Below are 72,089 nucleotides of genomic sequence, written 5' to 3'. Positions count from 1 at the left end.
GACAGAGCAATGGGAGCTCACCCCATTGCGGGGATTCGAACCGCCAACCTTCTGATCGGCAAGTCCTAAGCTCTGTGGTTTAAACCCACAGCACCACCCGCATCCCAAAATATATACTAATTTGATACAAAAACATTTACATTGTCAAAACATGACCTAATCTGCTTGGACTACTGCAATGCACTCTACCTTTGAAGGTGACTCGGAAACTACAACTAATGCAGAATGCGGCAGCTAGACTGGTGACTGGGAGCAGCTGCCAAGATTATATAACACTGGTCCTGAAAGACCTACAATGGCTCCCAGTACGTTTCCGAGCACAGTTCACAGTGTTGGTGCTGACCTTTAAAGCCCTAAACGGCCTCAGTCCAGTATAAACGGCCTCAGTCCACCCCCATTGTTTAGCCCAGACACTGAGGTCCAGCACCGAGGGCCTTCTGGTGGTTCCCTCATTGCAAGAAGTGTGGTTACATGGAACCAGGCAGAGGGCCTTCTCGGTAGTGGCACCCGCCCTGTGGAATGCCCTCCCACCAAATGTCAAAGGAAAAAGCAACTACCAGACTTTTAAGAGACATCTGAAGGCAGCCCTGTTTAGGGAAGGACTATTAAATTTTAATATTTTGTTGGAAGCCGCCCAGAGTGGCTGGGGAAACCCAGCCAGGTGGGCGGGGTACAAAAAATAAATTATTATTATTATTATTATTATTATTATTATTATTATTAATAATAATTTCTTTTGCCACCTTAAGATCCACTGGATTCAGCTCAGTTGGAATGGGGAATATGGAAGTTTAAGCAGGCAGAGGCTTGTTGCATCAGGAACGCAACCTTTCCTTTCCTAGCAAATATTGCTATAGAATTCCTCCCTAACCATTCTTAACACCAACAGAGATGTTAATCAGGGTGGACTTCACCTAACTCAGCTGAGCCCATCCAGGTACTTAGTACAACACCAGGCCAGACAGGGGGGAGAATTAGAGTACTGCCATCAAGGGTGGAACATTGCAATTTCCCACTGAACATCAAATGGGCTCAGGCAGTTTGCATCTGAAGTTGCTGCTGTTTTGACCACCCTGTTGCCTGGCAGTCTCCCTGACCAAAGGGGTCTCTATTGGAAGATCCCCAGATGAGAGGGCAAAAACCATCCACAAATCCATCAGGAGTCCTACTTCTGTTAGATTCAAACATTAAACGGCAGGTGAATTTGCTGTCTTACATAGTAGCATCCATAAAGGTAAAGGTAAAGGGACCCCTGACCATTAGGTCCAGTCGTGACCGACTCTGGGGTTGCGGCACTCATCTTGCTTTATTGGCCGAGGGAGCCGGCATACAACTTCCAAGTCATGAGGTCAACATGACAAAGCCGCTTCTGGCGAACCAGAGCAGCGCACGGAAACGCCGTTTACCTTCCCGCCGGAGCGGTACCTGTTTATCTACTTGCACTTTGACGTGCTTTCGAACTGCTAGGTTGGCAGGAGCAGGGACCGAGCAACGGGAGCTCACCCCGTCACGGGGATTCAAACCGCCGACCTTCTGATCGGCAAGTCCTAGGCTCTGTGGTTTACGTTAGAACCAACTTCTTCTGGAGAGCCAGTGTGGTGTAGTGGTTAAGAGCGGTAGACTCGTAATCTGGGGAACCGGGTTCGCGTCTCCGCTCCTCCACATGCAGCTGCTGGGTGACCTTGGGCCAGTCACACTTCTCTGAAGTCTCTCAGCCCCACTCACCTCACAGTGTGGGGGAGGAAGGGAAAGGAGAATGTTAGCCGCTTTGAGACTCCTTAAAGGGAGTGAAAGGCAGGATATCAAATCCAAACTCTTCTTCTTCTTCTTCTTATGTTCCAGGGGTGGGGAACCAAATGTTGTTGAACTCCAACTCCCATAAGTTACTAGCTGGCATGGCCAACAGATAGGGAATTGGTGGTCTGCAGGTTCCCCAACTCTGTTTACATCATGTATGACTCTTCTGTGCCAAGATATATTTTAACAGCACCTTAGCATTTGCAAGGATGGTACGGCTTGCTGGGACAAAGTGGTCCAGCGGAACGTCTGGAGCAGTGGATCCTTGACAAACAACTAGCACAAATATGCCAGTGTTTTCTTCTTCTTAAGCCTTTGCTTGGAGTTGCCTTTGTTGTTGTTGTGTTGTATATCATCTCCCTGGGAATGTAACTCTCTGAAAACCTGCTTTTCAAGATTCAGCTTTTAGCACAGTGAGGTTACGCTGATCCCCAGCTGTGCAGAAAAGCAGATAATGTCATAAGAAGTACACCGACAGTGATGTAGACTGCCAGTGTCTTAGTAGTGCTGATGCTTAGCAGTGCTTATCATGTGGTGCTGAGTGCAAAATCAAGGGATGATTTGCACGTAAGTCGTAAATTAACTGGTTCACACCAGTGTGGTATCAATTGACACCAGACCACTCTATGGTCTACCACGAGAGATTTTGATAACATTTTGAGGGCAAAATCATGCAGATCCCTGCTGAAATTGATGCCCCAATTAGTGCAGATCTATTAGAGGTTCCTGGAGCATCAGCTACTTACAGCTGGATCAGTTTCGGCTCTTGAAGCCTGATGACATGGTCAGGACACTATGAGGCAAACTGTGTGCCCTCTCAGCCTCCACCCATCAAGGTTAGTGAAATTTAGTAGGAGACAATGGGCTGGATAAGTTCCAAGGAGTGATTAATGCTCTGTGTTTCATAGGAGAGGTTCTGCTGCTGGGTGCTGGCCTGCTGGTGCTGACCCACAACAGGGCCTTCTCAGTAATGGCCCCCTACTGAGGCCCTCATACCTATCCCTCATTTTTAGCATTTAGGTGGAATTTTTAAACATTCCTGTCTAGCTAGGCATTTGGTGGCTGAAATATATTGTTTCTGGCAACTTTCAAATTAGTTTGCTATGAGGATATTTGGTGGTTTTAACCACCTTTATTTTGTTTTTGCTGTTCTGTTGTTCCATGAAGAAGAAGAAGAAAGATTCACCTAATTAGCCACATCTGTGGAAGTCCTGCACTAGGACATTTGCCACAGTGTGAGATCGAACAACAACGACAACAACAATTCTAACAGCAACAGCAACGTTGAATAGGCCACCTCAGATCAAACATTGGATCGAGCTTTCATTATCTCCTCATGTTTTACACCTTCAGCTTCCATTCATCCAGTGTAACGAAATCAAATTACTTACATGCATGTGTGAACCACGTCTTGTTAACGGCACCAACCAGTCAAATTTAGAGATTTGATTACCTCTGCAATTGAAATCAAAGGAATTTTGCAGTACTTCGCATTGGATGGATCATACCCATTGTATGCTTTTATCCTACAGTTTTCCAAGAAAGCTTCACGTTTTCATTTCATTCTCAGCCGATTAATCCTGACATTTTTAAAGGGCCCCTGACCCCTTTCACTTAATTGGTCTAATCTTTAGTTGCAATGAAACTAGAAGTCTCTGTTTATTAGGCTTCTGGTGAGTTAAAAGAATACTCTTTTGCTGGCATTGCTTCTTGGCTAAAACATTTTCCCGTCAGTATTTTTCATATGCTCAGCAACATCTGCAGGATGTGAAAAGCAAAGAAACAAACCAGATGTTGCAGAAGGTAGCGACACTAAAAGAAACAGATTTTTTGTCCATCATCTGCCTTTATATGTTTGTTACTTCAACCGCTGAGAGAGAGAGAGAGAGAGAGAGAGAGAGAGAGAGAGAGAGAGTGAGTGAGTTGTGGGAGAGGAATAGAGAAAGAAAAGGAGAGGGCTCATCTAAACTCTGAAAACATGAGATTCATAAAGCTTTATAAAAACTGACACATATTCTCGTTAAAGCCAAATTTCCTTTAGCAATTTAGGGGGAGGGGAATAGATTAAGAAAATGTGGATGTTTATCACAACCATCAACGTTTATTCATTTAGGTAATTATCACTTAATTAGGCTGTCAAAGGGCAGGGGAGACTTCAGCACTGACAAACCCAACACCAGGAAAAGTCCACCACTTCTCTGCTGCAAAGGATTTGTCTCCTCCTTGATATTTCTCTGCCAAGCTTTTTGCAAAATGACGATTTGATGGGGAGTGGAGATCAGAAATTACGCAACTGAAATCCGTCAGTCATAGTTCACACTTTCAAGAAGTCGCTGCCTGGTACAAGAGTGCCCCCCAAAGCAAGCTATCCGTAAAACCGTGTAACAGAACACCCTCTAAGCAAATCTTGGACTGCACAAAGTTCCAGGCTGCCTTTCATATGCGAAGTAGCTATTTTAAGAGCCACTTGCCAGATTAAAAGATGCATTACAGGCTGCTGAAGAGCAGGCGGGGCTCTGAAGGGAAGATGAGAGCCTCAACTGGATGCTGAAAATTTTCCAGCAATTTTAGCTCATACTGAAGGAATTTCGCAGACGGATCATGAAAACCACACACCATCCCTACCCCCAACCCTGGAGGACTCTGGGAACGCCAAAGGAACAAAGTATAACTAGATTAATATATAAATCTTATTAACTCAAAAGCAGCCAAATATAGTCATTTGTTATCAAAGACGTTGAATCATATTACAAATTGCAACATTTGGGTCCCACAGGCACCCTGCCAAGTTGAAGGCCTAATTAAGGCGGCTGGAAAAAAGAATAGTGTCCTAATTAGTTTAATTACAGTATGATGAATTATCAGACTAATTCTTAAAAACAATGTGCAATTAGCCTTTTTGAGTTCATAGCCCTGCTTTGCAAAGTAGGAAATGAAGTAGAGTGTAATTGTCTCTAAGCACAAATGCTTGTATTTTAGAAGAGCACTTAAAAGGAAGGGGCAAGGGAATGAAGGAGGGGGGGATATTTATTTTGCTCTTTGCATTGTCTCAAATGCTTCAGTTGTGGGGCTCAAGACCCAGTCAAGTTCATCATCTTTCCAAAAACAGACAAGCAGAAAGTCAGCCCATCTCTTCTACGTTCCATTGCTTGGCGCAGCCATTTCTGCCATGCTGCCAGATCTGAGGCGCTGCTGCAACATAGCTGTCAACTGTCCCTTATTTGGCGGGAAAGTCCCTTATCCCAGTGCTGTGTCCCACTGTTGTCCCTTATTGGTGATGTCCCTTAAATTTCCCGGGTTTCAAAGGAAGCAGCTCCTCTCCCTCCCTCCCTGCCGGGCAGGGAGGAAGGAGGCTCCAACTGTGTTGCTTGTCTGCGTTGCTCACCCAATAAGGAGTCTAAGAACGACTGGGTGGTGGAGCTTTCACGCCTTGTGCCAATCAAATCGGCTGCATTGCCTGGGGACTCACCTTTGCTCAGCGCTTCCCAGCGGAGAGGTGATGGTGGTTTTCCTTGCTGCATCCCCTTTGCCAGGTTGCTGCGCTGTGGGAACCACCGCTTGAGGCTTCGTTTGGCTGCTGGCTGGGCTTTCTGCCTTTGGCTCGGAGGGGCTCAGAAGCTGAACATCCCTGTGCTCGGAAAATCCCTTATTTTGGCTGCTGATCCCTTATTTTCGAGGTTGCTGGTCCCTTATTTTCAAATCTGTAAGTTGACAGCTGTGTGCTGCAAAGTCCCCACTGGAATCAGCAGAGCAACAGGGCTCATGTTCTACCTGCCACATCGCACCTGGCCTCACAGCATATGATAGAGACAACTTTTGTTTTTTAAAAAAGAAAGAAATAGAAAAAATACAATGTAATTCATAATTTCAGGATTTTTTTTAATAAATGTGCAGCACTGACTGGAATAACCTCCTGCTAGCAGCCAGATAACACCGGCGACTGTATTCTGCAGCAGACTTTCAGCATTTTAAGCACTCAGTGGTTTTTGTTCCCTCACCCACTGTCTCTGAGGGAGCCAGATGCAACGCGTCAGTGGCACTCCCTAGAAAATCAGTGGCAGGATCTCTAGCAGAAGCGACACCTAAACATTAAATGACACAGGAAATTCATTCCCAGGGGTGTTTGGTCGCTGGACTTCCTGTGATTCCCAGTCTGTTTTAACTAGCAGTCTGCAAGCGTGACAGAAAGGCTGCCCACATCAGCTGTGTGGGAATCCCTTGCAGACGACTGCAGTGCCTGGAGACAGGCAGACAGGTCAGGTCTCCCCAGCAGAGGAGGAATGGCCACTGGGAGGAGAAAAGAGAGAAGAAACGCCATGGCGCATTTGCACCAGAGAAACCAGACGCCTTCATCTGCCCAGCTGCAACAAAACATGTCTCTCCCGTAAGGGTCTCTATGGGCCATAGCAGGCACTGTAACTCTCCAATGGTTGAACTTTGCCCCTGACGACACGGCACGCTCTTCCATTGTCTCCTGAGGCAAATGGATGCTAACCAACCAACTATTAGTGAAAGGTTTGGCTGACTTGCTGTGAGGGCTGAGGTCATTTGGCACATTACATTTGAAGCTGTTCTGGCTCAAACGCCTCCAACTTCTGGTCAGTCCAGCCATATTGTTATCCATAGATTGCTCCCAGCAACAGAGTTCCCAACCTATCTAGATTGTTGGTGAGTCCAGAGAATAATAATAATAATAATAATAATAATAATAATAATAATAATAATAATAATAATAAATACCCCAGCCATTCTGGGCAGCTTCCAACAAAAGGTTGGAAGGCATCAAACTAGAGATGGGGGAGAAATTCATTCAGTTGGCTTTTTTTCCTTTTCCTTTTTACATTTATGTAACTTGTACGCTGCTTTTTATTTCAAGAAATATTTGTGTGATTCTACCCAAATTGGCCTTCCTGAATCAATTCACAAACTGAAACACGGCTAGTTCCTGACATTCACACTTCGTTCAGTTTTTGTGATGAAAATATGTTTACCATAGAGCGTATATGAAGGGAAAGTATGCTAAAATGTGTGTATTAGTAAAAAATAATGTACAGAAATGCATTATATTTTTGCAAAAAAGCAGCATATAATAGGAGAAATTAACCTTTTGATGAAACTATGCAGTGCTGTGTTAAGACTCATGTTGGGTGCACTCACAATATGTGTCTGCATACTGGAACGACACATTTGCATCATGGTTTATGCAAGGAGTAGCCAACATGTGTTGGAATAAACCCTATCAAACCGTGTGCTCCAGTTTTCTATCCTGCTTGTATATAAGATTATTTGTTTTTGAATTTTTATGCCTTACCTGCAGAAGGCCTACAAGACAACAATAAAAACAGCAAATTGTAAACAGATAAACCTAAAGAGATAAATAATAATTATACTTAACATCTGGTACAACACTTCTAGGTGTGATTCTCAGAACAACCCTGAAAGGTAGTTCAGAATAGTCCTTATCCTACATATAGAGAAGACCTGAAAAAATGTCTGAATGGGATAGTCACTAACGTAGGTTAAACATACAGGTATGTCTACAGGGCGTGCACTTTAAATGCTTGATTAAAAATGTAAAAAAATGCAGAATGTTTTGTTTTAAAATTTAGAGATCTCTCTAAAAGCTTGCTTTATATACCTCCATCCATGCGTTTTGACCCAACTTCACCAATGTTTGGATTGTCATTGTCTTATCCAGACTCTGAAAACTGACCGCCTTCTAGCAGCACAAAGAGGCCTAACAAAACTTGTCTGGCTGTATAAAGGTAAAGGTAAAGGGACCCCTGACCATTAGGTCCAGTCGTGGCCGACTCTGGGGTTGTGGCGCTCATCTCGCTTTATTGGCCAAGGGAGTCGGCATACAGTTTCCGGGTCATGTGGCCAGCTTCTGGCAAACCAGAGCAGCGCACAGAAATGCCGTTTTCCTTTCCGCCAGAGCGGTACCTATTTATCTACTTGCACTGGTGTGCTTTCGAACTGCTAGTTTGGCAGGAGCAGGGATCAAGCAAAGGGAGCTCACCCTGTCGCAGGGATTCGAACCGCTGACCTTCTGATTGGGAAGCCCTAGGCTCTGTGGTTTAGACCACAGTGCCACCCGCGTCCTGTCTGTATAGCTCTTCATAATTTCCCCACATAATTGCCCCTCTGGAGCAATGGCCACACATAAAAATTACCTGGAATTTCTCTCGATGGTGCTGGTTAAATTGGTCCAGCAGAGATAACGCCTGAGGGGGGGGAATTACAGGTAGCAATACCATGCGTAGAGATGCTCATTTAAATGAACCTGGTGACAGGGAATCGTTTACTGTACAGGGAAGAGGACTGCTGCTTCCCAAGCAGTAAAAAAAGGTTAACCTAAAGCAGCAGGTACAGAGATAACCGGAGCTCATCATTAAAGAAATTCAGTTATTTTGTCAATTTTACTTATTTACAGGCCAGAAGATTAATGAGTTCAGAGACAACAGAGACAGTAATTAGGTTTCAAAAACATGCTATGGCACAATCAATCATTGCTTGGAAGTGTAATGACATTAGGATAGAGCCCAGCCATTATTAGCAAGTGATCAGCAAAGACTGAGAGCGGGCACTTCGGGGCTCTGTTTTGTTTCAAAAAGAAACAAACAAGCGGAAGACGATTCTTATATCCAAGGCACGACATCTTTGGTCCCTTGCACCATGTTGTGCTTGGGAAATTCTCAAAGGAGAAATTAACAGCTTATATTTTACATTAAAGAAAGAGGCTATATGGGGAGGGGGGAGCTGCACCAATAGCCTCACAGGAGCAGAGTCACTGAGGTATAAGATACATTTTTAAAAATGTAAGTGCTTGCTTTTGCCTGCCCCTCCCTCTCTTTTTGTTGGCCTCAGGATGTTGACCAGGTTTGAATCCAGATCCCTGTTTTTAATGGTGACACTTCCTTCCTTCCTTCCTTCCTTCCTTCCTTCCTTCCTTCCTTCCTTCCTTCCTTCCTTCCTTCCTTTCTTTCTTCTGAAGAAGTGTGCATGTACACAAAAACTTAGTTGGTCTCTAAGGTGCTACTGGGAAGGGACGCGGGTGGCGCTGTGGGTTAAACCACAGAGCCTAGGACTTGCCGATCAGAAGGTCGGTTGTTCGAGTCCCCGCGATAGGGTGAGCTCCCGTTGCTCGGTCCCTGCTCCTGCCAACCTAGCAGTTCGAAAGCACCTCAAACTGCAAGTAGATAAATAGGCACCGCTCCAGCGGGAAGGTAAACGGTGTTTCCGTGCACTGCTCTGGTTCGCCAGAAGCGGCTTAGTCATGCTGGCCACATGACCCGGAAGCTGTACGCTGGCTCCCTCGGCCAGTAAAGCAAGATGAGTGCCACAACCCCAGAGTCGGTCATGACTGAACCTAATGGTCAGGGGTCCCTTTACCTAAGGTGCTACTGGACAATTTTTTGATTTTTATTTATTTATTTTGACTGTGTCAGACCAACACGGCTACCTATTTGAATGACAATATCCATCAACTTTGGCCTCTTCAAATATTTTAGGGCAGCCGGCGGATAAGCATCCATGTCCCCAAGGAGTTGGTTCCTACAGTTTCTGGGCTGCCTCTTGAGCATTGCAGCAAACAAAAGGTAGCCAGTTCCTGATCAGACCACTTTATCCTTAAAAGCTAAATGTAAAGGGACCCCTGACCGTTAAGTCCAGTCGCAGATGACTCTGGGGTTGCGGAGCTCATCTTGCTTTACTGGCCGAGGGAGCCGACGTTTGTCCGCAGAAGTTTTTCCAGGTCATGTGGCCAGCATAACTAAGCCGCTTCTGGCGAACCAGAGCAGCACACAGAAACGCCGTTTACCTTCCCACCAGAGTGGTACCTATTTATCTACTTGCACTTTGACGTGCTTTCCAACTGCTAGGTTGGCAGGAGCAGGGACCGAGCAACGGGAGCTCACCCCGTCGCGGGGATTCGAACCACCGACCTTCTGATCGGCAAGTCCTAGGCTCTGTGGTTTAACCCACAGCACCACCCGCGTCCCAGCACTTTATCCTTAGTCCTCCTTAAAAAACAAAACAAAACAAAACAAGGAAGCTTTGCTTCACTTGGACAACATAAACTCCGCAAATGCTTATCCATTCAACTCAAGGTGCTAGAATTTATTAAAATAAAAACATCCTTTTAAAAGTATGCTCAGGGGGGTGGGGTTTACAATCAAGTGGTGTATGAAATAAATAATCATAGGTGGTGCTATTTTTCTAGAAAAAAGAGTTGCCGGGACTCACCACAAATACCTCCCTCATTCTCTTAGAATGGCAATAGCATAGTGCTGACCTGAGAGGCGCGCAGAATGGAGTTCTGGTGAGTTCCAGCTGAAAAAAAGCCCTGATCATAGGGGAAATTTTATGTTTTTGTTTTTAAATATATTAAACCTTATGAAAGAAATAGGTTGTATCCAACGAAATCATAAGGGACCTCCACCTGTGCAATGAGGCCTTCTCTTCCTGTGTGCCCCACTCCCATGTCCTCCCCAAATCCATTTTGGAGGTTTCCACAACCTTCAGGAGCAGATGGGATCAGTGAGGCACATTAGAAATAAATAAATAACATAAGATTAAATACGAATTTAGGGTACTGTGTGCGATATGACGTTGAATCAAGCACGATATTCAAAACGACCTTGACAGATTAGAGAACTGGGCCAAAACAAACAAGATGAATTTTAACAGGGAGAAATGTAAAGTATTGCACTTGGGCAAAAAAAATGAGAGGCGCAAATATAAGATGGGTGACACCTGGCTTGAGAGCAGTACACGTGAAAAGGATCTAGGAGTCTTGGTTGACCACAAACTTGACATGAGCCAACAGTGTGACACAGCAGCTAAAAAAGCCAATGCAATTCTGGGTTGCATCAATAGGAGTATAGCATCTAGATCAAGGGAAGTAATAGTGCCACTGTATTCTGCTCTGGTCAGACCTCACCTGGAGTACTGTGTCCAGTTCTGGGCACCACAGTTCAAGAAGGACACTGACAAACTGGAACGTGTCCAGAGGAGGGCAACCAAAATGGTTGAAGGCCTGGAAACGATGCCTTATGAGGAACGGCTAAGGGAGCTGGGCATGTTTAGCCTGGAGAAGAGGAGGTTAAGGGGTGATATGATAGCCATGTTCAAATATATAAAAGGATGTCACATAGAGGAGGGAGAAAGGTTGTTTTCTGCTGCTCCAGAGAAGCGGACATGGAGCAATGGATCCAAACTACAAGAAAGAAGATTCCACCTAAACATTAGGAAGAACTTCCTGACAGTAAGAGCTGTTCGACAGTGGAATTTGCTGCCAAGGAGTGTGGTGGAGTCTCCTTCTTTGGAGGTCTTTAAGCAGAGGCTTGACAACCGTATGTCAGGAGTGCTCTGATGGTGTTTCCTGCTTGGCAGGGGGTTGGACTCGATGGCCCTTGTGGTCTCTTCCAACTCTATGATTCTATGATATTCCATGATGAAGTTCAAAGTGGGGGGTTAGTTAATATTACTGAAGGGTACTGCCATACAGAATGGCAGGCACAATTGCAACATCTTTTAAACAAATCAATCTGTTCTGGTAAGAAGCCAACACAACATAGAACCAATCAAAGTTTTGTAAACTGAATTAGCAGTTGCAAGAATGGGCCCAAGCATTCCAGGCATTAAATACTGGACAAAGGACCCAGCTACTTTTGAAAAAAAAGAAAACAATCCTTAAAAATATAGGAAAAGAAATAAGCAACGAAAGTACAACAAAGTGAGAAAATAGACAGGCAAACCAGTCAATATAATCAATTGTGGTAACAGCAGTTGCCAATGCAATTACATTTTATATGATCAATGCATCCTTTTGTTAGGCAAGGAAGGGCAATAGACAATTTGCCTCTCGGAGTCAGACGGTTACAATTATGCTTCTACCAAAGGCTGCTAAATGTTAAGTAGAGCAAGTGAAAAGCCTGGTGCTTGTTGTTTAGGAGCTAGAAACATTTGATACTTCATGTTTTCCTAACAATATGCTTTTCTGGCTGTCAATGTTATACTGTCCAACTTTTCGAGCACCAAAACCGGAATGCAAATTAGGGACGCGTTCCTGGAGGAGTCACATGACCCACGCCACACTCTCAACGTGAAAAAAAGCACTTTTTGGGCACTGCACAAGATCACGGCTCACAAAAAGTGCTTTTTCAGGGTGAGAGCACCATGTGAGAGCACCCAAAATGGTAGCTACGATGTCCCATTTTTTATGTCCCATTTTTTCTGGGGCACTTGGGAAGTATGTAATGTATATTCCACAGTTACTGGTCATGTTCCTTGTTTTGGGGATTTTTTTGTGTGTGCTTTGCAAACCTCAGAGCTCCTGGAAAATGCTGAAACCTCTCTCTAGAGGCTCAATTTAGGCAATAATTCTGATGGAAGAAGGGCCAAAGTGGGGGGAGGGCTGCACAGACCATCTAGCCCAGGAGCTCAAGCTCAAAGGGGCCCTCTAATTTAGACACTTGTCAATTTGGGGGCATTCAGTAAGTTTCACAGCTTATAACACCGGTCTTGAAAGACCTACACTGGCTCCCAGTACGTTTCCGAGCACAATTCAAATTGTTGGTGCTGACCTTTAAAGCCCTAAACGGTCTCGGCTCAGTATACCTGAAGGAGCATCTCCACCCCCATCGTTCTGCCCGGACACTGAGGTCCAGCGCCGAGGGCCTTCTGGCGGTTCCCTCATTGCGAGAAGTCAAGTTACAGGGAACCAGGCAGAGGGCCTTCTTGGTAGTGGCACCCGCCCTGTGGAACACCCTCCCATCAGGTGTCAAGGCATAAACAACTATCTGACGTTTAGAAGACATCTGTAGGCAGCCCTGTTAGGGAAGCTTTTAATGTTTAACAGATTATTGTATTTTAATATTTTGTTGGAAGCCGCCCAGAGTGGCTGGGGAAACCCAGCCAGATGCGTGGAGTATAAATAATATATTATTATTATTATTATTATTATTATTATTATTATTATTATTTTAGGTGCATTGGATCAAACTGTGGCACACACACTCAGCTCACAGCTGCAAATTTAAGCCATTAACAGATATGTTTGATAACTTTTTTTGTTAGCCGATACAGATTTTTCATATGCTTAACATCCATAGTGACATTGCATGAAGGCAAGTTTTTTCCCTCAGTTATTTGTGCATTTGCACAGAAAAAGACCAGAAAAACATTTGTTAATTTTATTTTATTTTTAAATCAAATTATGCTTCACTCTTTTTCTTTTTTTGGGGTCCCTTATTTTCTTTTCATGTGTCGCCATTTTTTCATTGGCTGTATTTATTACAACTAGGTGCCTCAGAAGCCAGAAGTGGCCTAATCCTTCAAGAGTAACTGGTTGATAACATTGATGATACAGACCTTCTTATGAAACAGGATATCATGATTTAGAGCAGAAGTGGCTATCCCTCTCAAGCTACTTTGGCTGGTGTTTGGGTCTTACCACCTGCCAATCAGCTGATACCACATCAACCCACCTGACAGGAGCACATCTGGTGGAGGTGGTCCAAGGCTGCTTTCTGAGAATTCCAGGGCACACCCACCCCCAAGGACTAGCTTGGCACTTATCAACCACCATTAAAGCCATAGGGCCTGTATAAAGTGGGCCCTGATTGGGCATTTGTTTTCCCAGTAGTGATGTATGAAAGTGAGAGCTGGACCATAAAGAGGGCTGATCGCCAAAGAATTGATGCTTTTGAATTATGGTGCTGGAGAAGATTCTTGAGAGTCCCGTGGACTGCAAGAAGATCAACCCTATCCATTCTGAAGGAAATCAGCCCTGAGTGCTCACTGGAAGGACAGATCGTGAAGCTGAGGCTCCAATACTTTGGCCACATCAGGAGAAGAGAAGACTCCCTAGAAGAGACCCTGATGCTGGGAAAGATGGAAGGCACAAGGAGAAGGGGGCCACAGAGGACGAGATGGCTGGACAGTGTTCTCGAAGCTACCAGCATGAGTCTGACCAAACTGCGGGAGGCAGTGGAAGACAGGAGTGCCTGGCGTGCTCTGGTCCATGGGGTCACGAAGAGTCGGACACAACTAAACGACTAAACAACAACAACTGAGTTGAGGAGATTGTTAGTCTGGAAGGGTTCATATACTTTGCTGTCATGGTCACCTCTTTTCCTGGTGGGTGTTAGACTGGATCCATTAAGATGGTCTGCGCCTCAGAGATTTGCGGAATCGAATGGAGCATTTCAATACTCATTTTAAAAAAACAAAAGAACTTCATGCCCACCAGGTAATGGTAATTCAACACAAAAGGGGAGAGGATGCGGGCTCTTTCCCTCCCATGGGTTTCACAGAGAGACCCTTCTAGCATAACCATTTCCATGTAACACTGTGAAATTCAGTCTGCATGAAATGTTCTGGTAATTCTTACCGATGTTTTATTAAAGAAGGTTGAAAGGGGGCCTGAACAAATCCACTTAAAAAATTAAATACCGAAATATGCAGTTCATTTTAGTGTTGGGTACACATTTCCTTTCGAAACATTAAGGCTTATGGGCATTTTACGGGAACTGGATAGAAAGAGGGGAAGCCAACATACAAGCTCGAATGAACAGACTGTGTACATGGATAAAGATACGAAGGAGAAAGGCCTGACTAGGGGCGGGGAGGGCTGGAGTGGGGGGGGGCGGAGTAAACCGGTTGGTATTTTGAATAGATTTTGTTATGCAAGCCTTTTTTTCAGAAACCATATATATTAATGTTATATAGTTAGGCATTGTAGTATGAATGAATTTTGTTCTGTATTCTTTGTTTTATAGAATATATATAATAATAAAATTCCTTCCAGTAGCACCTTAAAGACCAACTAAGTCAGTTCTTGGTATGAGCTTTCGTGTGCATGCACACTTCTTCAGATACACAGTTGCACACTTCTTCAGATACACAGATACTTAGTTGGTCTTTAAGGTGCTACTGGAAGGAATTTTTTTTGTTTTGACTATGGCAGACCAACACGGCTACCTATCTGTAACTATATATATAATAATGTTATGTTGCTAAGCAAATTTAATAAAAATTAAAATAAAAAAAAGAAACATTAAGGCTTCACCACCTCCCCCAGACCCAGAACACATCGAGTGCAAAATGCAAAGCCACATCATTCTCGTCCTAGAGGGTGTATTAGTTTGCAATGCCTGCCCAGCAGGAAAGTTAAATTCTGAAGTCAGTATTTCCATTGCATTTCCTGTTCCATATCCCATCATGGCCCTTTTTATCACCCGCATTTGCATTTGTTCCTCCAGCCAAGCAATAATACAAGTGCACCATATGGGAATCCCTAATTTGATATTTGGCTACATTTCATGAAGCAGTTATACTCTTGTTTCTAAAACAAGCTCTTAGCAGCATAACATTTCTCCGGGATGAAGGAGCTCTAGTAATGCCTGGTTCTGCATGGCTTTGAAAACTAGAATCAAAATGCTTTTTCTAATCAATAGAAGAGATGCTGCGTTACAAATCAGGGGAAGTTTAAGACAAAATCGTGCAGGTCCACAGAAAACAAAAGATACAGGGGAAAGAGAGAAAAACAAGATAAGTAAATGCTCACTGTTCCTCTCCAAATTGTATGTTGTTTCCTCCCAAATCTGGTTTCATTCAGTAGCATATGCAAGTCAGTCCCACTACTATCTCTACAATTGTTGCATTCTGTTTAGGAGTGGATCTTTGTTGAACAAAGCTGGCTACAGAATAACGGTAAAGGGACCCCTGACCATTAGGTTCAGTCATGACCAACTCTGGGGTTGCGGTGCTCATCTCGCTTTATTGGCTGAGGGAGCTGGCGTACAGTTTCCAGGTCATGTGGCCAGCATGACTAAGCTGCTTCTGGCGAACCAGAGCAGCACACGAAAACGCTGTTTACCTTCCCGCCGGAGCGGTGCCTATTTATCTACTTGTACTTTGACGTGCTTTCGAACTGCTAGGTTGGCAGGAGCAGGGACTGAGCAACGGGAGCTCACCCCGTCACGGGGATTCGAACCGCCAACCTTCTGATCAGCAAGTCCTAGGCTCTGTGGTTTAACCCACAGCGCCATAGACCTCAGGACTCTTGTTGTGTGTCATTGTCATCTTCCTCCTATGCAGAATAAGGCCACCCCTTGATCCTTATGCTGAGCTCCACTGAAATTGGAAGAAGCTCAGAATTCGATAGTTGCCCCTTCATTCATACAAAGAGCGGACACAAAAGTTCTCTGGCAGGCAGCACAAAGGCTGCTAGGCTAGTGCAAGGATGGGTGTCACCACGTTACATTGTCATATGTGCACTCTCACACTCTCACACAGGATACAAACACAAATCCTTCTACCCAGCCCAGCACACTGTGTATTTTTATTTTTTTGCTGTCACTGTGGGGCCTTTGGGGTGCTTAGGGGCAGAGGCATAGCATGGGGGGCAGGGGGCCGTGGCCCTGGGTGCATATTTTTGAGGGGCCAAAATTAGGCACCCCCACATCAGGCACATAGCCCTGGCAGCTGAGGCGTGGTGGCAGGTGCGTTGGTCTAGGGGGCAAGTGGATAGAGACAGTGGGCAAGGAGCTTGTTAGAGGTGGGCTCAATTCACTTTTCATGTGGGCTCCACTCGTGCCCCCTGGCAGTGGCGTAGCGTGGGTTGTCAGCACCCGGGGCAAGGCAAGTAATTTGTGCCCCCTAACCGGTGGATTTGCGCCCCCTAACCCCCAGATGTTGCGCCCGGTGCGGCTGGGCCCCCCTGCACCCCCCACGCTACGCCACTGCCCCCTGGCGTGTGCCCCCACACTAGCTGCCCAGTGCACAACACTTGCTCTGCCCTGGGCACCAGCAATCCACGCTATGCCACTGCTTAAAACAGGGGTCAGCAACCTTTTTCAGCCGTGGGCTCAGTCCTCAGACCTTGTGGAGAGCCGAATTATATTTTGAAAAAATTATGAATGAATTCCTATGCCCCACAAATAACCCAGAGATGCATTTTAAATAAAAGGACACATTCTACTCATGTAAAAACATGCTGATTCCCAGACCGTCCGCAGGCCGGATTAAGAAGGCGATTGGGCTGCATCTGGCCCCTGGGCCTTAGGTTGCCCTACTCCTGTTTTAAAAGGTAAGGATAAATAGCCCAGAATACAGCCCAGCAATGCAGTGACAATCAGTGCTACTCATTTAAAATTGATGTAACATGTTCTGTCTACCTGGTCTCCACCAGTAACAGGGTGGTCATATTTTGTACCAATTGCCGTTTCTGAACCTTTTTCAAAGGCAGCCCTCTGTAGAGCCCTTGACTGTAGCCATTCTGGACGTGACAAGTGACAGGACGACAGAGACACGGTCCAACTTCTCCAGATGCAGCCAGTACACCAGTCAAAGCTGGTAAAGGAGACTCACTGGTTACCAACCAGTGGCGTAGCGTGGGTTGTCAGCACCCGGGGCAAGGCAAGTAATTTGCGCCCCCTAACCCATGGATTTGCGCCCCCTAACCCTAACCCCCAGATGTTGCGCCCGGTGCGGCCGCCCCCCCCCGCCCCCCCACGCTACGCCACTGTTACCAACAATACTCTTAACATAACAAACCCAAGAAGATTACACTGTTTATCTTCTTCCTCCTTGTGAAATGCAGCATAACAAAATTAGAAAGCATTTGTAGGGGATTCTGCTAGAGCTGCCCGCTCTGTGTTTTATGTTTTAATATTTTAAGCCAAGTTTATTATAACAAGTCGGTGACAGTGCTTTTAGTAGGTTAATAAATCATGGGCCTATCGTATCACTGGGTGACAGCTATGCATAGCACAAGCGGAAATCTGATATTATTTCAGCAAAATGGCCTCTTGGTATTGGCTGCAAGTACACTTCAAACTGTTGGGGTTTTTTCCACTTAGCTAAGTGCAATGTTTCATTACAGCTCTTGTTTCAACCTGCAACATATACTTGGGTCCACCTGCTCAGTAAAGAACTGTGAAGAGCCTTGCCTGGATTAGACACTTGCAAGGACTGAATTACCTGTAGCTTTTCAGCGGCATGTAGTGACCTGCATATTGCCTGGTTTCTTAACACAAGTGATGCAATAGTAATGCAGCTGCAGCTCAGAGGCCACTGAAAGAGCAGGAAATGCACGGCATCCGAATACCATTAAGTTGAGAAATCAACTGTCATGTTTTTCCCTAGATGAGGGAAATACCTTCCTTCTAGCTACAGTAACGCATACAAGGGAAACACAAAAAATTAGAATATTGTGGAAAAGTTCATTTATTTCAGTAATTCAACTTAAAAGGTGAAACTAATATATGAAAAAGGTGAAACTAATATATAAAAAGCAGAGACATCACCTTGGCAACAAAGGTCCGTATAGTTAAAGCTATGGTTTTCCCAGTAGTGATGTATGGAAGTGAGAGCTGGACCATAAAGAAGGCTGATCACCAAAGAATTGATGCTTTTGAATTCTGGTACTGGAGGAGACTCTTGAGAGTCCCATGGACTGCAAGAAGATCAACCCTATCCATTCTGAAGGAAATCAGCCCTGAGTGCTCACTGGAAGGACAGATCGTGAAGCTGAGGCTCCAATACTTTGGCAACCTCATGAGAAGAGAAGACTCCCTGGAAAAGACCCTGATGTTGGGAAAGATGGAGGGCACAAGGAGAAGGGGACAACAGAGGACGAGATGGTTGGACAGTGTTCTCGAAGCTACCAACATGAGTCTAACCAAACTGCGGGAGGCAGTGGAAGACAGGAGGGCCTGGCGTGCTCTGGTCCATGGGGTCATGAAGAGGCGGACATGACTAAACGACTAAACAACAAAAATATATGAGATAGACTCATGACATGCAAAGCAAGATATGTCAAGTCTTTATTTGTTATAATTGTGATGATTTATGGCGTACAGCTGATGAAAACCCCAAATTAACAATCTCAGAAAATTAGAATATTAAATGAAATCAACAAAACAAGGATTGCAAACAGAGCAATATTGGACCTCTGCATGTCATGAGTCTATCTCATATATTAGTTTCACCTTTTAAGTTGAATTGCTGAAATAAATGAACTTTTCCACGGTATTCAAATTTTTCGAATTTCACCTGTATGTCTTTGCTATCAGACGATAGTTCCTTTCACCGTTTTCATAGTGCCTTCATATAGATGTATTTTAGAAAGTGTGTCTGTGCCTTGAAAAGGAGCAGGAATTCCTTTAGGAAGGGTGAGGCGTTTACCTCAGGCAGCTTTTTTTTGGGGGGGGGGTTACACAGGGGTACGCATCCCCCTAAACATTTTGTGAATATAAGTTTGGCCTCATTGAGGTGCAGCATTTCAATATGAGTAGGAAAATGAGAGTACCCCTAGACATTTTATTATTTTTTTTAGAAAAAAAAAGCACTGACTTCAGGCCTCATGTGTTGGTGATGGGGCAGGGTAGCCACCCATCTTCCCCCTGAGACCTCAAAGCTGGCCTGCTGTCCCCAAATACAGTGCCAGATACCGTCCCATCACCTTTGCTGAAATAAAATTCTGCTGGCAGTCCTGTTGGACTGTGTACAGTGGTACCGCAGTTTAAGAACTTAATTCGTTCTGGAGGCATAGCTGTCAACCTTCCCTTTTTTTGTGGGAAATTCCCTTATTCCAGCGCCGTTTCCTGGTGCTTCCTGCTGCTATCCCAGATTGTTAGATATCCCGTAGACTGTCCCCGGGACAGGTGAGGCTGCTGATCCCTGATTTTCAAATCTGAAAGTTGACAACTATGTCTGGAGGTCTGTTCTTAACCTGAAACTGTTCTTAACCTGAGGTACCACTTTAGCTTAATGGGGCCTCCCGCTGCCGCCGCACGATTTCTGTTCTCATCCTGAAGCAAAGTTCTTAACCCGAGGTAATATTTCTGGGTTAGCAGAGTCTGTAACCTGAAGCGTTTGTAACCTGAAGCGTCTGTAACCCGAGGTACCACTGTACATGGAAAAGGGAGGACGCCATCTTGCCCTTTGCCTCAGCAGCAAAACGTCTCAAGCCAGGCATTCTTTCTGGAAGAAAGCCAACGTTCTGGAGAGGAGAAGGTTCTCACAGGCTGGCAGTGATGAAAGGAGCAGGAAGCTGAAAGCTAGGATAGATGACTGTGCAGCACAGTCGTGTTTAACAATGTTAAGTCCGTAGTAGCTAAAAGTGTCTGCGCAGTTTTTCACAAGCAGCAATAGGTCTGGCAATGAGATGAAAATAAACAAAAACCCAGCAACAGAGAAGGAATGCAAACAAGCAAGCTGATGCAGACAGAAGAACACTGCCTTGTGCAACAGAAGTGAACAATTATATAGACTGGAAGTGTGGCTTCTTCTGTTTTAAAATGGGTGCTTCGCATGAGAATGTTATCAAGAGAAATATATAGTTGCTGGTGAATAGAATTGAGAGTAATGGGGGTAACTTAGGGATGTTCTAGAACAATCTAGCATTTACATAACCACTGCAGTGGATGCATGTGGGTCCAGGAGAAAATATAAATTAAATAGCAAATTTACCTCTGTGGCTACATTTATTTATTTATTATTTATTTATTTATTTATTTATTTCTCAGTGGTTTACATAAAAAAATATATATACCCAATTAAAAATACCAATAAAATGTATTAAAATATAAATAAAACCTACAGTTTTAAAACAAATATACATTATAAAATTGCATTATAAAATTTGGCTTTCCTAATACTAAGTACAATATTAACATTCCAAAAAGCTGCTAACATAGCAAATGAACAACCTCACAGAAGTTATGCAAAGAATGCAGGGCTAGTTTTCTCATAATTGTAGAAGCCAAATATGTAACAATTATAATATGCATTGATAACAATGACAATCCAGTCACACAGTCACATACAATGTCATATTTGAAAATGAGGAAGAAGCAGAGATGCACAGTTTGAAATGATTAGGCATCAGATAGCTATGGGTTGATACTGAAGTTGCTCCTTTACTTGATAACTGTGCTTCACCCATTCTCTGTGTATAATCAATAAATTAGTTGAGAGAGGGAACAGATGACACAAAATTTGTTGTTGTTGTTGTTTAGTCGTTTAGTCGTGTCCGACTCTTCGTGACCCCATGGACCAGAGAACGCCAGGCACCTCTGTCCGATGACACAAAATACCTGACCTCAATAATAAACCAATACTGTACAAGCTTAACTTGAATGTAAGGTATCACCAACTGGAGGAAGAGCCCAGTTCTAGATTCCCACCCATCTTCTGTTCATTCCTGAACAGAAGAAGGTCTGTGAGGGCTTACTCACAGGAAAAAATGGTATCATCACACATTAAATCCTCTTGTGTAAGAGGATTGCACTATTAGCTATAGGGTATCATTGGCAATGGGACATGGGTGGCGCTGTGGTCTAAACCACAGAGCCTAGGACTTGCCGATCAGAAGGTCAGCAGTTCGAATCCCCGTGACGGGGTGAGCTCCCATTACTCGGTCCTAGCTCCTGCCAACCTAGCAGTTCGAAAGCACGACAAAGTGCAAGTAGATAAATAGGTAAAGGAAGGGAAGGTAAATGGTGTTTCCATGCGCTGCTCTGGTTCGCCAGAAGCAGCTTAGTCATGCTGGCCACATGACCCGGAAGCTGTACACCGGCTCCCTCAGCCAATAAAGCGAGATGAACACAGCAAACCCAGAGTCGGTCACGACTGGACCTAACGGTCAGGGGTACCTTTACCTTTAAGGAAAAGCAGGACATTCCAGTATCAAATCAGATACTGGAATGGCTTCTGTAAATCCAGGACTGTCCCTGGAAAATAGGGACACTTGGAGGGTCTGGAGTTACAGAGAGATATAGATCATATTCAGCACAAAGTAGGAGAGCCATTAGTGGGACGCAGGTGGCGCTGTGGGTTAAAGCCTCAGCGCCTAGGACTTGCTGATCGAAAGGTCGGCGGTTCGAATCCCTGCGGCGGGGTGCGCTCCCGCTGCTCGGTCCCAGCGCCTGCCAACCTAGCAGTTCGAAAGCACCTCCGGGTGCAAGTAGATAAATAGGGACCGCTTACCAGCGGGAAGGTAAACGGCGTTTCCGTGTGCGGCTCTGGCTCACCAGAGCAGCGATGTCACGCTGGCCACGTGACCCGGAAGTGTCTCCGGACAGCGCTGGCCCCTGGCCTCTTAAGTGAGATGGGCGCACAACCCCAGAGTCTGTCAAGACTGGCCCGTACGGGCAGGGGTACCTTTACCTTTACCTTTTAGGAGAGTCATTGGTATCACCCTTCAACATGGGGTGGGGGAGAATCCTGAATCACCCCGATTCACTTTATTATTTGACCCACACATGAAGCCAATGAACATGGAGCCGATCCACCCATACATTCCAGATTGGTCATGTCAAGAGTGGAGCTTCATCTCATATTTAAAAGGAGCTTTCAGTGTGATGGGAAGCAGGGAGCTTTGGATTGGAAACAGGAAACAGTCTGTCCATCCCCGGTCCCTGTCCCCCAATAATATTTGCAGCCATATGATAGAAATAAGTCCTTCTGATGCAAAGGAGACTCACTTCCACATTAGTGGGTTGAAGACTGCAACATCTACAGATGCGGCTTTCACTGAGACACTCAACAGTTGATATAAAGCAGACAAATTTATGATGTGAAGGGGAAGAGCAGAGACAATTTCAGCAGACAGTCCTACATCTGGGGGTACAGAAAGCACTGGGCTGCCAGGGAGACATTTGAGTTTGAAGCACCCATTATAATCACTGAGCAAAAAGCTTGGGTCATCATGACCCAAAAGAAATGGTGCCATATTTCATTTTTTCTAAAAACAGGGCTTGGAACAAATGGCTATGACACCACCAAGCATATAACAGCTGGCATTAATAACGCTACATTAATTCCTGTAAGGACTTGCAAGTTATTTGCCAGTTCTACCAGATCTCAAGAGCAAGAAGGGCACTAATCCTAGTAGTAAAGGTAAAGGGACCCCTGACCATTAGGTCCAGTCATGACCGACTCTGGGGTTGCGGCACTCATCTCGCTTTATTGGCCGAGGGAGCCGGCGTACAGCTTCCGGGTCATGTGGCCAGCATGACTAAGCCGCTTCTGGCGAAACCAGAGCAGCGCACGGAAACGCCGTTTACCTTCCCGCCGGAGCGGTACCTATTTATCTACTTGCACTTTGACATGCTTTTGAACTGCTAGGTTGGCAGAAGCAGGGACCGAGCAACGGGAGCTCACCCCGTCGCGGGGATTTGAACCGCCGACCTTCTGATCGGCAAGTCCTAGGCTCTGTGGTTTAACCCACAGCACCACCCGTGTCCCTAATCCTAGTAGTGCCTTGGCAATAGTGACATGCCTGAAATAGAGAGAGCTGTTGGGGGGATAATAAAAGACAAAAGTAAGAGCAAAAGTTGCTTCTCTTTGAAAAATGTGTATAATTTATATACTTTCCATGGCTTGAGTTCAGTTGTGACCTCTCAGCTGGAAGCTGTCTTAGCCTGCTTTCCCCTTCCACCTGCCTAGTGAGAAAACAGCCACCATCTCTGTAAGCACGGATAAATCTGTCATACTGACTTATATGATGAACTCTCTGGAGGAAGAGTAAAGCAGTCCAGAGGATAAATCTAAGCCACAGAAACAGAAGCAAGGATGTCAGAGTTTACACCATCTCCTTTTAACCCCTTTGGTATGGGCCTTATTGCCTATAATTATCAGTAGCGCAGCCTGACACCCTGAAGCCTTTGCGGCGTGATGAATGCTCAAATATTTAAGTACCAATATGACACAGAGAGCTCATCATCAGGGGAACAGGATGCAACAATAATAATCCTTCCTCTGAGGTTGTGGAAATGGTGGCAACAGGAGGAAGGGAAGGGTGCTCAAGGAGGACAGCCTTTTTTAATCGCAAGTATGGATTAAAAAAAGGTAAAGGACCCCTGACAGTTAAGTCGCGAACGACTCTAGGGTTGCGGCGCTCATCTCACTTTACAGGCCATGGGAGCATGCGTTTGTCCACTTCCACAGACAGTTTTTCCAGGTCATGTCGCCAGCAGTGCACGGAAACGCTTCCTGCATTTACCTTCCTGCCAGAGCAGTACCTATTTATCTACTTGCACTTGCACTTTCCGGGTCATGTCGCCAGCAGTGCACGGAAACGCTTCCTGCATTTACCTTCCTGCCAGAGCAGTACCTATTTATCTACTTGCACTTTGACGTGCTTTCGAACTGCTAGGTTGGCAGGAACAGGGACCGAGCAACAGGAGCTCACCCCATTTCGGGGATTCGAACCATCGACCTTCTTATCGGCAAGTCCTAGGCTCTGTGGTTTAGACCACAGCACTACCCGCATCCCTAAGTATAGTTTAAAAAGGTAAATTGCAGCCATACCGGAACTCAAAGGCTCAGGCCATTCTATGCTGAATTTAACTGCACCCTAGCCTGCAGCTCACTGTTAACCAGTCCCTGACTCTCCCTTTTGTGAGAAGAACGGCCAGGTCCGCTTCTTCTCATGCAGGGTTGTTCTGAACCTAGCAGCAATGAAAACACAGCGCCACTCCCTTACCCAAACAGTGCATTCAGTTCCTTCAAAAAAGAAGTGTTCTGAAAAGGCAGGTGCAGGGTGTACAGCTCAAACATTTTAATACTAAAAATCGTGGAATAATAAACAATTTGAAACCGGTTTATTTTGACTGCAGGGGGGAGCATCACAACCAACTTTCTCATTTCTCACATGCCTACCAGAAGGGGAATTGGTTTAAGAAGTGGAAGGAAGAAAACACTGAGGGTGGGGCTTCTCAGAAAGTTTAGGACCATATTAGTTTAGTTCGAAAGCAGAAGTTTGTTTGTTTGTTTGTTTGTTTGTTTGTTTGTTATAAATTGTATACCCAACCCCTGAAAAGCTGTTTGCCCCTAAGGTGGCCTACCAATACCAGTCCATAAAAATACCCACTGATGTTATTTTGTAAGATAATAACGCAGCATAAAAATTAGTCAACCTTGAACTCTAAACTATTCCCTGGGGCATTCAATAGCCAACATGATTTCTCTGTTTTGCATCATTTTATGTCAGAAATATATTATTATAGTCAACTATACATGTAAGTACAAAAGGAATGACTGGAGAAGATAAAACTCAAACCATTTAAAATAACATACGATCTACCATTCCCTGCCCCTCCTCTTAAACTCGGGCTTTATAAACAAAATCAGAAAGAGGAATTACAATAGGGAAACAAATAGTACAGCATAAAAAAATGAAGAAACATATACACAAAGCGTGTTTCTGTTCCATGTCAACTTTAGGAGTACATGTTCCATCAATATAAAAAGAATTGGTATTATTATTATGGGCCATTTCCCCCCCTAACAGGCCACATAGCTAGGCATTCTGCCCATGGAGCCAAATCATTTGGGTGTGAGGACTGAATGAGTCCTGAGCTTTCTTATTATTTGTGACTATTTCAGATACATTGCTTGTTCTCAAATTCTTCCATAAAATATTTATTTTCAGAGTATTTCCGTGGGTAGTAGTAAAGGGAAGTCAGACTGTACAAAGTGAGATTGCTTTAAAAAATATTGTTGAGTCCCATGGATCTTAAGTCTACTCATTCTTGTGAGCAGACTTAAGATATAGAGGAGTCAGTGAAATTCTCTTTATTCTGAGTGATATTATTTTATCGTCTTTCTATGTGCCAGCGAGAAGGAATGGGTACCCCACTCCTTATAACAGACTTTCCCAGGGAATAACAGAAATGTGCTCCATCTACTATACCCTTTTCATCCCTTTTGAACTATTTATACAAGTATTCAGAAGCTTAACCAGAAATGAAAGAAATTCATTTTAGTTTACATGTAGTAAGAGACTCTGGGACTCCATTGCGTCTCTAGCAGCAGTGAAAAGGTGATTTTTTATTTATTTTTTATTTTGTAAAGGCAACACAAGTAAATCTGTTTAGCCTGGAAAAGAAGAGACTGAAAGATATGATAGCCATCTTCAAATATCCAAAAGGCTGTCACATGGAGGATGGAGAAAGCTTGTTTGGCTTCAAATTACAAGAAAGGAGATTCTGACTAAACATAAAGAAGAACTTTCTCACAGTAAGAGCTGTTTGACTGTGGAATGGACTCCCTTGGGAGGTTGTGAACGATTGAAGGTTTTTAAGCAGAGGTTGGCTGGCAATCTGTCATGGATGCTTTAGTTGAGATTTTTCCATAGTAGAGGGTTGGGTAATAACAACAACAACAAAAACAACAACAACAACAACAACAACAACAACAACAATTTATTATTTGTACCCCGCCCATCTGCCTGGGTTTCCTCAGCCACTCTGGGCAGCTTCCAACACAATATTAAAATACAATTGTCTGTTAAACATTAAAAGCTTCCCTAAACAGGGCAGCCTTCAGATGTCTTCTAAAAGTCTGGTAGTTCTCTTTGACATCTAATGGGAGGGCATTCCACAGGGTGGGTGCCACTACCAAGAAGGCCCTCTGCCTGGTTCCCTGTAACTTGGATTCTCGCAGTGAGACAACCGCCAGAAGGCCCTCGGCGCTGGAGCTCAGTATCCAGGCTCAACGATGGGGGTGGAGACGCTCCTTCAGGTATACTGAGCCGAGACCATTTAGGGCTTTAAAGGTCAGCACCAATACTTTGAATTGTGCCCAGAAAGGTACTGGAAGCCAATGTAGGTCATTCAGGACCAGTGTTATATGGTCTCGGAGGCCGCTCCCAGTCACCAGTCTAGTTGCCACATTCTGTATTAGTTGTAGTTTCTGGGTCACCTTCAAAGGTAACCCCACGAAGAGTGCGTAGTAGTAGTCCAAGCAGGAGATAACCAGAGCATGCACTACTCTGGCAAGACAGTCCACAGACATGTAGGGTCTCAGCCTGCGTACCAGATGGAGCTGGTAGACAGCTGCCCTGGACACAGATTTGACCTGCGCCTCCATGGACAGCTGTGAGTCCAGAATGACTCCCAGGCTGCGCACTTGGTCCTTCAAGAGCACAGTTACCCCATTCAGGACCAAAGAGTCCTCCACACCCACCTGCCCCCTGTCCCCCAGAAACAGTACCTCTGTCTTGTCAGGATTCAACCTCAATCTGTTAGCCGCCATCCATCCTCCAACCTCCTCCAGACACTCACACAGGACCTTCACCACCTTCACTGGTTCTGATTTGAAAGAGAGGTAGAGCTGGGTATCATCCGCATACTAATGAACCCCCAGCCCAAACCCCCTGATGATCTTTCCCAGCGGCTTCAAGTAGATGTTAAAAAGCATGGGGGAGAGGACGGAACCCTGAGGCACCCCACAAGTGAGGGCCCAGGGGTCTGAACACTCATCCTCCACCACCATTTCTGGACATGGCCCAGGGGGGAGGATCCGAACCACTGTATAACAGTGCCCACAGCTCCCAGCCCCTCTAGAAGGTCCAGCAGGATGTGATGGTTGATGGTATCAAAGGCCACTGAGATATCCTCAAAGGCCACTGAGATATCCAGCAGAACTAGGAAACAGCTTTCACCTTTGTCCCCAGCTCACCGGAGATCATTGACCAGCATGACCAAGGCAGTTTCAGTCCCATGATGATCCATGGGTCCCTTCCAATTTTACCATTCTATGCTTCTATGAGGAATGTTCTGTCTTCGCTACCTGAAACTGACTTTCTTTCCACTCAGAAAATGTGCCTTTCAAGTATCCAAAGGTATATACGATTTATTCGGCCTATTTGCTAAAGAACTGAGTTTGAAATCACCTGCAACATCTGTTGCATTTCAGTTCAGTAAGTTCATAAATAACAGAAATACAGCAACATCTGCAAGCTTTATGTGAAAAGGACTGCATTTAGGGAGGGAAAAGGAAGGTAGCTGCATTTCTCATATCCAGAGCACTTGATCACCAGAAATCATTGTACTCAGGAAGCTTACTTGATTAATGGACTAGCATGTGAAGCCATCTGCTCTTGGGTACCCAGCTCTGAATCCCAGGGCCCCTAGCTGGGTCAGCACTTTTCTGATGCTGAGAAGTGACTTTCTAAACTTTTTTTCTTTCTTTTTAAACTGCTCTTGGTCTTTGATGGTTGGAAAGAAGAAATGATGCATGAAGTTTCATTTCTCTTGGAGAGGGGGGTGGAATTCCTCCATATCTTCACAAATGTGCAGAGCTTTGTAGCAAAAACTGAGCAAAGGAGGGCATGAACAGTCCATCAGCTTTAATGTTAACAGGCTGCAATCACAATGGCTTTGTTTGCGAGTATGATTACAGCCAGTGCTTTTTTCTGCGGGTGCGCAGGGGTACGCATACCACTAAACATTTTGTGAAGCTGAGTCTCGCCTCATTGAGGGGCAGTATTTCAATAAAGTAAAGGTAAAGGGAACCCTGACCATTAGGTCCAGTCGTGGCCAACTCTGGGGTTGCGGCGCTCATCTCGCTTCATTGGCTGAGGGAGCCGGCGTACAGCTTCCTGGTCATGTGGCCGGCATGACTAAGCCTCTTCTGGCGAACCAGAGCAGCGTACGGAAATGCCGTTTACCTTCCTGCTGGAGCGGTACCTATTTATCTACTTGCACTTTGACATGCTTTCGAACTGCTAGGTTGGCAGGAGCAGGGACCGAGCAACGGGAGCTCACCCCGTCGTGGGGATTCAAACTGCCGACCTTCTGATGGGAAAGTCCTAGGCTCTGTGGTTTAACCCACAGTGCCACCCGTGTCCCATAGTATTTCAATATGAGAGGGGAAATGAGAGTACCCCTAAACAATTTTTAGGGGCGTGAAGCACTGATTACAGCAAATCTTTGTGTGGACAGGACAAAATTGCCCATTACCCAGAGATAAATTTGTTAATTCTATGTATATACACAAAATGCTGAAATTGGAACATATGTGAACTTCCATAGTGAAGCACATGTGGTCTGGGTTGCCAGGAGTAACTTCTATCAGCTTTGGGCTGATTTTCCAGGGGTAATCCTGTCTAGAGAAGACAAGAGGTTTTTCTCAGTTATGCATGCTCTGGTAACATCAAGACTACGATTAAGCAATATGTGGGGCTGCCTTTAAAGATGGTTTGGAAGCATCACCTCAGTTGCTTGTGGGGTCAAAGCATTTAGAGCATATAACACTTAAGGCTATGAACACATTAGGAGCTTGAAACACAACACTGTTTCTGGAAAGACGATAAAGTTCCAAACAGAGACGTATGGCTGATGAAGATGATGGACTACACCAAAATGGCAAAATTGACCGGGAAAATCAGAAACCAGGAAGTTTAAGAAGGAATGGGGGGGGGGAATACAATGTATTTAAGAGAACACTGTAAAGAACTAAAAACTTTGGCAAGATTTGAGTAATGCTTGTGATATACAAACAATGGGAAAAAATTGATTATTTGTTGTTGTTTTTAAGAAAATAAGGGAGGCAATTGAAAAAAAGATTGATAATGTTTGAATTCAAATTAGTTATGTAAAACTCTCTCTCTCTATATATATATATATTAGGGACGCGGGTGGCGCTGTGGGTTAAAGCCTCAGCGCCTAGGGCTTGCCGATCGAAAGGTCGGCGGTTCGAATCCCTGCGGCGGGGTGCGCTCCCGCTGCTCGGTCCCAGCGCCTGCCAACCTAGCAGTTCGAAAGCACCTCCGGGTGCAAGTAGATAAATAGGGACCGCTTAGCAGCGGGAAGGTAAACGGCGTTTCCGTGTGCAGCTCTGGCTCGCCAGAGCAGCGATGTCACGCTGGCCACGTGACCCGGAAGTGTCTTCGGACAGCGCTGGCCCCTGGCCTCTTGAGTGAGATGGGCGCACAACACCAGAGTCTGTCAAGACTGGCCCGTACGGGCAGGGGTACCTTTACCTTTACCTATATATATATATTATATAAAGAAACACAGCACAATTTTTTACCGCCTGCTGAATTCAAGTTGTTTTGTGATGTTGCTGTTCACAACAAAGAGAAGGATTTGGCCAAATTCTCTTTCACTGAAACAGCCATCTGCACATGCACAATGGCTGGAGACAATGTTTACACAGCCTCTGTCTGTTCCAGACGAACTGGCTGCTAGTACTTTTCCAGAGCCAATTTTAAGTACAGTGGTACCTCGGGATGCGAACGGGATCCGTTCGGGAGCCCCGTTCACATCCTGAATAGAACGTAAGATGCGACTACGCGTCTGTGCGTGTGCAGGTTGTGTTTTGCCGCTGCCGCGCATGCACGTGACGTCATTTTGACCATCTGCGCATGCACGAGCGGCAAAACCGAGAAGTAACGTGCTTTGTTACTTCCAGGTTGCCGCGGAACACAACCCGAAAATACTTATCCTGAAGTGTATTTATCCCGAGGTATGACTGTACTGGTGGTGACCTTTGAGGGTGAAATCCATGGGGAACAAGGGTCACTGCCATGTCCACAAGGTGTGATGCATTGCTGTGGTGGGTGGAAGGTGTTTGGAGCAGGAATATTGCTGCACCAGCCTAGAAGTGGATCTGGTGCAACTAGCAAGCCTAGATTGGGCCCGATGCTGTCATGTGAAGGCAGCGAGACTGGCTGCAGATCCAATGAATGCCATTCTCAGTCAGCCCTAGCTCCTCCCACCTCCAGTTTGCCATGTTCCAGGACCTCCCACTGGCAGGGAACCCTCTACTGGCTCTCTTGCTCACCCACACATTTGGTGGAAAAGGGGGGTGGGAGAAGGGGGAGGCCGGTATCAATGGGTTGCATCTGATGTGCACTCTGGTATTTGTGTGTGTTGTGTGCATGCATATACCTACTTTAAAGAGCACAGCCGCTACTGGCATCTAACCCCTGGAGGAGTCAGAAGTGTTGTAATTGCAGACTCCTGTACACAGGCGGAAGGATGAGCAGTACATGACACATGCTTAACTTTCCTTTATTTACACTTCAATGCTGAGAGATTACAAGCATGCATCTTGCTTCTGCGAGAGCAGAGAAGCAACTCCTCCTCCTCGGAAACAAAGAACATCGAGGGAACTGTGAAAAACAGGAAACCAATGTACGTCACATCCAGTCTCCCATTCTCGTGGGAAACCCAACAGTGCTTTGACTGTGGAATGCAAAACATTGTCCCGTGACAAGCACTTCGCTGCACAGTGAAGGAAGCAGAAACCAACAAGAAGGTGATGGAACCAAAATGGTTTCCTTTTGTTGTGTTTACAACCTGTAGAAGGCAAGCATACCAACCCAAAGGAATGAATGGCACAATATTGTTCAAGGATAATGCCTCTTTGAAGCATATGTTTATGCAATGTCCGAAGCTTAGGAATTTTGGGGAGGAAATATTAGGATGTATAAATACTACTTTGGCAGGAATTAAAATTCTCAGATGATAATATTACTTTAAACATTATACCAACAGTATGGGGTTTGACAGCAGGTCAACATAGATGGACTTCCTATGCCCTAACTTCTCCCAAGAGACAGAAACTAATCCATTGGAAATATAATATAATGGCCCCGTTTGAGCAATGGATAGAAGATATGACAACTCTTGCAATAAACAAACGGACTCCTTTCACACACAAATTGTGTATTCCAATGATATTTGGAATGCATTTATAAAAAAAAAGATGTTTTGTTAATACTTTTATATTAGTTGGAATAATTGTACTATTTATATACCCATATTTCATATTGCATCACAGTTTCAAGAATTTCTTTTTCCTTCTGCGTCTTTTTTTCTTTTCTTTCACTTTATTTTCTCACTGGAAATTTTCAGGAAAATATCAGTATTTTAGAAAGGATATCAACAGCAGAACTTGAGGGCAGTTAAGTACTGGACAAAATTAACGAAGCATCAGAGCAAAGGCACAGAGTCAGCTGCTAATATCCAAAATGTCAGATAGAAGGATTAGAACATACTTCCCTGGTTCACTCAATAATTTCCAGCAGCGTTTTGCATTAGAAAAAGAGCAGGATGGAGGGTTTTACAGGGGAGTGAGCATATGCTACAAAATAATGGATGTTCTTTTAAACTCCATCACTTTTAATTGGAAATGTTCCGGGAAGCTGTCCTCTAGAGGCTAGTCTGTCTATTAGAGGTTATTGTATGTATTACACATGATGAAATTAGGAGTCTCGTATTTGCTTTTAGACGAGACTAATACATTAATAGTTCAGGTAAATAAAAACATAAAAAACAGTACAGGATCAAAAAGGATCAGGATAAACATTATGCAAATACATTCCCATTTGTACTAGACAAAGTCTAAACTCATTTTGTTTAATCGATGAATCTGACCATATAAAAAGGAGTGTTTGAAAATGCTATTGCAATGCCAGCACAAATGCACAAAACCCAGCAAATACTGTATGCCTTAATAAAATCCAATTGTTAGTAAAAAATGAAAAACAGGGTGCACACTAATGTTGCCCATCCTGAACACATTATGTGGATCTTACTTCTGTGTGATGTGTTTGCAATCACAATGTTTTTAAGGTAAACAGAGAATAATTTGCTCAACCTCAAAGACAAACTAAACATGATACCATTCATGCAATTAGCATTTACATGAATGGTTGTTTAAAAGGTAAATAGCAGTCCAGATTGGGACACAGGAATGGGTATACCTTTTATCCTTTGCCCCTTTCTTGCTGCCAATTTCAAGAGGACTGCAGAGTTATTTGTTATAAACTCCTAGTCCACCTACAAAAACCTGAAATTCCCAAGAGAAGCCACAGCAGTGAAATGTGCTTGAAAACAGAGTCGGTTTGCACTGTGTCACTTTAAATCTAGTTCTGTTCCTTCTCCTACTTTAAAAAAACAACAGCTTAGAAATCACTAGTGCAAATTCAACAGCAGTGAATTTCATATTTCTCAAATACAGAGAGCTTTTAATTCTGCCATGGGATAACTAAGTATGTAGCTGAAATGACCTTGCGGATGATCCACAGTCAGGGCAGGACTGCAGGTCAGAAGTCCACTCAGCAGAGTGAACAAGAAGTCCCCCAAATTTGAAGTAAGTGAAGTCGCTCACACTACACTGACAAACTGGAATGTGTCCAGAGGAGGGCAACCAAAATGGTCAAAGGCCTGGAAACGATGCCCTGTGAGGAACGGCTAAGGGAGCTGGGCATGTTTAGCCTGGAGAAGAGGAGGTTAAGGGGTGATATGATAGCCATGTTCAAATATATAAAAGGATGTCACATAGAGGAGGGAGAAAGGTTGTTTTCTGCTGCTCCAGAGAAGCAGACACAGAGCAATGGATCCAAACTACAAGAAAGAAGATTCCACCTAAACATTAGGAAGAACTTCCTGACGGTAAGAGCTGTTCGACAGTGGAATTTGCTGCCAAGGAGTGTGGTGGAGGCTCCTTCTTTGGAGGTCTTTAAGCAGAGGCTTGACAACCATATGTCAGGAGTGCTCTGATGGTGTTTCCTGCTTGGCAGGGGGTTGGACTCGATGGCCCTTGTGGTCTCTTCCAACTCTATGATTCTATGATTCTATGATTCTACCATCTGAAGAAGGGGAGCCCTTATAATGCCATTAAGACCACAGCCCAAAACTACCTAACTGCACCTCCATCAATATACAAATTTACTGCGCCTCCAAGTGAAGTCATAGTGTCAATAAGTTTACTTTTCCAGACCACCTGGGTTAAAAAAACGTGCCTTTTATCATCAAAGAACAGGCCATAATAGGAGACTGCTCCACCCAACTAAAATAATTCTCACGTGGAGGACACTGTTCTACAGAGCATTAAAGCAACATCAATATTTATTATGAAGATGTGTATTGATTGAGCAGTAGAACGGTGCAGAGTAACACACAACAGAATAAATCAAACTTTATACACGGAAGGGGGAGATATTGCTAAGGAAAGAGTGAGAATTTCATGGCAATATTGATTTTTGTTGATATGGTTCTGCTTGCTATCAACAAAGAGGAAAGAGCCATTCCAACGCTTTCGATGCCCTGCCTAAATTAAGAGCATGTTTATAGCTGGGATCCCCCAGTTCTGTCACAGTGATAACTCCCTGTGACAAGAGGGAGAGGAAGAATTGGCTCCTCTGTTCTGTAAATGGTGACAGATAGCTTAGCTGACAGTGCTCACTCTAGGCTATGTGACACAGTGAGCAATGACACAGAGATTAGAGTAGGCCATGGAAGAGCATGAGACTTTGGGGGGACCAAGCAAAACAAATAAATATACACATACATTGGTTTCAGGGCCATTGTTCAATGGAAGGAGGAAGAAGTCATCCACTTGCTGATGGAAGATAATAGTAATAAAGTTTTCTCTGAAATGCTTTCCTATTAAAAATGCACAAAGCGCTGTACAATAAATTCAAATACAACCTCTTTTAAAATACACCCAACAATTAAAAGGCTAGAAAAAATACATCGGAGCTGAATAGCAGCAGTGATATAAAAATGAACCTGGCTAACTGACCTCAAGGAAAACTCTCTCAAAAAGTCAGGTTTGAAGTATATGGTCAAAAGTCCATTATTACATTGGAAGTCCTAAAACGTTGGTGCCATTATTCCCACCAGTCTCAGTTCCAAAAAGGAGAAGATCCAGAATAGAGTAGAATTGTGCCCCAACCCCCTTTGCCACTATCAAGTGAGATAAAAAGAACTCACCTGGCCAGGCAAAGGAAGGACTTTCTAAATCTGGAAAATTTGTGTTTTCTGCCTGCTCGTCCTCCACACTTTGGAGGATGTTATCTGCGTGCACAGGTACCAACGCCACAATCTGAACAAAGTTGCCATCTAGATGCATCTATATCTTGATGTACCCAAGAGGTCGACTTTGCTGCAATTCCTCTTTCTCCAGGCACCTTGCATCTCTTTGCATTTCTGTACAGAGCTCTAAGCTATTCATAATCTGGGCAGGAGTGCTGCTGAACTGCTTCTAAGATTCCAGCATGCCAAAACCACAAATTCTCCTGCCATGGACACGATCCCTCACCATCTGCACAGAACATGAGACAAACAGTATTCCAATACAATGATTTGCATTGCAGGACTGACCTAAAGATTCAGTCCCAGAAAAGAACAATATACCAGTAGAAAGGATACTATGACCAGTAACTCAGAACACAGTAGAACTGTAAGTTCAGGATCAGAACCACTACACCACAGCCGTTTTTGCTGACAGTTGGAGAGAGAAGGATCAAAACCGAGGAAATAAATTGTCTATTTTTTTAGAAAAGGGAAGTAATAGCTTTTTCTGGGCTGAAACTGGCCGTGCATAGCTAGCAGCTCTGTTTGGATGGCAGAGATACACTAATGATTAATGATGTGCCAAATGGGTCAGGGGCATTCAGTTCAAACCCACAGATACACATCAGCTCCAAAGGATTGAGCATTTTGGTGTATAACTTCCAATTGTCCATGAAAACAATTCAGGTCATAAAACTCACCTGACAGTCTTGTTCCAGGTAGCATCAACGTACCCTGAAGTATTTGTGCCACCTCCCTCTGGAAAACAGGAAACGCATACATAGCATCTTCAGGTTCCATCCTTCAGTGGTTTCTCCAAACAATTTTCCAGATGATATTTTGCATTATGATGTGTCATTCCATGTTGTATCAATCATATTACAGATGTCACTTAATGTAACATAATGCAATATGATTGACACTATCTGAGATGACTTGTCACAACACAACACATCAGCTGGGACATTTGTGGCAGATGGAATCCAGCCCACTCGCCTCTTGAATCCTGGTATATATTCCACTTAACATTAGATTTGCCAAGACTCTAAATGTATCATAGTCCTCCCCATTAAGGGAATCAATAAATATCTGCTGCATGTGTCTGATTTATTCCATAATTTCTTCCAGACTGGACCACACCTGGCAAAAAGCTGTCAGTTGTTATGAATTTTTTCTACTTACAGTGTATATAACTTGTGTGACACATGTTTCTCTGCAAAGAAAAGCTTTACAACGAAGGAAATATTGGAATCTGGGGATGTCTACCTATTGTTCTGTGCTAGTGATGACTCTGAACAAAACCATGAACAGACTGATGCCTCCTAACAATTAATATGGAGTGAGCTTGAGAAGTGATCTGTAATGCAAAGATAGCATTGCTGTGATTAACTGCGTTATTTATTGCCGTGGTGATATTGTGGGCAACCTTAAACTAAGCTGTAAGCACTTATTGAGGGCAAGGGAGAGATATGAATCAAAAGTGGTTCTCCCGTGAACATGCAAAAGGGAAGTAAAAACCCCAAAGAAGCAAGCCAGCAAGATTTTTTTTGTGGGGTGAGTGTGCGCTGCAGGTAGGGTGAGCCTTACGTTAAAGCCACATGGAGCAGGTTTGAAGAGCAGGTTTCTGGAGGGTGTGCCATGCATCTCCCTGCCCCCAAATGACGTCCCTCTCATGTGCTTCAAGCACAAACACAAAAGACTGGTGCTGTTTTTATTGGACATATGAGGAAGAATTGATGGAAAAGAAGTGGGGAAGAGATGTGTCAGAGCATGGTTGTTGTTGTTGTTTAGTCATTTAGTCATGTCGGACTCTTCGTGACCCCATGGACCAGAGCACGCCAGGCCCTCCTGTCTTCCACTGCCTCCCGCAGTTTGGTCAAACTCATGCTGGTAGCTTCGAGAACACTGTCCAACCATCTCGTCCTCTGTGGTCCCCTTCTCCTTGTGCCCTCCATCTTTCCCAACATCAGGGTCTTTTCCAGGGAGTCTTCTCTTCTCATGAGGTGGCCAAAGTATTGGAGTCTCAGCTTCAGGATCTGTCCTTCCAGTGAGCCCTCAGGGCTGATTTGCTTAAGAATGGAGAGGTTTGATCTTCTTGCAGTCCATGGGACTCTCAAGAGTCTCCTCCAGCACCAGAATTCAAAATCATCAATTCTTTGGCGATCAGCCTTCTTTATGGTTCAGCTCTCACTTCCATATAGAGTCAGAAAGTCAGAGTCTGGAAGTCAGAGCATGGTAGGAGGGTTTAAATGATTTTTGTTTGATGATTAATTTAAAGCATTCATAAGCCTGTGGTCTTGCCATAATTATTCATATTTACCCTGTCATTTCTGTACAACACACAACCTTCCACCAAACAACACTGTCACAATCACAATACTCATATCATCAGCCGTCCGATTCAGCTTACACAGTATAAAAGCAATCAGAGATATATAATAGCCTTTTTTGTGTATCCCACAATCAGCAGTTTGTAATGGTTATTTCTTCCAAGTACGGTAACATTAACAGCCCTGACGGTAAGGCTGTGTTTGCAAATATAAACATGGTGGGCCAGAGCCTTCACTGGAGTAAACAAGCACCGTTCCAGATACGTCAGCAATTTACGCCACCGGGAAAAATTTGTTCCTGTTTCTTCACTCGCCATCTGTTATGGATGCAAGTTCAACCTTGAGGATAATTTTTAATTTAAACAAATCCTAGCAGTCCTGGATTTCTTTCCTTTTATTTATTTATTTTCTAGAATCATTTCTCGTTGCAAAAAAAGGAGTTGTTGGTTTATGTTCAATACTCAAAGAAAGGAGGGGCTCTGAGCATATAAAGTACCTGCACTCTTCCACCCAGGCATATACGCTAACTGGATTTTAAATCTGGGGTGGCCAGCGCATTATAAATCAAAAATAGGCAGCTAATTAGAAGGAGCAGGCAGAATGTAGCAGAAAAAATTGCATTTGAAAATGACAGCAATGCACACACCTGACTCAATCTCTTTCGCGTGCTCTTTTCAATGTGTGAAATAGCCCTGTTGAGTTTTCATCCCCTTACACATTCAGTACTTGTAAAGGGTTGCGATGGTGTGTGAAGCATCATTTACTAAGCACAAAGCACAAACATTTTGCAAAGCCAAATCCTGCACATTTCACACAGACGAAAATATGCAATTTGGTCAAAAGAGATTTGTTTGATTAAATAAATAAAGTACATCAAAACATGACGCTGTCACCCTTAGTAACTTAAGTATGCGGTTCTAACTGCAGAATAGCTCAGATAAGAAGAGATAGTGGAACTTTAAAAATTCTAGCAACCTCATACCTGCCATTGCTCAGGAATTCTAAGAAAATCACTGCAGTTTTTAAACCAGTAGTTAGAAACCCTGCTTTGAAAGGTTTGGAATACACTGGTTTTGAATGGTTCAGTCCACCATCTTGATTCAAAATGGCATCTGATTGTGTTCAAGCCTAGACAAAAACCTGCTCCTTGATCTCAGAAGTCATTATGCAAAATCTGGTCAAGATATCATAAGAGGTGTCAAAATGCATAGTGAACAGACAGACAACTTTCCAAAATATAAAGTAGATTCTTAAGCTGTCAGAAGTGGTCATTATTTTGTGATGGTTCTATGGGGAATTATTAATATAGACTGAGGATTTCTCTTCAGACAGCTCAATTTAATAAATAGAAAATGATACAGCCAAACATTTTGTAGAAACACAAATGCAAGAGAAATAGTCACGGAAGCACACAAAGGAGAAATTGAAATCTAGGATTATGCATTTAATAGGAGAGTTTGGAAAGAAGAATATTGAAGGAAAATCTTGACGCCGCCAGTCTAAGTTCTGAGAAACTTATTTGAAGTGTACAAGAGGTGATGTGTTAGGCCTCGAGGAGCTACCACAGGAACTGATGCCCCCACTTTTTATTCTTTTAAACCCTTTGCTTCACTTAGATGTGATGAACTTTGTCTTAAAATGAATGAGCCTCAAGGTATATCCCCTATAAAAGAAATTTCCCCTTCCCTTCTGTCCACTGGTGTTGCCTGAGCACTTGAATTTCCACACAGTCTTTGTGACCATTTCCAACCTATCGTAAAACCCATTGCTTGCCACCTTTAGCATTTTTCTCCAAACAACTTCAGAGGGTAACATTTGGGCTTTCAGAGTTAATTTTTGTTCCTATTCAGTCCATGAAATGCTGATGTGATGTGTCATTTATATGATGAGCTTTCCTTGCTGTGAGCATTTGTTTGCTTGAGCAAATGAAATGTGAAGCCCGTGGTCAATTCTTGAAAAACTAGCAGGATTGTTGTAATAACCTGCAGTTTTATAAGCGTATATATTTAAAGTAGATGAATAAATGAGCAAATTAAGTTAATTTGGATATTAAACATAAATTTAAGGAACCGCAGAAAGTGGGGGAAGGAAGTCAAGATTTGAAATGTTAAAATGATGGTAAAATTAGTGAAATATATAAATCTGAAAAGCATAAATAAAATTTGAAAAAAATAAAAGAATTCTTGAAAAATTAGGCAAGGAATGGAGAAGAAAAGTCTCACCATGGGCCATGTAACATGAGCAAAATATAAAGCTTGTGTTTTATCATTGGTGAAGCTGAATGAATTAATGTCCATCCATAATGGGTAGATGGAAGTGGTTAAGAGTAAAATACTTCTGCTACCGGTGCCAATATTACTAGTTCTGATAATAGTTTTTCAGCATTATTTCTTTATTTTATAGCTTATTGCAGAAATATCTTCTCTCTCTCTCTTTCTTTTTTTAAAAGTTCCATCTGGAAATTGTTACCAATGAATTATTTTTCATTATGCTGATGTCACATGAAGACTCTGAGAAAAGAATAGGGCTTGGTTTTCTTTCAGAAATGGTTTTACTGAAAGTATCTGATGTGTTGCAATGATGAAGATTGGACTAGGATTGTTAGACTCTCTGCTGCTGTTTTCTCTTTAGTGATCTCCTACAGAACAACAAATTGTGAGCTATCTTTTTTTGCACTTAATCCTGAAGGTTAATTTTAACGGTGCATACATTGTAAACAAAGGGGATATTTATTTCAGAGCACGGCTCCTTTGCAATGTAGGGAAGGTCGCTTGCGTTCGGGGGATTAAGAGGAGGCAGGGAGACCTGGAGAATGTGGTGCTGATAGATGGGCTTATTAAAAAGTGTAGTCTTGTGGAAGGACTGCCATTGATGGCCTTGACATGGCAGAAACTTCAGAAAGAAAGGGATACAATTGGAGAGCTGTGCTGGAAGGGCGGGGGGACAGTGAGGCAAAAACAAAAAGCCGCTCTAATTTGTCAAAGTTGTATCTAGTTCCACTGAACAAAGTTAGCACAGAGATGAGCAGAGCCACAAATTAATGCTCATTCACCAAGCCCTGATGGAGCGATAGGCCAGCATACAGCTTGGTCTTTGTAGGGTAACCTGACCTCTACCAATTGGCTTCAGATAATTCTGCCTTGTGGGCAGAAGAGTTTTCCTTGTTTCTTCTCTAATAGGATTATTCCTTCCAATATTAAAAAGATAACATCAGTGTCTTTCAGTGTTCCTATAAACTCTTTGCTTCAGATAGTTATGTCACCCCATCTGATAGAACCTACTGTCACATAAGCCAGGGGAAGATGGACAACATTACGACAAGCTCATAGATGTTCTGGAAGTAAGAAGAAATCCCAACATTTCTCTTAAGAAAAGGGAGACTGCCCTAGCAGGCAGGCTCATCTACAGACATTAAAAATATGAGACACCATTTTCATTCGATAAAAGGTTAAACAAATATTTTCCTTACACAAGATTAAGCACTGCCCCCTATGTTGTTTCCAGAAGCTAACATGAGCCAATAGAAGCATCAATGAATGAAATGATGTATTGAGCTCCAGTTAGTGTGAATATCTTCCACCTCCTCCCCAGATGTTGCGTGATAGGTTGTAGGTATGCCTAGATGCTCTTGCCTAAATTAAGGAAACTGTTATGGAGCTCCAACATGGAGTCAGAGTAATCCCAGAAAAAATTATGGCCCAAGTATGTTTTGGTACAATCACCTAGGAGCAGTGCCAGATTTACACAAAAACTAAACAAGGGCTTCTGATTATGAGGGACTCTAAATAGAAAATAAAATTTACTAAATTTCAGGTCCATGGAGTTTTCTTGGCAGGGATACTGGAGTGGCTTGCTGGTTCCTACTCCAGGTGGATCACGTTTAGTCAAAACTCTCCACTATTACCTGTCTGTCTTGGGTGGCCCTGCACGGCATAGCTCATAGCTTCTCTGAGTTACTCAAGCCCCTTTGCCATGACAAGGCAGTGATCCATGAAGACCAAGATCATGGCCACGGGTCCCATCACCTCCTGGAAAGTAGAAGGGGCAGAAATGGAGCCAGTGAGAGATTTTACTTTCTTGGGCTCCATGATCACTGCAGATGGTGACAGCAGTCATGAAATTAAAAGAAACCTGCTTTTGGGGGGAAAGCGAAGACAAACCTAGACAGCATCTTAAAAAGCAGAGACATCACCTTGCCGACAAAGGTCCGTATAGTTAAAGCTATGGTTTTCCCAGTAGTGATGTATGGAAGTGAGAGCTGGACCATAAAGAAGGCTGATCGCCAAAGAATTGATGCTTTTGAATTATGGTGCTGGAGGAGACTCTTGAGAGTCCCATGGACTGCAAGAAGGTCAAACCTATCCATTCTGAAGGAAATCAGCCCTGAGTGCTCACTGGAAGGACAGATCCTGAAGCTGAGGCTCCAGTACTTTGGCCACCTCAGGAGAAGAGAAGACTCCCTGGAAAAGACCCTGATGTTGGGAAAGATGGAGGGCACAAGGAGAAGGGGACCACAGAGGATGAGATGGTTGGACAGTGTTCTCGAAGAGACTGACATGAGTTTGACCAAACTGCGGGAGGCAGTGGAAGACAGGAGTACTCTGGTCCATGGGGTCATGAAGAGTCAGACACGACTAAACGACTAATCAACAACAACAGCAGAATTTCAGGTTTTACATAATTGGTTTAAAAGCGTTAGAATAAATTAGGGTTCTATGGAGCAGTTTTCAGCTGTTTACCTAAAAGGGAGGACACATATTTGCCTGAAATCTGCATTTGCTAATCTCCATGTATAGATGCAAATTTAGACATAATTAACTAAAATTTCAGTAACGCATCTGTGGAAGACTGGTGACCTGTGTGCCTGCTCAGACTTCTGTCCAGGTGCTTCGCATTGATGGGCAACTTCAAGGCCCCTCCTGCTCCCCCTTCCTTCTGGTTGGGACAGACAGCCCTCCAAACAAAGGGCTCTTTCAAACAGTGGGCCGTCTTCTGACAGCTGGTCAGACAGAGGACTGTCCTCTGTCAAATAGGAGACCTGGCCACGCTGCTCAGCACTATACATTGACTGTAGATGGTAGCTTGGTCTCAGGCAGAGAATATGATGAGTCCCTGAAAAGCTCGCTTCACTCACAGACATTTCAAACAGCTCATTGCATGATCTATCAGAATCTATTTCTTATAAGGACACACACGAATGTCCTCCCACTTCTGTTCCGGGCAAAGGGTGTGTGCATAGCAAGTCACTGGGTGTCACTGTGACAGTGATTGACAGGTGACTGGTCCTGCCCACCTGTCAAACCTGGCCCGTGGTGGTGGGGTGGGTAAGATAAGGATTTATCCCCCCCAGTCGAATGCAGTTCCCAACTGCTGGATTAAAACAAGGATGGTTTAGTTAGTGCATTCTTCACATATAGACTCAACTACTAACCCATTTTAAGTCTATTCTAGTGTGATATTATATAGCATGGTGTGCCCTGATTTAGGTACTCTGCTTTGTTCTCTCAATATAACTCCCACCTGATCGTTATCCGCTCGTTAAAGTGTTTTCCTTTGTAGCAGCGTAGAATCTAATCCCAAAGGACACTGAAACATTTTGCATGTATTTTCACATTTAAGTAGGTAACAGAAGTATGTGCCATGGACACAGAGCTGTGTCACTGGCCATATGGTATCTTCTAAATATTTTCCAGGCTCAGATAATATTCCATATCTAACTTTGGTATCAGGAAAATTTAATTAGGTGTCCAGTAACTTCTTTTAATTTCTCACCCAACCTTTTCCTTTGATTAACAATGGCGATAACATCAGTTTGAAATAGCTAATAATAAAAAATACATTAGGTCTACAAACATGAAGCACACACTTCTAAAATATTTTATTATTTCATTGTGGGGGGGGGAGGGTCAGTCTTGCATTACTTTGTGTGGGGAAAAATAATTCAAAGTTAGCATCTTCTGCAAATGTTTCCACACACACTTTATGGTTTTCCCTTTCCTAAAGACATCAGAACGTGTCCAGAGGAGAGCAACCAAAATGGTCAAAGGCCTGGAAACGATGTCTTATGAGGAACGGCTAAGGGAGCTGGGCATGTTTAGCCTGGAGAAGAGGAGGTTAAGGGGTGATATGATAGCCATGTTCAAATATATAAAAGGATGTCACATAGAGGAGGAAGAAAGGTTGTTTTCTGCTGCTCCAGAGAAGCAGACACAGAGCAATGGATCCAAACTACAAGAAAGAAGATTCCACCTAAACATTAGGAAGAACTTCCTGACGGTAAGAGCTGTTCGACAGTGGGATTTGCTGCCAAGGAGTGTGGTGGAGTCTCCTTCTTTGGAGGTCTTTAAGCAGAGGCTTGACAACCATATGTCAGGAGTGCTCTGATGGTGTTTCCTGCTTGGCAGGGGGGTGGACTCCATGGCCCTTGTGGTCTCTTCCAACTTTATGATTCTATGATCAACTCAGCCAAACTCTTCTCTTCCCTTATTCTGCAGGAACCTTTCTACTTGAGAAGGCACTTCCACCAAGCAAGGATTTCCAGCTATGTTTTAGATAATCTAGCTATCACTTTTCTCATCACTTTTATAATGGTTTAACTCCTGTTTTTATTTATTGTGTTGCCTTCTATATAATGGGTTGCATTTAAGCACATCAGGGGTGGGAAACCCTTCTGGCTCCAGGAGCCAAATTCTTATTGGGATCTAGCCTCCTGGGCCAAATTCGACAGCTGAATAAAGCTGCTCACCTGTCTATCACAAGGATAATAATAATACCTTTGTTGTCAATGTACAACCTGTGTACAATGAAATTAACCAAGCTTCCCTCCCCCACGCCCACAGCAAACACTCAATTTCATTGCACTCTGTGTGCTTGTCACACAACACACCAACCCCAAAAGTCAGTTGCACTATATTATTTTCCATTCAGCAGCCTAACAGCCCATGGATAGAAACTGTTTTTTAGCCTGTTGGTACGGCTGATTATACTTCTATATCTCCTGCCCAAGGGTAGAAGCTTAAAGAGGTGCTGCCCGGGGTGTGAATCGTCCCTGAGAATTTTTCTCCCTCTCCTAAGAGGATGTGATGAATTGTAGAAGCCTACTTTATGCAATTGGAAGTTACCACAAAGGTGGTACCTTTGTCCAACCATTTGCCAGTGTAGGAAATCCACAGAGTATCTCAGGTTTTTGTGAGTAGGGGTGAGTGAAAAGGCCTAATTCCGTTTCTCAAGACTTCAATTTGGTTCACCACATTTCCACAACAGTTTGCAAAAAATATGGGGGGGGGGGACACCCACCAGCAATTTATTGCAACTTTCTCTTAATCTACACATTTTCATGTAATTTCCCCTAATAATATGTCTTTTTGTGACTTATTTTCACTGATATATGCATTTATTTTCACAGTAGTCAATGCATTTTTGTACAAACAGCTTGGCTGAAGAACTGCAATGCGATGCAAAATTCAGAAATTTGCGAATTTCAAAGGATGGCTGTGCTGTGGTGCTTCTGTTGTTTCTGAAAGTGCAGATTCAGCAACTGTGCCTTTAAAGGTGAGCTGGCTTTTCAGTACCTCTACTTGTAGCCATTCAGGTTCTGCTGAAAAAAATAATCCAAGAAAGAGAACTCGACGAGGCAGTCTGTTCTATATGCTGTTGGTCTGCTGTGTCCTTTGGTTTTATATGTCAGTTCTTAATGGAGTTGTTTGGAGAATCCTTATACGAAAACCACGGTTAGAAATAGGAGGCCTTTGAGCCAAATGCAGCCCCATAAACCTGTTGAGAATTCCATTCCACCTTAAGGAACTGTCAGGGAACTGCCATCAGAGAGTCAGGTGGTGGAAGGGCTCAAGGAGGCTAAGAGACCCTCGGATGCTGAGGAAGGAACCAGCAGGGGGAGAGTGAGAGTTCCTGCAGAAACTCAGGTGGAGGGATGGCTCCAAGATGCTTCCAGTGAGAACAGCGGGGAGGGCTCAGGACCTCCGCTGGGAACGCCTACTCCGCGCAGGAAACTGTCACGCAGAGAATCCAGACGGAGAGTTTCCGTCAAGGAACTCTTATGTTGGCGTAAATTCCGGAAGCGCCCACTGACGGATTCTGCCAGCGATTGAGGTAGCCATGCACCCATGGCTCCGCGGACTGGGAGAGTTTAGAAACTGATTTGCAGAGCCTGGAGGGCTTAAACGCTTACGCACAAGTAGCCCCATAATCCCATAACAGGAACAGACGTGTGGATTGTTGCATGTCGCATGTCTGTTTACATTCCAGCACAGTATGCTGGGAACTTCCGTTTGTATAGTTTGTATAGTGAATACTTATCTACTTTTAAAATTTTCACTTTTGATCCTTTTCTCCTACTTCTTTATTTTCTTTTTGTTCTTTTTTTCTGATATCTTATCTTTCATTTCTCCTCTTTATTGTGAATAGCATTTTATAGAGGTATAAATAACTGTAAATATGAAAAGAGGCAAAATGTTTTCTATTTTTTCCCTTGGTTACATGTATTTTCTTTTGTATTTTCTTTTTTTGTATATATGTATGTTTTGCTGTGGTTGGACAGTGTTCTCGAAGCTACCAGCATAAGTTTGACCAAACTGCGGGAGGCAGTGGAAGACAGGAGTGCCTGGCCTGCTCTGGTCCAGGGGGTCACGAAGAGTCGGACACGACTAAATGACTAAACAACAACAACAACAAAATGTTTTGCTGATTTGTACTCAATAAAATTATTTTTTTTAAAAAAATGAACTTCCGTTTGTATATAGCTTTTGCTGTTCTCTCTGAGACGACATGAGAGAGGGATACATGTTTCTTTGTACTGATTTATGATTAATAAATCTGTAGCTATAGTATGACTTCACAGACCTCACACCTATTCTGTGTGTGCAGTACACTCTGCTAATGGCGTGCCCTGGCTTCTGAAGTCTGGGTCGCTGATTTACGTCGGAGCACGGGCCGATGGATAGAGATGGCACAGCTGGGGCTTGCCAGTTGCTAACCTTGAGCCGAAACAGACTAATAAATATGTAAACTGTGCATAAAATGGCACCTGTGACAATGGCAAATAATGCTGAAGGGGAAAACATTGAGGCAATAGCCCCATATTCTTTCTCTTGAAAAGTGAGTCGATGATCAGGGTCGCGAAACTTTGGAACTCCAGGCATCGTGCATGAATATCCCTTATCGTCATATTGCTTACACACAGACACACACCCTTTCCACAGAACACAAGGATTCCACAAGGATTTTGACATGTGCAGAAGTTATGCCTATACCTGTGGACTGGTGCTGGCTTTGTCAAACTTCAAAGATGCAAGCATTAGACATTACTATGCTACTACTGGAAATATTTCCTCTTCGTATGCTATATCGCTGTGCAAATCAAAGCAATATGCAATCTGGCATAATGTTTTGCTGCAGTCTCAAGAAATCTTTCAATTGCTTCCCTTGCATTTAAACTGGGATCTCGCATTAACGATTAATGAAACATGCATTAACGATTAATGACTTCAAGATCCCGTATCGCTGTCAAATGTCTAATGCATCACCTTTGATAGCTTTATTTGGGCACAATAAAATATGTACAAAATATCAAGCGTGGCAAATGATCCTTTTGGATGTGGCTATGAACAATCTGCTTTTTAAAAAAGAAAAGAAAGGCAAATGTCGTTTTTAAAAGTTGGATCCCTTTTGCTTGCTTTACTGATTTTCCTACATAAACTGAAGTCCTGGTGTGTTTGCATTTCTCAAAAAGAAAATATGATCATTTTTTCTTTCTGTTTCCCCCTAAAAGGCCATTTCCCCTCTGATTTCTGCCCCGCCCCTCACCACCATGATGCTGGAAATCTGGTACAGTGGTACCTCGGGTTGCAGACGCTTCAGGTTACAGACTCCACTAACCCAGAAATAGTACCTCAGGTTAAGAACTTTGCTTCAGGATGAGAACAGAAATCGTGCTCCAGTGGCATGGCGGCAGCGGGAGGCCCCATTACCTAAAGTGGTGCTTCAGGTTAAGAACAGTTTCAGGTTAAGAACGGACCTCCGGAACAAATTAAGTACTTAACCTGAGGTACCACTGTAATCCAATTCTCTTCCCACAGATCACCCGGCAAGTGATGGAGTAGCCAGTAGATATCCTAGAAAATCACAGAATTGTCCTGATTCTTTGCAGGTTCTACACGGATTCATTTGCGTGGACAGGCGGAGTCCCCAGATCCTGAGCGGTCCCCCCCGTCATGTGGAATAACGACTCAAGACAACGTGCTATGGGATTAAATTGGCCACAACTTTATTAAATTTCAAATGTGAAATTGGCTCAGGCATTGGGCATTCTCCCTCCCCAGTCCCCAGCCGGGGACCTAGGGGGCATCAGGGTTATCCAGTGTGTGTGGGGGGATGGGCCGGCTCTGGAGAACATATGTTCAAGCAAAGATAGCCGCCCCCGTTATGCCGCCGCCGCAGGGGAGAGCAATGACGACCTTTCGGCGTACGGTCAAAGCCTCCCTTCAGAAACCCCTTTAACGGGGAACCCTGGTATCACCGCCGCAAAGAGGAAGATGGACAAAAGGATTCCGCCCAAGGCCTGATACCGCCAAAGTTGTGACGTTTTGCTACGGGAAAGGCGAAACCTGCCAATGCAGGGAAATTCCTTTCCGGCCCTTTAACAGCGACCTTAACGTAGCAGCACCCGCATACCTGTGAAGAAAAGTTAACCTGCAAAACCTATGAAGAAAAGTTAACCTGCAAATAAGACATTAACTGAGGGTGGGTAGGGTGGGAGAAGCTCTGGAGCCAAGTGAGGATTCCCAGGTAAGATCCTCCCTCTATTGTGTGGGCAGGTAATCCCTCCCCTACCTGGCCTGGTCTCCTTGGCAACGCTTCCCCCAGGTGGGATTGGGCAAATGACTGAGGTAGGCGGAGACCTCCAGGTATCCCACCTGAGGGAAGGCAAAGCCAAGCCTATGCTGTTGGAGCCGCTCCAGATCTAGGGGCTGCACGCGTCCACGCAAAGGGCGCCTCCCGTTTTAAGCGGGGAGCGGTCATTCAGAACAGCTTCCAAACCATCAAGAGCAGGGGTGGGCAACTGTGTGTTGTTATTTTCCCCCTGAAGGGCTCACATTCTCTTGGAGGTAATCTGTCTGGCGCTAAATGCTGGTGGAGAGCAGAGACAGTGCCAATGGTGGCCAGAGCCAAAGCTTTACTAATTAATGATAATGACCTCCCTGCTTCACTTTTCACCAATTACTATCTCAGATTAGAATTCCCAGTCCTATAGAGGTCTTCCCAGAAGGAAGACACATTGAATTTGATAAGATTACAGAGGATTTTTTAAAGTACAACAGACCACTGGAAAGCAAGTGAAGGTCCCAAGGTCCTTCAAGGAGGTTAGATTGGTCTCAACTAGGGCCAGGGCTTTTTCAGCACTGGCCCCGACTTGGTGGAACGCTCTGTCACAAGAGACCAGGGCCCTGCGGGATTTAACATCTTTCCGCAGGGCCTGCAAGATGGAGCTGTTCTGCCTAGCCTTCAGCTTGAACTCACTCTGATCCCTTATATGGGATTTGGTATATAAATTTTCCCCTGGCTTTTTTGCTGGCCCATGAAGGACCAGCATGGATAGCTGGCTCAGGTGAATATCTGATGTTTCCTCCCTTTATGGTCTTGATTTATGGGCTACTATTAAAATGAGGCTGCATTTTAAGCTGTATTTTAATTAACTGTTTTTTTTTCTTTTTTCTCTTATGTTTTATTGTAATATATATTCATTGTTAGCCACCCTGAGCCCGGCCCTGGCTGGGGAGGGTGGGGTATAAATAAATAAAAAATATTATTATTATATTATTAATTCTTTTCTGACTTTAGTGCACTGCACACGCACAACAGAAGTCTATCAATTTGTTCTGAGAAAGCTGAAGAAAAATCTATTTTCCCCAAGCCATATTGTACAACTAGGAAAAGTAAACAAAATTACAAAGGAGAAAAACAAAACATAACCTCACACATGAATATATTTTTATAAAGTACTGCCCCTTCCTGTTCTGGAATTACATTGAAAAGATGGGTGAAGTTTTTGAGAAAGGCAGATACATAATGTGCTGGTCCAGGGGGGAGGTTACCGTGGGGTGAGGTCCAGGACCTGAGTTGAGGGTCGGCAGACAGTCCTCCATGGGCGAAGCGGGGTCCACAGCGAGAAGCCAGGCAAGGACAGGAACTCTGGGGGAACAGGACTGGATGCTGGCCGAAACAGCTCTTCAACGACGTTGCTCCCGCAACCTGGGACCGGGCTGACTGGCCTTTATCTTCTCTGAGGCCAGGGGTGGTCCCGGCCCCCAGGAGACCCACCTCTCCTGGCCTTAAGGCGAGCACTCCTCCTGGGAGAAACCAGTTTCCTTCGCCTCTCTGCCCTGAGCCTCTGCAGTTCAGGAGAGGCTGAAGGGTTACTGGACCCAGGGGGAGACTCACCTGTAGGCACTGAGTCCTCAACCACCTCTGGGGCCAGAATGGATTCACCTGGTGCCTGCTCCTGAGGATCCGGCACAGGTGCAGGTGCTTCAGAATCAAGGCCCCGCCCCAGTTCAGCCGGCCCTGGAGGTGGGGACTCCTGTGCAGGCTGTGATTCCTCTGGTTCAGCCTCTGAATCGGATTCCCAGGCCATCACACATAATGAATAGGAAGGATGTGCTGTGTTGGACTGTAAGAACGCAGTAGCTTCAGGTGTCAAGGACCAAATAAATTGAGTTCAGGGCTGCATGTTGCCCATTCAGAGTTCTGCTGTGGTCTGAAATTAATCTTTATTGGGATCCCTGAAGCATGCTATAATTGAACAGAGGCATTTGAGCCCTGATGGGAGAGGATAATCAACCCTACAGTTTACTGGGAGTTTGTAGGAATTATTATAATTAATATTAATATTAATTAACCAGTGCAATAGGGGCCTCAATACAGAATCTATATTTTTAAAAGACACTTCCACTATTGTTTGCCAAAGTCTGAAAGACTGGTTGTATAAAGCTCTCTTTCTCCCACTGCTTAAATATGCTGATTACAAAGCTTTCAGTGTCATTACCTTTCAGTCTTAACTTTCACTTCACAAGCTCCCCAGCAAACATGATGCCAGAAATAGAAGTGATACTGAGTTTTGAATTCTGATGGGCGCAGATGGAAGGTTCTGATTGGCCATCAGCCCTGGCACATCTGTGCTGCAAATTCAAAACGAATGCCCATGTTTGTGTTCTATAATTTCCCTAGCAGGAGAGATATGCATATGACACTTTCCCGTGATTAAGGTCATTTTGCTTTCACTTTTCATACCTTTAAGTAACATTCAGAACACCCTGCTTCCCACTTCAGGTGTGCACAACTTGATGTACGTGAATTCTGATGAGCAAACATACATGAAAGAGCAGCCTATAAGTTATACTTCCGTTTTCAGTACAAAGTGCTGAAAGTGCTAACACGGCCATATTCAATCATCCCCTTGCTTGCGTAGATCAAATCTGATAAAACTTTGATGGGACACCTCCAGAGGGCCAGCCCATGGATGCGAGCACAGAAAATATTCTGACGGAAGGTTGGTAGTTTCCGCTGGGAAAACCCACCATATTGATCCTGGGAAGGTAGCCATGTAGACTGCACAGATGAAGTTGGACTGGCACGACCAAAGGTCAAGGGTCAGAGGAACTGCAGATCAGCTAAACTGAGAGGGCATCAGGGTCCTCACCTCCATCCGAGTACCCACAAAATGTTGAGGATAGTTGAGCCATGAAGTGATGACAATGTGATTGGAGGCAGGGTTGTGGAAAATGGAGGATTTATAAAAAGGTAAAGGGACCCCTGACCATTAGGTCCAGTCATGACCGACTCTGGGGTTGCGGCGCTCATCTCACTTTACTGGCTGAGGGAGCCGGCGTACAGCTTCCGGGTCATGTGGCCAGCATGACTAAGCCGCTTCTGGCGAACCAGAGCAGCACACTGAAACACCGTTTACCTTCCCACTGGAGTGGTACCTATTTATCTACTTGCACTTTGACATGCTTTCAAACTGCTAGGTGGGCAGGAGCAGGGACCAAGCAACGGGAGGTCACCCCGTCGCGGGGATTCAAACCTCCGACCTTCTGATCAGCAAGTCCTAGGCTCTGTGGTTTAGACCACAGTTATGTTGCTGTTTAGTCGTTTAGTCGTGTCCAACTCTTTGTGACCCCATGGACCAGAGCACGCCAGGCACTCCTGTCTTCCACTGCCTCCCGCAGTTTGGTCAGGCTCATGTTTGTAGCTTCGAGAACACTGTCCAAGCATCCCATCCTCTGTAGTCCCCTTCTCCTTGTGCCCTCCATCTTTCCCAACATCAGGGCCTTTTCCAGGGAGTCTTCTCTTCTCATTTATAGTTTACAGTAAATATCCTGAAAGTTGGAAATTATGTTGAGGGACAGGCATGCAGGTAAAGAGATGAACCCTCCAAACACTGATAAGGCTATGAAGTACAGCAGATAAACAATTATTAAAATAATACAATACCTGCAGTTCATCAAACAAAAAGTGCCAGGTGGCCCCACCAATATTTGTTTTACAAATAGCAGATACTATGCTCTTCTAATATCTAGACAACTGTTGAGTAAAACAATTAGCTGCTAAAGGACAGGACTGCAAAATGTACTAGGCTAGGCAATGGCAGCACTCCACTATTGGTAATGTCAATCTACTGTCTGTATTGGCATTCAATACCGATGGACCAGTGATCTGACTTGTTATAAAGCTAAGATAATGCAGAAACATATTTATAAAGCTGTGCATTGGGATTTCAGGTCGTGAAGGAAAGCCAGATACATCCGATTTGTTGCAAGGGAGATGGGCAAAATGCTTCTTTCAGCAGAGAGCACAATGTAATCCGAATGTCCACTCATATATTTCCATCGTTCCTTGCACTGCCCGACATTGCTGCTTTAGAGATACTTGTAATTGCTTTCCTTATTTTAAAGCAGGCAATTTTCGCAGAATGCTCGAGTTTCTTAGAAATGCACTGCTTGAGAACAAAGTCAGGATTCAGTCATTCTTCCAGTGTAGCTCTCTTTGAACTAAATCCTACTTTCAAGAAAATTCTTGCCATGGTTCAGTGGTGTTTAACCTATCATATAATATCCAGGTTTACTGTGTTAGAAGAAGCAGAACAGTATTAAGCTTTTCCCACAAGCCTGTGATTGCGTTTGACCCAGTAACCTGTATTAGATTAACATTTATTCTACAACTGCTCAGCAAGCTCTGGACCTTGGTGAGCTGCGGTTTATAGAGGACACTAACCATTTTTACAAGTGGAGCAGGAAAAGGGAATTGAATCTGAGGGAGTAATTCCAGGCAAGTATGTTGCCGCAGCAGTTAAATTGTTTATACGAGGAGTAGGGGAATTACATCTGACTGACCTCTCTTTTTATCTGCTTAAAAGACAAAGTGCAGGTCTCCGTGGCAAGTATGAACTCCTGGGGAATGCAGCTGAAAACAACTGCACAGATGCTAGAGCGCTTTGCTGTCTACCAATAAGAGGGGCTTTCAAAGTGGAAAGGAATGTAAGCAAGGTAAAATGGCTGGGATTAGAAATGGTTTCAAGTTAGGCAGTCTACCAATACATTCGTACACATTCCCAAAGAAGGCCCTCGTGAGACCCACCTGACAGCCTGTGAGAGCCCACACCAGCATATGAGCAGAAAAGTATTCACCGTTCACCTTAACCCTTTGCTGGTGTTGCACACCACCCTAAACTCTGAGCAGTGCAAGGTGCCTTGGCTTCCTGGCACTTCCTCGGGGTTTGTGCTTCCTTTGGGAAAAACGGCTTGGCAATTTCCCAGAATCAGAATGCTTCATGAGATTTCAAAAGGGATTAGAAGGGTTTGGTACACACACACCCCACCCAAACTCATAACACTCATTTAGGCTATTCTCCCATAAAATGTGCTACCCTCACATTTTCATCTATTTGTAAGGGCAGGTCCATCACCTGTATAATGTCAGTAATAGTATAGTGTAACATCACCGGCTTTAGCGAAAATGCACCAGTATTATTCAGGGTAATTATAATCTGGCTAAAATTTATGGGCCTAGCAGCACATGTAGTTTATGAATCAAGGAGAAAAAGAAGAAGATAGATAACAATTTTTTTAAAAAATCATTGATGTGTTTTCTAAATTAAGCTAATAATTAATGATGTGCTGTAATATGTCCTCCAATTGCTAAAAGAGAGAAAGAGAGTCACATTTTTCTGCCTCATTCTCATTCTGCTTCATTCTTTAGAATTTCAGTCAGTGCAGGAGTTTTAACTTTAGCATTGTGAAGCAGCATGTGTGTTTTTATTTTCAGTAAACTTTTTTCCCCAGCACTCTGCAGCCTACCTGGTTGTCAACACTCCTAGTCTAAACGAGCCTCATTGGAGAAGTTGGCTCACAACATCCTCCCCTAGGCTTTAACTGAAACACTGACATCCAGGTGTTAGAACCATCCTACTCTCGTGTAGGACCCTGGCAGAGACACATGCCCGACTGTCATGCTCTCTCCCTCCTGATCAATTGTTCGGGAGCTTCGAAAGCTTTCTCCAACCCGAACATCACAGCGACTGATACCAAGAGTCATCAGCACACTTAGGATCCGCAGAGTATTGCCAGTTCTCACAACAGAACTCAATAGCACAGCATTTTGGCTAATCTACTTTATTTACATATACTACACTCAGAGAATTCTGCCTTAGCTCCTTTCCCTTTCTCATCAGACAGCAAAGAGAGAGGAACAAAGGACAATAGTCCTACATTCCGGAACACAGTGGTACTAAACATCCTGTCTCCGTCACTTCCCGCACTGTGGAATGAAAACATACAGCGTCATGTGATAGACAACAATCTCATGACTGCAAACACGGAGCAAGAATCCTAACACCAGGAAGGCTGCGTTGTACAGCTCACTGGAGAGATGATCTATAAATGAAAGGACACTCACAAACAGCCATCGCCCACCTCAAAAAATAAGGTAAACCTTAGGGTGTGCAAAGCATTCCCAATTCAGTTTGGGACAGATTGCTCCTGGGCCCAATCCAATCCATGAATTGAATCAGGAGTCCTGCACAGCTCTAGAGTTAGTCAGCAGAGAGAGGGGCAGGGAAGAAGGAGGTGTTGCAGGCAATATCTCCTTGCTGCTCAACTGCATGGTTAATCAGGGTTTTAGATCCTAATTAAACATGCAGTCAGGCAGTGAATAGAGGGGAGACTAGACTCTCTGCCTGCATCATTTCCTTCTCTCCCCCTATTTGCAACCTAACTGCATACTTAATGTCCCCCCACATCAACTCAATTGGGTTCAGGATCCAGTATTTGTCCAGACCAGATGCATGAGGAAAAACGCTACACCCCGATCATAAGAAGTTCAGTGGGTTTTCTCTTCCCTTTGACGATTTTTTAATGCATTTTCTCTTCTTGTTAAATTATGGAGAATAGCCAGAAAAAACATGGGATAAATTTTTGGCACAATACTATGAAGGATAGACTTCCGTCAGTCTGTTGGACCCAAGCAGTGCATATTTTTAATGTCAGCAAGGGTTAGGTATGCTAAGTCACAGAAGAGCTTTTCGAAACCGAAGGTTAGATATACAGTAATTAGGGAAATGTGGGAGCAATTGAAAGTGATAAAATTAACATGTTGAAAAATAAGGCAAAATGTGTTGAACTGGTGGAATCCGGTAACTATTTATATTCAAAGAAGGAACTGAGGATATCCAGAAATGGGACAGAGATTATGCTGTTATGGCGGAAGTAAATCATCAAAGTGAAAAAAGAAGCTCATATACATATATAAAATATACATATTTAGGATGCAAAGAAAAGAACGCAATCTACCGTATATTGATGAGATTTGTATGACTTTGGTAGTTTGTATGATAGAGTGCAATTTTTAAAACAACAGCCCTGTTTTCAACCTTCTGCAAAAGTGTATTGAGTGCTTAGGATATGGCATCCGCATCTCTTTGCCAGAACTACACAATTCATCATCTCAGTTTTGGCATCTCAATATGATACTTTGGCACAAATGTTTAGGATTACGGCTTCAAAGGCCAAAACTAGTATAATGCTATCATTCTGCACATGTTGGTGCAGGTTCCTTTCGTTTCGTGGAGGAATGATCCGAGGAGCGTTGGTGCTGTATAACTGGGGCTTACAAAACATAAAACTACCATTGCTCTTCCTCAGATCCACACAATATTCACACAACCCCTAACAGTGGCTTCTCCCATCTTACTTCAGAGCAATAGCGTTCAGTCAATGAGGCTTACATACATAAAGGAATATTTTGAAATGGTGTGTTAGGCCTCTTCACAAAACACAAGAAAAGACAAACACTAAATGCATGAGTGTAGTTCACTCTTCCCCTTCCTACTACTTCTTATAGCATGTAAAAGAAAACTCATTCATCTCTCCCAATTGGACTGGATTCACCCAATTTATTTGTGGTTTGAGCCTCATGACTAAGGTTTAAACTATGCATGATGCTGAAACATGGGATTCCATTTATTTTTATTTATTTTTAAAAAGTGTGTTCTCCTTCATGGAGAGCATGTGTTGCGGTGGGGTCGGCTGAGCCACCCCTCTGTTACCAGGCAGGGTCTCTAAAGATGGCCTGGGGCAGTGATTGGTTCACTGGGTTGCTGGGGTAAAGGTTATGTTGCAATTTTGGTGGGAGGGGTAAAATGTTTAAATACTCTCCACGCAGCCTGGAGCTTTCTCTTTGCTGCGTGCAACGGATCACCCGCCCACCCGCCCTTGAGTAAGGGGTTGTTGCATTGACCTTGCTATGCCTGTCATGGGGTCGTCTGCCGTGGGGGCAGAGGCTTGGTAGGAATTTTGTCCATCTGGCTGATTGGCTGGGCCATTTGGTTTTTGCCTTCTGCGTCGCAAATCGTCACAACTTGTAAGGTTGTGGTTAGGCATTGGTTATAAATTGGTGGAGGAGGGGTTAGGATAGGCGGGGCCTGCCCCTCCATGGTTGCTGCGGAAAGGGAATTCTGTTAAAGGAATCCTGGGGCTTGCCATCTTTTCGTCCAATCCCTGGAGTGGGACTAGGGCCGGCAAGCCTTCGGGGAGCATGCGGATGAGAATTGAGGGTCTGTGACTCAGCTCCATTTCTCCCCGTCTTGCTTTCCCCCGCACTGTCTTTCGGTGGTGCCTGGAAGTCAGTTCTGTCCCCAGTCGGGGGGACAGATAGTCTTAACCAATGCCTAAACAACCACTCACGGTTTTGTATTTAAATAAAGTTGTGGCCAAAATTATGCCAAAAACCTTAAACAAAAATTAAGTGTGTGTTGTGAGTTATTTGGGGGGTGGCTTGGGGACCTCGACACGCAATTTCTATACCGCTTTACATTTTTAATAAAAATCTCAAAGCGGTTTACAGATTATTAAATCAAGAAAACAATAAAACAATAGCCGGGCGATGTTCCAGCTAGGGCCTTGCAGGGAGTGTCCTTCACACTCACAGCTGGGCGATGTTCCTCTGGCCTCATGAGGAGCCTCTTCAGTAGGGCTAAATCTCAGGATTGTGGGTTTGAGCTCCATGTTGGGCAAAAGATTCCTGCATTGCAGAGGTTGGACTAGATGACCCTTGGGGTCCCTTCTAACTCCACCATGCTATGATTTTATGATTCTACATATCTCCTTGTGTCATTTATTGGTCTTCAGTGGAAATGCAGCGCTGCAATTCCAAGCACTGCTTCCTGTATTTTTCCGCCACGGGTAAGAATAGATCAAACAACAACAACAGACACACACACACAGTGCAACCACGTTTAAACCCTACAAAGAGTACAATTCCATTAAAAAAAATGAAAAAAGATGGGCGATCAAACTCCAGTGCCATGTAGTTTGAGTTTGTTTGCTCTGATTGAGCACTAAAGATCGGTTTCCCTGGGGGAAAGCAACAGGACAAGGGGAAGAGTGGATAGAGATAGATAGATGATAGAAGGATAGATAATAGATAGATGATAGATAGATGATAGATAGATGATAGATAGATAGATAGATAGATAGATAGATAGATAGATAGATAGATAGATAGATAGATAGATATAGATAGATGATAGATAGATGATAGATAGATAGATAGATAGATAGATAGATAGATAGATAGATAGATAGATAGATGATAGATAGAGATAGATAGATAGATAGATAGATAGATAGATAGATGATAGATAGATAGATTAGATAGATAGATGATGATAGATAGATGATAGAGATGATAGATAGATAGATAGATAGATAGATAGATAGATAGATGATAGATAGATAGATAGATAGATAGATAGATAGATAGATAGATAGATAGATAGAGATAGATGATAGATAGATAGATAGATAGATGATAGATAGATAGATAGATAGATAGATAGATAGATAGATAGATGATAGATAGATAGATAGATAGATAGATAGATAGATAGATAGATAGATAGATAGATATCCTTAGCCCCTTTCACGGTCCTTTCAGAAACATTCAGAACCTAGATAAATACAGTAACACAATATATGGAAACAGGGACCACAAATGGAGGGTGAGGAGCTGTCAACATGCCATGGTCCTGAAAACATGCAGTAGTAGTCTCCCTGTTTACTTGCTTGTCTCCCACACAACAACCTGGAGAATCTCTGTCTACTCAAACGTAAGTCATATTAAGTTCAATGGGAACTAACTCCCAGGTAAGTGTGTGCAGGCCTAGGGCCTAAATTGTTCTATAAGACGCACCAGACCATAAGGCGCACCTAGTTTTTGGAGGAGGAAAACAAGAAAAAAAAATATTCTGAATCTCAGAATCCAGAACAACAAGAGGGATCGCTGCGCAGTGAAAGCAGCAATCCGTCTTGCTCTTCTGGTTTCTGGGATAGCTGCGCAGCCTGCATTTCCTCCATAAGACGCACACACATTTCCCCTTACTTTTTAGGAGGGAAAAAGTGAGTCTTATAGAGAAAAAAATACGGTATTTGGCAGGATTCGAGCTATGGCTTGTTTACAGAGAACCTCCTTCTTTTTTGGAGAGAAGAAGCTATTTTGTTTTCCTCGCAGCCGAGCCAGCTCTGACCCTATTCCATTTAGAAATTGGCTCAATTAAAGGTTGATGAAACATTCTCCCTTACACCACAATCAATAGGTGCAATTCTACAGCTGTCAGTGCTGCACTACAGACTTGACACTGGAGCCCCTGGCCCTGCTGTGTGTGTCTTCAAACTCCCACATTACAACAAGGGCAGGTGGAAGCCAGAGACTTACCCTGCAAAACTGCTGTTTCTCATCCAGGGTGATAGCGAGGCTTTGGCCTCCGCATTTCGTGTTTCTTCCCCTCTTTCCTTCTAACAAACACTGTTGGAGACAAACAAAAGACGAGGCAAAAGACGTAATCACGAGCGACTGGGGTGGGGGAGGAAGGGAGACGAAAACAACAGCCAGGAAAGTGGAATTTGAGTGCACCTGGGAGATGTTTCTAAAACAATAATGGAATAAGGCCCTGGTCTTGGACGAGAGTGGAATCTGCCCTGAGGATGCCACCTCCAAACAGGCCTGAGCACATTGATGAAATTGTTCAGTTGAAGCAATTTCTGTCAATATGATGAGCACTGGGTGGAAAGAACAGTGTGTACAAACGCCCTACTTTAAGCCCTTGCTCTACTAGGTAAGAGGAAATATTTTTAATACCGAAAACAGAGGCCAGCTCCAATCATCTCTTTTTGCCTTCTCTCAGGGCCTTTTCTAGACTTCTTTCTGGGCTGAGGGAAACGCGGTCCTCAAATTCCTGTCTCTCTGTCCCTTGGGGCTCTCCCTAGTTCGCCCCCCACCCTCAGCCACACCCCGTCCACCCAGGCCACAACCCTCACCAGCCTTCCTTTGCAGTCTCCTTGTGTGTTTTTGCTTGTATGGAATATGTTCTCAAACTCTGTTAAGGCTTCTTAATAGGATGAATGAAAGGTGGGGGTGGGGTGGGTGTAAAAACTAGCCTTCCGTGCAAAGGCAAAATTCACAATCATTGCTTTGTCCGCTTTCAGCCTTGCCCAGCACTGTATGTGGCTCCTGGAACATTGCCCAGAAGGGCATATGGCCCTTGGACTGGAAAAGTATCCCCACCTTTTAATGGACTGTCCTCCCCTCACACAAGGATTGTGGTAGTTATCCAGCTGCTGGGAAAGGTCAGGATTGTTGGAAATACTGGAAGACAACACCCAAGTTTGGGGCAAGTACTCTGGCAAGAGAACCCCAGCAGATATTTAACATGGCAAAACATGCAACAAATAATAGCATGGAAATATAGGCTGTAGAACCTTTAAAATGTGCCCTTTCCAGTGAATAACAAAGTATCCCACTTTCCTAGCACAAAGACAGACCACACATTTGGTAACATATAACAGGGTTTACTTCAAATGTCACATTCATGTGCCTACAGCAGTCAGAAAAATGATGCACAGGTAATAAAAAATAAATTAATAATATCAATAAATTAATAAATAAAACATTGCTTGGTTACAAAGAGGGTAAAGGTAAAGGTAAAGGTACCCCTGCCCGTACGGGCCAGTCTTGACAGACTCTGGGGTTGTGCGCCCATCTCACTCTAGAGGCCAGGGGCCAGCGCTGTCCGGAGACACTTCCGGGTCACGTGGCCAGCGTGACATCGCTGCTCTGGTGAACCAGAGCCGCACACGGAAACGCCGTTTACCTTCCCGCTGGTAAGCGGTCCCTATTTATCTACTTGCACCCGGAGGTGCTTTCGAACTGCTAGGTTGGCAGGCGCTGGGACCGAGCAGTGGGAGCGCACCCCGCCGCAGGGATTCGAACCGCCGACCTTTCAATCGGCAAGTCCTAGGCGCTGAGGCTTTAACCCACAGCGCCACCTGCGTCCCTGACACAAAGAGGGTAGACGTTCCTAAACTATTGGTATAGGAAAACGTCGTTTTCAGAGCCCTTCATGCAATACAGTGGTACCTCAGGTTAAGAACTTAATTCATTCTGGAGGTCCGTTCTTAACCTGAAACTGTTCTTAACTTGAGGTACCACTTTAGCTAATGGGGCCTCCCACTGCCTCTGCGCAGACGGAGCATGATTTCTGTTCTCATTCTGAAGCAAAGTTCTTAACCCGAGGTACTATTTCAGGTTAGCAGAGTCTGTAACCTGAAGCGTCTGTAACCCGAGGTACCACTGTAATTAGACTCAAGCATGCTTGTTATATGAGGCTGGTTACCCTACAAGGATGATGTCCCTTTCGCAAGTGACACCACTAACTGGAAATCACATGCACAGAAAAAATCATCTTGAGTAGATGTGTAAATGTAATTTTTCACCTTACACACACAGTGGCTGCGATTGTGAGTGATGTGTGGATAGTAAGCACCTATTGGACGGGTCTTGAGGTGCCTTTTGATCCTGATCAGACGTGCCAGCTTGCAAGGTTAATTGGGGAGGCCAACGTTGTGATGCAACACGGTGTTGTGATGTCACACATGTGACATCAGCATATGAGGAGGAGCTGGGGGTGGAGCCAACACGGCAGCCAGGCAACTTCAATGGCTGGTGGCTCCTCCTCCGCCTCCTCCTGGCTCCTGTGGGAGGCTGTTTGACCCTCATTTCCCTCCACAGCAGCAGAGGAGAAGGAGCTGGCCACTGGAGGCAGCCACCATGCTTTTTTTGCATGCTTTTTCACCATGGGGGTCCAAAAGGGCTCAGCCCCCAGGAGCTGGGACCCCTGATCATGATAGAAGTTGTAAAGAATTCATTCCACAGTGTTACTGTGGAATTTAACAGGCAGCACCACATGAGTAGGGCCAAGGTCCTTCCGCCCAATCACTGGCTCCATTCATGGCAGGTTAGACTAGCCTTCCAGAACATAGGTAAAGGTAAAGGGACCCCTGACCATTAGGTCCAGTTGTGACTGACTCTGGGGTTGCGGCCCTCATCTCGCTTTATTGGCCGAGGGAGCCGGCATACAGCTTCCGAGTCATGTGGCCAGCAGGACTAAGCCGTTTCTGGTGAACCAGAGCAGCGCACGGAAACACCGTTTACCTTCCCGCAGGAGCGGTACCTATTTATCTACTTGCACTTTGACATGCTTTCGAACTGCTAGGTTGGCAGGAGCAGGGACCGAGCAACAGGAGCTCACCCCGTCGCGGGGATCCAAACCACCGACCTTCTGATCGGCAAGTCCTAGGCTCTGTGGTTTAACTCACAGCGCCACCCGCATCCCTCCAGAACATAGCGCCCTACAAATGTTTTGGACTACGCCTCTCATCAATAGTCAGGGGAAGGGGAACTGCAGTCCAAAGCGTTTGGAGGGCACCAGATTGGAGAACTCTCCATGAAACATTGCAGCAATGGCATGGGAAAAGCAGATCCTAGGTCAGGGGTCAGCAAACTTTTTTAGCAGAGGGCCAGTCCACTGTCCCTCAGACCTTATGGGGGCCGGACTATATTTTGAAGAAGAAAAAATGAACAAATTCCTATGCCCCACAAACAACCAAGAGATGCATTTTAAATACAGTCACACACTGGAAGGACAGATCCTGAAGCTGAGGCTCCAATACTTTGGCCGCCTCATGAGAAGAGAAGACTCCCTGGAAAAGACCCTGATGCTGGGAAAGATGGAGGACACAAGGAGAAGGGGACGACAGAGGACGAGATGGTTGGACAGTGTTCTTGGAGCTACCAGCATGAGTTTGACCAAACTGCGGGAGGCAGTGGAAGACAGGAGTGCCTGGTGTGCTCTGGTTCATGGGATCACAAAGAGTCGGACGTGACTAAATGACTAAACAACAACAACTTCGGGATAATTACGCTACAGGTTGAGCACTTTCGGGTTGCACTCCGTGGCTACCCAGAAGTAACAGAGCGCGTTACTTCTGGGTTTCATGACTCGCGCATGCGCAGTCAAAATGATGTCATGCGTATGCGCGGAAGTGGCGAGACACGATGCGCTGTCGCATCTTGCGTTCCGTTCGGGATGCAAACGGGGCTCCGGAACGGATCCCGTTCGCATCCCAAGGTACCACTGTAAAAGGACACATTCTACTCATGGAAAAACACACTGATTCCCAGACCGTCCGCAGGCCAGATGTAGAAGGCGATTGGGCCGGATCCAGCCCCCGGGCCTTAGTTTGCCTACCCATGTCCTAGGCAATAGCTGCAGCATCTAACTTAGCTGATGAATTACTGAAATGAGAGACATTGAACCCTTTGTTGGTTTCTGCTTTCTTCTCTGTGCAGCGAAGTGCTTGTCACGAGACAGGTTGTTTACATTCCACAGAGTCTGTACTGTTGGAGGTTTTCTCACGGGAACGGGAGACTGGATATGACGTACACTGGTTTCCTGTTTATCACTGTTCTTTGCAGTTTCAGTTGGTGATTCTCTCCGTGCTTTAGAGGAGAGATGACGCTTTCTCTGCTCCGGCAGAGGGAAAATGTTTTTCTGTAACTTACCAGCTTTTGAACTGTAAATAAAGTAGTATAGAGCATGTTGGCTCATACTTCTCATCATTCCGCTGTGCACTGGACACTGCTTATCCCCAACATTTGGTTATGGGCCCAGAAAAACGCAGTGTTTTGAGAATGGACTCCAGAAGTCGGGCTCCTGGCAAAGGAACAGAGGAGCAAAGAAACGAAGTGCCGGCAAAGTATCGGAACAGCGGCAGAGGGACGGAACGCACGGTATCTGCTCTGCGCGTCAAGATGATTGATGAAGCAGCTGCAGATGTGACGCAGCAAGAATTAAAGGGCAACATAGAGAAAGCACTTGGGGACTTTCGCTTTTGAACTTGCTTTTGGAATGCAGTTTGAAGCAGCTGCAGATAAGCAAAGCAAATAAACAGAAGAGCGGCACAGGCAAGGCAGAGGCTGTTTAGAATTTGCCTTTCAATTGAAGCAGCTGTACACAGACACAGCTTGTATAAAGCAGTCTGATTTAAAGCAGCATAGATGACGCAAGAGGCAAATGCCAGAGTCATGATGGCTAGCTGCAGAAGGCTGGATGGGGCAAGTGGGGAATTTGATACCACTGATCAGCCAAATGCTCAACTCACAGTAGCTTGTGATACTGCCATGATTCAGAATGAAGCAGATCGGCGGGGTGCTGGCTGCATGGGAAATGGGGAGACTTCACAGACGTCATCCCATAGTGCAGTGGAACCACCAGATGGCGCCAAAGCTTTGAAGGCAGTGAAATGCTACTCGTGTGGACGTCTAGGCCACATGAAGAGGGAATGTAAATATCCCAGGGCCAAGACAGAGCAGCGCAGCGAAAGCTCATCGCGTGGAAAAGGCCAGAGCAAAGGCAAAGGTCCGGTGTCCAGGACAATGCAGCACAAGGCAATGGTCTCACGCTACGCTCCAAAGGTTGCAGAGGTTGCAGAGGTTGCAGAGGTCCAGAAGAAGTCTAGATCTTTCTTCGTTGTTGATTCAGCTGCAATGCATCACATGTGCAACGATAAGAGACTGTTCGTGTCTTTTACACCGCAGGAAGGTGCAATTCACCAGGCGGATGACCACACAATCCCCAGTAAAGGCTACGGAACTGTTGTTCTTCACAGTTTGGACTTATCGATACAGAATGTGCTTTATGTGCCGGATGCGAAACATAATCTGCTCAGCGTTGGACAGCTGATTGAGAAGAAGATTGACGTTTCCTTTAAAAACAATAGATGCATCATCACAAAGAAAAATGATTATCAATTGTATGCTGAATTTGTTGGTCGTTTGTTTCTTTTGTATTATGATGATGTTGTGCAGGATGACACTTGTTGCATTGCAGGTTCTAACAAAAGTTTGCATACAGAATGTATTCACGATTTTCACAGGAAATTTGGTCATTTGCATTTTGAGGCAGTATCTAAAATGCCTGCCTTGGTTGAAGGTATGACTATTAAACCCTGCAGGTACCACATGAAGTGCAAGGCATGCGCAGCAAACAAGGTGAAAATGGCTGCGAAAGGTAAGGTGTCTAGTAGGCAAGCTACAGAACCATACCAAATTATTCATGCTGATTTGGTTGGACCACTAGCGCCCTCTTTGGGTGGAAATAGGTACTTCATGGTTCTTATTGATGCATTTTCCAGGTATATTTTTGTGTATAATCTCAAGCAGAAATCAGAGGCTTTTCCTAGGTTCAAGGAATTCTGTGCTTGGTTGGGAAATGTGCATGGTAAGAAGATAAAGATTCTTTTCACTGACCGGGGGGGAGAATTCACTTCTCAGCAGTTTGAAGCTTTTCTGGCTGAGAAAGGAATTCAACACGATTTGTCTAGTCCTCGCTCGCCATGGCAGAATGGACTTGCGGAACGAGCAAATCAAACATTGCTTCAAGGGTTAAAAACCTTGCTGCATGATGCAAATCTTCCAGAGAGTTATTGGGCCGAAGCTCTCTCGTGTTTTGTTTACAGTTATAATCGCAGGTTATCTTCAGCGATTGGTTGTACCCCCTATGAGAAGATGTTTGGCAAGAAGCCATACATCAAACACATGAAAATTTTTGGTTCTGACATGTGGGTTCACTCACCACAACACTCCAAGTTAGACAAGCGTGGATTGCATGGTATCTTTCTAGGTTATCAGAAAGGGTCTTACAGAATAATGATGACTGACTCTAAGGAAATTAAGCTCACAAGAAGTGTTGAGTACAATGCCAAGTGGGGGGAGAATGTGGGAATTTTCCAATGTTATCCTGATGACAGTGATGAGACTGAGGATAGTCAAAAGCAACCGCAACAACCCACACCCACTGATGAAGGTTCTGATTCTGAGTCTGAAACTGAATCGGGTGATTCAGAGGATTTCAAGAGTGCGAAAGCCTCTATGCGACCCTCTGAAAGCTCTGATCAAGAATTGGAGGAACCATTGTTCACAATAGGTCACTTTTCTCCTAAGAAGGAAGAGGAGAGTGTTGAAGACTTAAGGCTAATTCGTAGGTCACAGAGAGCCACAAAAGGCAGACCTCCAAAGAGATTTGCTGATGAGTTTGCTAAGATAGCAGTAACAGCTGTTAAAAGCTCCAAGAAGGTTTTTGAACCTTCAAGTTTCCAAGAAATCCAGGATTTGGATTCAAAGGAAGGTGAGCCATGGTTAAATGCCATGAAGGCTGAGCTTGATTCCTTGGAAAGGAACAAAACATGGGACCTAGTTCCAGTAGTTCCAGGAATGAAATTGCTTGGAAGCAAATGGGTCTTCAAAGCGAAGACTGATCAAAATGGCAAGATAGTCAGACACAAAGCCAGATTGGTAGCCAGAGGTTTTGCACAGGTACCAGGTGAAGACTATCATGAGACCTACTCACCTACTGTGAGGTATGAGAGCATTAGGCTTATGCTCAAGCTAGCTGCAGAGGAAAATCTACACATTAGTCACCATGTACGGATCTCTAGGTGAATCACTTTATATGCTTCCACCTGATGGCGTACAGGTAAAACAGGGATTTGTTTGTGCTCTGAAAAAGTCCCTTTATGGTCTCAAACAAAGTGCACGGTGTTGGCACATAAAACTCACTGAAGTATTGTTTTCTCTAGGTTTTCAGCAAGGGAAAGCTGATCCATGTGTATTTGTCAAAGAGGAGGGGCAAAAGAAACTGTATTGTTTGTTTTATGTTGATGATCTTTTATTCTTTTGGAAAGATGTCACAATGTACAATAACGCCCTAGCTCAACTGAAAGAGCACTTTGACATGAAAGATCTTGGTGAGGTAAACAACTACCTATCTCTGGAAATAGAGAGAGATCAAGATGGTAACATTCTAGTACACCAGTCACGGAAAATTGCTGATGTGTTAAGCAAACTAAACCTGATGGATGCTAACCCTGTGGACACACCGATGACAACAGGTTATCAGGTAGAAGACACTGAAAAAGCATTTTCTGACACTACACTGTACAGAAGTGTGCTAGGCAAGCTAAACTTCATTACCAGATGTTCAAGACCAGACATTGCTATTAGCTGTAATTTGCTAAGTAGACAAGTCAACAATCCTACTGTTAAGGATTGGAAAGCTCTGAAACGCATAGCGCGGTATTTGAAAGGCACTATGCATTACAGACTGAGATTTAACAATCAGAAGTCTGGTGGTCTTGAGATATTTGCAGATGCAAGTTTTGGAAGTGACACTACAGACAGGAAAAGTACGTCTGGAGTTTGCTATAAGTACAATCAGGGTCTATTTGATTGGTCATGCAAGAAGCAAACAACAGTTAGCTTAAGTACTTGTGAAGCTGAACTGAATGCGCTGTCTTATTCACTTAAAGATTGTGAATGGTTGTTACAATTGTGCAAAGACATGAAAATTCCTGTCAAATGTCCAATCCAGGTTTACCAGGACAACAAAGCATGTTTGGCTTTGCTGAGTTCTGAAGGTTGTAAGCAAAGCACGAAGCACTTGCAATTGAAGTTGCAACATGCTAGGGAACGTATTCAGAAGGGACTCGTAACGGTGTCCTATATGCCAGGTAATGAAATTCCTGCTGATGTATTGTCCAGAGATGTTCACAGAAAGGGGGAGGATGTTGGTTTCTGCTTTCTTCTCTGTGCAGCGAAGTGCTTGTCACGAGACAGGTTGTTTACATTCCACAGAGTCTGTACTGTTGGAGGTTTTCTCACGGGAACGGGAGACTGGATATGACGTACACTGGTTTCCTGTTTATCACTGTTCTTTGCAGTTTCAGTTGGTGATTCTCTCCGTGCTTTAGAGGAGAGATGACGCTTTCTCTGCTCCGGCAGAGGGAAAATGTTTTTCTGTAACTTACCAGCTTTTGAACTGTAAATAAAGTAGTATAGAGCATGTTGGCTCATACTTCTCATCATTCCGCTGTGCACTGGACACTGCTTATCCCCAACACCCTTTTCCTCCTACACCCTGCACTGTTTTAAACTTTTCAATAAAACGAACGTTTTGAGATTCTGAGTATGGTACTTCTCAGTTGAATCACTCAGGCATGGAACCACCATTCAGCCATACTAAAAAAAACCTCCATAAAGGACACAAATACAAAGAAGAAAAAGAAGGAAAACTTGAGGGCACCCACCCCCCCCCACCATCTCCACAGAGAGAGAGACAGAGAAGGAAAAAGAAGGGCTCTTTCTGCTTCATAATTTCGTTTATAAAACCCCAACACATTTGATATTGATATTGAACCTCAACAAATTGTTTAGTCTAAAAGGGGGTATGTTTTAAGGCCTTGGAATGAATTTCATCTGCTTGCTTCCCCGTTCTCTGGGTAAAAAAATAACAAACAGCAGAAGTTTCGGTTTATTTTACTTTACTCTTACCCAGTTGTGTGACTTTGCTTTATTAAGATAGCGGGACTTTTAATGCTGTCATAAACAGCACTGTAAATATTCCAGGCTGTGCTTTATATGATGGGAAGCCATTTTTGAAAGGCACATTACCTTTGGCAATCTGTAACCTCTCTCCATCTGTTCCTGCCCCCAACCCAGAAAACACAATTTCAGCTCCTTTGCTCCTCCTCACCCTAAAACCCCATTGCAGTTTCCAATCCCTTTGGAGCCTTAGCTTGCCATCCCTCACTCTCTCTTTGCCAAATGTAACAACTGGGACGTCGATGTAATTTTGAATGCCTCAGCCCAGCACAATAAACCTAAACTTTAGTTGCTGGAGGAATGAAATGGCTTTAATCGTGTCAGAATGTGTCTCCTGTTTGGATTCTAAAAGGAAATTGCACAATGAATCTGAGCTGTGTGCTAGAGGACACATCTCCCACACCATCAAAAAAGCCTACTCAGTCCCACCCTGTCACTTTCCATGGAGACAGACTTTTGGCACTGGAGAGAGTTAGCACACACTTCATGTACAAAGCCACATCTCGACCCTGCTTTCCCTCACCAGGCAGTCAGTAGGAAAGCTTCAGACACTAGCGTGACCACAATTTATTCAATATTTACGCTCATATTAATTTATCTGTATACCTGAAGGAGCGTCTCCACCCCCATCGTTCAGCCCGGACTCTGAGATCCAGCACCGAGGTCCTTCTGGCGGTTCCCTCATTGCAAGAAGTGAGGTTACAGGGAACCAGGAAGAGGGCCTTCTCGGTAGTGGCGCCCGCCCTGTGGAACACCCTCCCTTCAGATGTGAAGGAAATAAGCATCTATCTTATCTTTAAAAGACTTCTGAAGGCAGCCCTGTAAAAGGAAGTTTTTAATATTTAATGCTGTACTGTTTTTAACACTTGATTGGGAGCCGCCCAGAGTGGCTGGGGAAACTCAGCCAGATGGGCGGGGTATAAATAATTTGTTGTTGTTGTTGTTGTTGTTGTTGTTGTTGTTGTTGTTGCATCTGAGTTCAATGAATATAATGCAGTGGGAAAGCAAAATGCCCTGTCTCATTTTATCATTCTCAGCCCAAAGAACTGAACTGGTAGGTATGCATTTTGCTATTCGTCCCTCGGTTGTCTTCCTCTTGCCTGACCCGTCTGCCTCAAGTAAAATCCAGTGCTTGAGCATAAAATTTGGTCAAGAGATGTTTCCAGTCTAGAATTCCCCCAAAATCTGCTGTGCAGTCCTTGTCCTGCTCTCTGAGCCTCTGTTTACAAGGTTCCCCTGCAGAACTGGGGCATCCATGGCTAATCAGGACATGGGGAGGAATACTGTTCTAGCTTCCAATAAGAGGACCAGCTCTGGCCGGGAGCGTGGGGTAACTCTCATATAGAGTGTTGTGCAGGTTTTTCTTCCTGCCCAGCCAAACTGAGGCAGAGGCACATGGAAATAGGCCTTATTTCAACTCATGTCTCATGTCCAAAATCTTAAGATGAGGAAATCTATCTCCTGGCTCATCTCATCTCATCCCAACTCACAAATGGATCTTTTCATGTAAAATCCTAATTTTCCCTTTCAAAAATAGATAAAAGGGCTAGCTTTGGGTCTTCTGTTTTGGTTTGAATGGTGACCTTTTGACATTAAATACCATACCCAAAAAAGAATTCACAATGCCACACTTCAGCCTAGGGATGAGAGAGAGAGTTGTAAAAGAATGGAGTTGATGAAATGCTTTTCGGAGGGGTAGCTAACACCGCGGACGACAGAATTGGGAGTCAAAATGGCCTTAACAGACTGGACCAAAATTAACTAAATGAATTTCAAAAGGGACAAATGTAAGGTTCTGTGCTTAGGCAGGAAGAACCAACTGCACATGTGAAAAGGATCTGGGGGTCTTAGTGGACCACAAGCTTAACATGAGTCAACGTGTTGCAGCTAATGCTATTCTAGGCTGCATCAACAGAAGAATAGTATTCAGATCAAGAGAGGTAATTGTACTGCTCTATTCTGCCTTAGCCAGATCACACTTGGAATATTGTGTCCAGTTCCGGGTGCCACAAATTAAGGAGGATATTGACAAGCTGGAACATGTGCGGAGGAGGGCAACCAAGGTGATCAAGGGTCTGGAAACCTAGCCTTATGAGGAGCACTTGAAGGAGCTGTGTATGTTTAGCCTGGAAAAGAGGAGACTGAGAGGAGATACGATAGCCATCTTCAAATATCTCAAAAGGTGTCACATGGAGGAGGGAGCATGCTTGTTTCTCCTGCTCTGGAGGGTAGGACTCGAACCAGTGGCTTCAAGTTACAAGAAAGGAGAATCTGACTAAACATACGGAAAAACTTGATGGCAGTAAGAGCTGTCTTAACGCATGTTTGAACAGACTCCTTTGTTTTTTGGTGTGTGGTTTTGTTTTGTTTTTATTTACATATAAAACATATACATATACTGTCAGGGTTTCAGGGAGAGAAGAGCAGATGGGGGAGGAGACAGAGAGCGAGGGGGAAGAATCCCAGAGAGATGAGGAGGAGGATGACGATGACCAAAGGTCGTCCATGAGTTTGTCCAGTGAGTCAGAAGACTCCCAGAAGGGAGCCCCCCTGGTCAGACCAAAGGGGGACCAAGGGGGAAGCAGGGAGGAACAGGGGAGCGAAGGGAGAAGCCTCAGTAGGAGTAGGACACAGGAGCCAGCTTCTCAGCCGGAACGGAGTGAGGGGGTGGAGTTACCAGGGTGTCAGAGGGAGCAGAGCGTGAAGGAGACAGGGGGAGAAAATCGGAGCAGGACGCTCAGCCGGAAGGGGTGGACAGTAGCACCGGGAGCAGTGTAGCGGTCGAGAGAAAGGTCAAAAGCAACGTACGCGCGGCAAGTTCAAATGTAGAGGCGCGCGGAAGTGAGGAGAGCCCTGGGGAGGAGCCCGGCCCCAAAGCGAGAAGGAGGGGGGCGGAGGCGTCAGAGGATTCAGCCTCGGGCGAGTCCCGGCGAGGGGGAACCCAGGGGGGCAGAAAGACCCTGCGGAAAAGGAAGGAGAGGAAGAGGTGGTCCAGCACAAGCCTCTTAAATTGGTGCCGAGGCGGGACAGATTCAGAGGGTACTTCAGCGATCTAACGGTACAGATGTAGAGTCACAAAGATGGAATGTAAACGCAACTATGATCTTCAATAAAGACTTTCTGTAAATAAACCGGATTGGAATTGGGTCTCTTGTGAGCTGGGACCAGACGGGTGGCTCTGACAGTAAGTACCCTCCACAGAACGCAAAAAATTTTTTTTGCAAAGCTCACCAACGGGAGCAGCCATGAGCGCGGAGGAACAGCTGCTTACGCTGAGGAATCAGGTTACCGAACTCACAGCTGCAGTCATTGCATCGCAGAAGAAGAATGACGAACTGGACAAGACTTGCCAGGACCTGCGAACAAGGTGGGAGCAGGCAAGCAGGGCAGGGGTTCCAGGGTCCAGATCGGAGGGCGTTGCACTTGGACGGCGGGGGGGCGCCCTAGTTACGCACTTTAATGGCAACCTAGAAGACTACCCTAACTTCAGGGCAGACGTCGTGTATGCACTGCATTTGCTCCGTCATGATTTTAAAGATGAGGAGAGAGTGGGGTTCATAATTTCGCATCTGCATGGGGAGGCCAGGACTTGGCTGCGCAATTTGTGGCGCGAAGATGGCCCTGCCCGCCGCGATTCTGATGAGTTTATTAAAGCGATGGATGCTTGTTTCCAGTCCTCTGTGGATGTGGATATTGCTCGCAAGCAGATGCACGGACTGCGGCAAGGCAAAGCCACTGTACGTCAATATCATTCTAAATTCTTTGCATTACTGACTGCATTGGGCTGGGAGAAGGATAGTAAACCCGCCAGAGATCTTTTCTGGGAAGGTCTTAGCCCCCCCGTCAAGGATGAGATCGCCAGGGGAGATAGACCCCCAAACCCTAGAAGACCTAGTGCAACGGGCTTTGGCTATTGGAATACGACATGAGGGGCGTCCGTGGCACGAGGGGGAGGGACCCCAGGCGCGTGCACCAGCGAGAACCCCCCCTTTTGTCCCCAGGGACTTCAGCCGGACGCACCCTTCGCCCTTGGGGAGGCAAGGAGAAGAGCCGATGGAAATTGGTGGTGCTAGGGCTCAGACACCATCCAGAGCCCCTGTTTCCGGTGCAGTGAAGGCGAAGCCTCCTAGAGGGACCAGGAAATGTTACATCTGTGACAGTGCACAGCATATGGCCAAAGAGTGCCCCCAGAGGCTCCAAAAGCACACTGCAGCTCTAGCAACAGTGGCAGCGGAAGTGGTGCACAGAGAGCAGCCTCAGGGAAACGACAGTGCCTGGCTGGAAGCGGAGCTACTGGGGCTCAGCCAGGCGGATCTGTAGAACAGTCCCCAGCATCCTTGCAACGCACAGACCCTTTACCACCCAAGCCAGCAGTGCAACTCACTGCAACCCTTCAGCTGCCAAATGGACAATCCCTGGAGGTTCCCATCACGATCGATTCGGGAAGCAATGCGGATTTTGTGGGAATACAATTTGTCAAGCAGCATAGCATAGCCCACCAAGTGACTTGACTTCCAGCCGTTCTTGTTACGCTACTTTATTTTTCCAACTAGCTAAAACGCATTTCATTATTTCTTTAATCTCTTCTTTTATCTTAACTCTAGTCTCCTTTCACTCTAATCATTTTCTGGATTCACTCAGTATCTGTCAGAAATTCTACTTTTTCCACATCAATTTTGATTTATTCCTTAAAGATAGCCCACTCCTTATTCACTTTTTGTACCATATCTCCTCTTATCCTCCCTATTAGTTCGGCAATATGGAAGTATTCCATCCTTTTAGATAACCAGTCTGTTTTAGCTGGGACACTGCTGCTTTTCCAGTTTATGGCAATCAATAACCTTGCCGCCATAGTTGCATACATAAATATTGGTCTGACCGTTCTTTTTATTTCCTCTGACATGATACCTAGGAGAAAGGATTCTGGGGTTTTTTCAAATGAAAATCTAAACATCTTTTTCAGTTCATTATAGATATTTTCCCAGAATTCCACTATCTCTTTGCACTCCCACCA

The sequence above is a fragment of the Podarcis melisellensis genome (assembly GCF_964234715.1).
Source record: "Podarcis melisellensis genome assembly, chromosome: 3".
Lineage (NCBI taxonomy): Eukaryota > Metazoa > Chordata > Lepidosauria > Squamata > Lacertidae > Podarcis > Podarcis melisellensis.
This window is presented reverse-complemented; position numbering follows the sequence as displayed.